At 33.3% G+C, this 55,013-nt stretch overlaps 1 protein-coding gene across 1 annotated transcript; it reads right to left on the reverse strand.

The window, feature by feature from the left end:
• Window positions 1-583: 583 nt before the first annotated feature.
• LOC143043779 (uncharacterized) lies at window positions 584-29,740 on the reverse strand. Its single transcript, XM_076215957.1, has 8 exons — window positions 29,431-29,740; window positions 23,257-23,588; window positions 15,490-15,707; window positions 14,751-14,840; window positions 11,708-11,952; window positions 9,982-10,307; window positions 1,410-1,627; window positions 584-733 (listed from the first exon to the last, which is right to left on the reverse strand). Exons 1-8 carry the CDS (start codon window positions 29,733-29,735, stop codon window positions 584-586), a joined length of 1,884 nt encoding a protein of 627 aa, XP_076072072.1. The 5' UTR covers window positions 29,736-29,740.
• Between the last annotated feature and the right edge of the window lie 25,273 nt (window positions 29,741-55,013).

The following is a 55,013-nucleotide window of genomic DNA, read 5'->3' on the forward strand; positions in this document are numbered from 1 at the left end:
TATGCATTTCCTGTTTTACGCTTTAATGCTAAAATTAAGTATGAAATCTGTTTGTGTATAAAAGTGTCGTTTGTGAGAAAATCACTAACATAAATTCATGTGTATCGATGGGTTAAGCGTTGTTGTTAAAATTTGGAAAACTGGATGTAGAAAAGAGTTAGACAATGATATGATAATAGACTTATTTTCAATATTACTAACATAATAGTAAAGATAACTTTTGATAAAGCTGTGCTCGAATGTAAATACGTTTGTCGGAAACAAAATGTGTTCTTCTTTTTAGTCCTTTTGTCAATTTCGTCATAAAGCAACAAGACAGCAAAAAAAAATGGCAAAGCATCTAAAGGGCATTGCGTATGCCTTAACAATAGATCATCTTATAATTATTTTTAGTTTATAAAGCCGTGTTTACATTTTGTATACAAAAACAATAAAAAAAAATCTGTTCTTAGCACCCAATATTACAAAAAGCAAGTAACACAAACAAGTGGTTATATATGTTTTAAAAACGTTTTTCGTTTTTGTTCCATAATGATATCTTTGGATCCTATGTTACTATGTTTAATCTTTTTTGCTCTGTTATCTAATATTTCCAAAGCCAAAATATAAACATTCTAATCAAAACAACGATAACACCAACAAATATAGCAATATCAACAGGATTCAGCTTCAAAAGAGGGTGAGATTTTGAAGAAGTGTCTTTGACAAAGTCCGTAGGCTCAGGTATCAACACCTGGAATAAATAATCAATGATACAACTAAAAAGTATTTAACGGATACAGCTGAACGTAAATGTAGTGACTGCAAGTGTGTGATTGAGTGTTTTTTACGAATAGCAGCTGAGTTTATAAAATGTAAGTTAAATTCTGTTTTCATAGTTTTCGTTTAACTCGAAATCGAAAAACTGATGATACCAAACAGTAAGTTTATCGAAATACTGATACACCTGTGTTTTTTTTGTTTGTCATATGACATGGTTTATTTGCATTGTCGCAATCCTGGTCCCATTTTTTTTTCATTTTTTTGTTTTTGGCATAGAACAGTGGTTATTTTTATTGTCGCCACCTCTGTCCTTCTTCTTCTCAAGATTTGTGCTATTAGAGCCCGGTTATATTGTCAGCATAGAAATTATCGGTTTATATAAAATCCATTACTTAAATATAAACATGCATTAATTTTGAATATTGCTTTTAATCCTGTCATTTTTTTCCTTCTACATGTATATCTGCCACTGACTTGTTTAAGGTAATTATTAAATCAAAATATTTTTTAATGAATTGTAACTTATCTTTTATCAGTTATGATCTATACTCTACTTATCTAATGCTAAATATTCATTATACCTGATATAATTGTATTAGATGAATTAAATATGCCAGGTTTAACAATAATCAAAATTAAAATCTTACCACTTCTAAAAATTGCAGTACAGGAATATCCAAAGATGGTACTGTTTTGTCTCTGTAGTTCATGCAAGGGACAACATCTGGACAATAATTCTTTATTCTAGCAAATCGTGTTTCTGAAATTCCTAACTTTGTCAAAAATTGTCTTTCTTTTTCGACAACTTTTGGATCATCGGAAGTGTATTTATCCATGTGAGTAAACACTCCATAAACGGTAATATCTGTGAAATACGAAAATATGTTGTTTCGTGTCAGTGAATAGGCTTTAAAAAATGTAAGTTAAAAAATCACGTCCGATGGTATTTCCATACTATTGTGTTATCAATAATAACTACAACAGTGAAATCATATAGAGATTATATTTACTAATTCAGTAAACAAAAATATTCTCCACCAGCTTGTCGATTCTAAACAAAATTAATGACGATTTCGTTCTACTAGGAAGTTTAAATGAAACAGGACCAGAGTGCGTTTCGTCTACTTGTGACTCATCAGTTACGCTACGTTTAATATAATACCAGTTGTAATTAGGATGATTGAAAAAGATTTTTAATGTTTTTTTTTAAAGACATTTGGTTCAAATTAACAAGATTGGCTTATGTAAAGATTGATTTTTTTCAATCCTACCACTTTTTGCGCCTTAATTAAGTTGAGCGATCTGAACCAGGTGTTGTTTGTGGTTAGCATATTTTTGAAGGATGATTTATAATTTAATGATGAGGTACCAATCCCTGTTGTTCCTTTATAAATCTCTCCTATTACCAAACATGTAATTTGATTAAGAAATAAGTGATGCAATAAGTTATCAAAGGCACCAGGATTATAATTTAGTACGCTAGACGCCCGTTTCGCCTATATAAGACTCACCAGTGACGCTCAGATCCAAATACTTATAAAGCCAAACAAGTACAAATTTGAAGAGCATTGAGAACCCCAAATTCCAAAAAGTTGTGCCAAATACAGCTAAGGTAATCTATTCCTGGGATAAGAACATCCTTACTATTTTTGAAAAATTCATAGTTTTGTTTTTGGAAATTTATAAAAATTACCATATAATTAATATTCATGTCAACACCGAAGTGCTGACTACTGGCTGGTGAAACCCTCGGGGACGAAACCTCCACCATCAGTGGCATAGACCCAGTGGTGTAAAACCTTATTGTAGTTTAAACATGGGTAGGATTTACATTCGTGATTATTTTTGACAGAGCAATTATTTCGATTCTGATTAGTACAATTAAGGTAATTTCTATGTCCGATGTGTATAAATTTTGAGCATTTGTGTATGCTCTTCCACGAACCGCCCTTTTTTGTTTCTAAATAAGCTTACGACTGGCACTGGATTTTCAGAGAGAGGAGTTTTTAACAGCCAGCAGGATGGTAGTCGTATTCTAGGTCAAATATGTCAATTTCCAATTGCAACACATTATAGTCGTAATAAATAAATAAGTTACACCATGTGCATCTTTTGAGAGTTTGGAAGTGTTCTAAGTTGATGAATCATATTAAATGCATGCCAATTTGATAAAATTCATTATTCTGCAGTAGTCAATGTACGCATGTGCAACCAAATGTTATGGGAGTTAGTTCTTGGTTTATTCACAAAGCGAAAGAAGCACGTCATATAAAGATGTCCTACCTACAATATGTTAAAGAAAATTGTATTCTGTTTTAAGAACAAAGTTAAATATAATGTTATTTACTACTTAATTTGCATGTCTTAATCATATCAATTTGTTTCAGTTAAGAAATCCCTTGTACAATGATGCCACATCTACTTATTTTAAGGCACATTTTATGCTATTCGTGAAGTTTTTTTTTTTATAAAATGAATCTTTTATTGCACATTTCTCTACTGTTTTACAACTTACTCAACTCACAGCATTAAGTCAGTATCCCTGTAAATTAGTTACTGTTTAACCCGGGAGATTATACAGTCAAATTTATATCTATTAAATATTGTTATTTATAGGCGAGTGACTGATTTCAAAAAGACGCTTAGTTAACGAATTTAATGCACCCACCTAACACACGGCTGTATTATATATCATTCGAAAGCTAATAAAAAGTACTTTCTGTTTTGCCCGTCGTAAAAAAATCGTATGGTGCGTTTTCTGTTAAATCAAGATCGAATGTCACCAAAAAACATTCCTTTTTTTGCGATTACTAAATAAAAAGCAATTTTCTAATTCTTGTACCATAAAATTTTCCAAGGGATAAAAAATTTATATAACACGATACATTATTTAAAAATCAAACAAAAAATAATAAGTTACATGGGCAATATTTCCGAAAAAAAATTGAAATTCATCACAAAACCTAAAAAAAAAAGAAAAATTGTTCCAAAAGCAAATCATATCTTGGGGGATTGATATTTTTATGCTAAAATAATAGATAAATGTACATGTTTTAGGTCAAAGAATATTTGTTTTGTAAGGTACAATTATAAATTATTGTTCATAGAAAAGCCTTCTATTGAAGTGTTTGCAGTTGCCCCAAAATCTGCCATCTGCAAATAGCAATAATTTTGTTATTCTATTTTGAGATAGAACATCGCTAATTGTCAATATCAGGGAGGAGAATGATTTTCCATAATAAAAAATAAAAGTATTTAAAGTTCGAAAAGAATATATACGAGCTAATTGAGGTAAAATATGCTTTTTACGCAGTCAAACTTATTTACTTTTTGTGATCATGTTTAAATTCAAACATGACTTTGCGACTAAATCGTAGGCAACATTGAAATAAGTAACCTTGTTTAAAAACACTTGGTTGTCTAAAGCGGGATGTAAACGAATTAAATATAATGCTGCTGCTTCTTATTTAGTTTAAAATCGTGTTAGACATATAAAATGTGTTTAGAAGTTTAATCTCTTTAATTATTTGAATAAAAGATGCTTTGAGTATTTTCAACATAAGCTTTAAAAAACCAAATGCAGGTCATTGTGTATGTAAAACACTATAAGAAGATGTGAAATAAAAAAAATGAAAAATTTGAATACCCTTCCTGACCTCATAAGATCATTCGTTGTTTTATACAGTGATCGTTTTCATGCTGTGCTGTGTTTTGTGGACTGTTGTTCGTCTCTTGGACTTTTATTTTATTTGGTTCATGGTTTTAATTCAGTTTATTTAATTCATGGTTTGAGATGTTGATTGTCCCTTTGGTACTATTTTCGTTAAAGCCATTAACTTGTAGTAATAAAGGGGAATAACGCAAGGAGACAAATATCCGCCAAAATAACTGCATTTGCTCACAATGATATATTTAGAACCAAACCGTTATCAAGAAACATTTAACTACATTGATCTTCAATTTTTTAAAACTTTTACTACTTGAAGTTGAAGAGTGACGAAGTATATCAAAGGGACATCAAACTCATAATTGAAAACGAACTGACAAAGCCGGGCAAAAAACGAACATGACAAGCAACAGTATACAACACACAACATATAAAACTACAGATTGAGTAACACAAACCCCCCAAAAATATTTGAGGTGAACTCAGGGGCTTCCAAAGGGTAAGCAGATCATATTCCACATGTGACAGCCGTCTTGAGTCTCATGTAATTCCTACCTCGGTGCCAAGCCTTATTCGGTAGGTGACATTCAAGGGAGAGATAACAGTATCTTGGTCACGTCGATTGCAACTTATTGGTCGTCATCTGGCGAAACAGATATTACATAATTGTCCACCAACTCTTAATGACCTCTATAAAATTTTCAAAGGGAGGATTTTAACTTGCATTTGAATTCATGTTCAAACCATCAATTTTCTTCAAATGTCCTATACCAAGTCAGGCATATGGCAGTTGGCACTTGTTCTCAACCAATCCTCATTGTCGATTTCAAGATACACGATAGAGTAAATTATATCTGTTGAGGCTTTTTTTAAAATTTCAATGGAAAATACGAGTCCAACATTATTACACATTTGTCACTATTCATCAGTGAGATGACATCATCTATATAGTGGTAAGTGAAGTTTCAGGATAATGATAGCTTCTTTTCAGTCGTCACCAGAAGCGTTATAAAACTAGGTTCAATCCACCATTTTCTACATTTGAAAATGTCTGTACCAAGTCAGGAATATGACAGTTGTTGTCCATTTGTTTTTTATGTGTTTTGTCATTTGATTTTGCAATGTGATAAGGGACTTTTCGATTGAATTTTCCTCGTATTTTTGTGATTTTACTTTTTACATTAAGTCATTATCGTATGAAAAATGAACTAGTCATTCAAGCTATTCAGGAATAAAATTGAGAAAGGAAATGGGGAATGTGTCAAAGCGAAAAAAACCAGACCATGCCATAGAGCAGAAAACAGTCGAAGGCCACCAATGGGTCTTCAATGTAGCGAGAAACTCCTGCACCTTTTTGTAACTAGACTCGTTGCGTGTCAATGGATTTTTTCCCTTCAAAATTATTCTTATTTGATGAATAAATGCATTTTACCAATAAACAACGTCATTTAAAAAGTCAAGTTTTATAATGTGTTGATTGGTTTTTTAATCCTTTGAATTTTGAATTTTCATTTATTTATCTTATATTTTTTTTTTTGTCTCAATTTTTTTCTGATTCTTAAAAATTTGTTAATAATTCTTATATTGACTTCAAAACAATGTTTAAATAGAAAGAAATGATAAAAAGCTGTGTTTTTTTTTGCAGATGGCGGTATTTTTTATGATTTGCTGTTTGATTAGAAGTAAGCATAATTCGAGGAAGTTTATGATGTCAAAAACTTGTTTGATAGTTATTACAGGGTTTTACTTAGTTTTAAGTGATTAGCAACTGCATCAGTAAGAACAATGTAGGTTTTCACACATTTTGTTAACTTTTACTCGAATTTCAAGAAACCTGTGCTGTCTATCAAAAACACTCTATAAATATTTAAAAATGCATTCGATTAATGACTGTTAAAAATTTAAATTGTTTGCATATGTGAATTTAGTATATTAAAGTCATATTATGCAATCAAGCTGAAATCTAAGAAAATATGCACTTATTCGTCCTTGACTTTTGATCTTGATCTTGAATTGCACCATACGATTTTTTTACAACCAGGCAAACCAGATAGTAGAGATGTGAAGCTTTCAAATGATATATAATTTAGCCGTGTGTTATACCCCAGTCCCACTAGGCCACGATCGCACTACGATCTGTGAAAACAATGCAAATCTTAATGATCGTAGTACGATCGTGTAGATCGCAGTAAGGTCGTATCACGGTCGTGACGAGGTCTTCATGATCGTGATGAGCGTGACAAACTTTGAACATGTTCAAAACAGTCGTGGTGCGGTCGTGGCGAAATCAGGTCGTAGTAGAAGCGTAGTGAGAGCGCACTAAGATCGTATTGAGATCGCAAAGGTCGCTGTACCATCGTAGTGAGAGCGTAGCGAAAATGTGATTCTATTCGGAGAAACTGCGCTACGATCTCACGGCGACGTTATTACGACATCACTACGACCATCACGTTCTCACCGCGACCTAACTACGCTCCCACTACGACTATACCACGCTGTTCACGACTATAGTACGATTCTAGTACGCCCTTGCCGTCCTCATCACGCTCTTCTTACGACATGACTACGTTCATACTACGACCATTATTCTCATTGTCATTTTTCCATAAAATATATTAATTCTCTCCAGGTTTTGTTTGTCTGTATGGAATTGGGACTTCTTGTCCATTTTCTCTAATGGCTCAACCATGCTTCTTGTTTTTATATAGATTAGACCGTTGGTTTTCCCGTTGGAATGGTTTTAAATTTACACTAGTAATTTTTGGGGCCTTTTATATCTTGCTGTTCGGTGTAAGCCAAGGCTCCGTGTTGAAGGCCGTATCTAGGCCTATAATTGTTACTTTTAAAAATTGTTACTTGGATTGAGAGTTGTCTCATTGGCATTCATACCACATCTTCCTATATCTATTGACACATCTGTTTCATATCTGCTATCGTTCACTAAAATATCGTCATTTCAGCTTTATGGACCAGCAATAGGTTGTAATTTATGTCGGATTGGTCGGTCTCTACTTAATCAAGATTCGTTACTATCAGAGCTCCATTTGCCTCTACATCAACCCTAACACCACGCCCACGTGTTCTAGTAGATTTTTGTGGCATGACTGTATTTTTTTCGAGAAATCTACGTATTAATCAGAAATAGAACTGAAGGAATGATACTGTATTGATATGGAACACGATGTTGATGTTATTGCTGAGAGCGTATTAAGATCGCGGTTTGAACGTAGTATAATCGTGGTAAGAACGTGCTATAATCGCAGTAGAAGCGTGGTAAGATGGTGTTGCAATCAGATAACTCGTGGTATGGTCGTAGTGAGAACGTGATGAGCGTAGAAAGATCTTGATAAGCGTAGTAAGGTCGCAGAATAAGCGCAATGAGAACGTGTAATAATCATAGCGGGATCGTTGTAGAAGCGTAATGAGGACGTAGTAGCAGCGTGAAAGCAACGAAAATTTACATTTTCATGCCGCTCATACCGAGACCTCACCACGATCTGAATTTAATTTAGGTCGCGGTGAGCGTGGTGCGATCTTGGTCTAGTGGGACTGGGGCTTAAGGTGGATGCATTAAAAATTTAATTTTATGGTTAAAGTCACTCGCCTATTACATGATTATACAATACATTGATTTTGACAGTTTTATGGAAGTCATCATTATGTTACGTAATTACGGAAGTTGTACTATCTTTTGTCCGATAATGTTTATTACTTAATCATTGACCTTAACATTGATCAAAATATTCCCCGTGAAAATTGAGATGTTCAGATGATTGAAGGATACACCACGTGTAATGATCTTGAGAGCAAAACGACCAGTGTTACAATACACCAACCGAACAGATAGTTGAATCTGTTTAATCAAAATTTTAAATTTTAGTTACAGCGTTTTTATTAATGCCCGCGTCATACTGTCCCGATTTTTACACCAAAGGCAACACGATAATGGAAATTTTCAAAATCGGGACTGATCGTATCCAGATCGGACTATTCGTAGTGCCATCTTTAACCATCGTAGAACCATCGGCCACTTTTTCTAGCCTTCGGAGACAACTTCGGGAAGAGTTCTAAATTTTTTTAACATGTTAAAAAATCCCCGAGGGTGCGTCCGATGTTGAGGGTTCGTATTGAGTTTGTATCACCATCCTCACCATCGTAATGTCACCGGGAATGCATCTTTGCACATCGTATTGCATTCGTGTCTCTATCGTTTCCATCGGGCAGTTTTGACATTACGATGTCTACACGAATGAATCACGAAGATACCCGAAGGTCTTACGATGGCAACACGACTTCGTGAAGACCTCGTAATCCCGTCGTGTTGCCATCGAATAAAAGTACGAAGGCGACAAGATGGAACTACGACTGCAATAAATCTAGCTAAATGTAAGTGAATTTCCGCGATAAAATACATTTAAAGTGCTATGCGCGATATGCACTGGTCAGTCTAATACGACAGTTAAGAAAGACGTTCACAAAACATGGAGCTCATATCATATGATTCTATGAGAACAAGAAAGGCGGCAGCGTTGTTTCTATTACTTCAAATGGAACAAGACGAGCAGCTATTACAGGCTCAGGATTTACTTTTACAAGGTCTGAACGTAAAGAATGTCAGATCATTACAAGGAGGAACAATATACCAGATGTGGTGAAAATCATTTGAAGCATATTGGTTTTAGAGTGTCCACAAGGGTGATATTGCCTTGTATTACAACTGTCACTGTGACCTTGACCTTTCAACTTTAAAGGCAATAGCGCTTAAGATATTCTTAACGAGTAACACCATACCAAGTTTTGAGCATTTTGGTTCTAGAGTGTCCATAACAATTTTATGTACACGCAACTTACATGTAGTAGGCGAGGGGATAATAAACTAAGTTTTATAAGAATTAGACAAAAAACTCGATTTCCCGCCATGCATGGCAGACTTGTACAGAAACGATATGTTGTCGAAATTCTGTTCGTATCTTTTAGACATCGTAAGGCCATCGCGCCATCATCGTAATCCATCGTGTAGCCTTCGTAATCCATCGTGTAGCCTTCGTAATCCATCGTGTAGCCTTCGTGATCCATCGTGTAAGCTTCGGCTGAGATATGAAGCTTAAATACCCGTCTTCGCTTAACCTTCGTATGTCCATCTTTTGCTATCGTATATAATTTCGGCACCATCGTATAGACTTCGTTATCCATCGTACTTGCTTAGGTCACTTTTTGGTATTTTAACGAGATCGGGACCAACTTCGTACGAACTTACAATTTTCGCATTCGGGTGTCCATCGTATATAAAAATCGGGACAGTGTGACGCGGGCATAAAAAAATGCATTTTCAAATGATTATTTGGCCTCAATAATCACTGCCGATGCTAATCAGGAGCAATTACAGTCATACCGTAAATGCCATATTACATTTGATATTAAAACAATTTTTGACCTTATTTATCTTCGTTTGATTACGGTTAATATATTTTATTGTATTTTGCTTTAATCTCCCCTTTTGTTTAATTATCTATTTGTCTGCCAAAAGTTGCAGCAAAAATATTAAAACTAACCTCGATCTCTGCTGGTGGCATCAATTATACTTTCGAACAAAGCCTCTGGTAAAATCAAATCAGGATCAGCCGAACAAACAACTATAAGCCTGTTTACATTCTCCGACTTTTTTTTTGAATATTTTTCTTTCAAAGCATTTTTGCCCTTTTCTTCACCAAATACAGCCATGTCTGAAAGTTTCTCCCCGTCTTCAATTTTGCCACTAAGAACAATGTTAAGCATTTCTTTTGTCACGAGGGAGTCATCATTTTCAAAACCTGCCATGTCCAAAAATGTTGGCATTAGCCAATCATCTTCTGTATTGTAGTAGTGATTCTTCAAAAAACTGAAAGCAAATGTTTAGTGTGTACAGTATATGTAAATACAAGTGATACTTAAACTTCTAAATGAGATTTGCCTTGCCAATCTGCAAACCACACTGCACACAAGTCATAAAAGACATGTAGAAATGAAAATATGTTCTAAACAGTTTATATAAAAAAAATAACTCCTTTCCATTCAAGCAAGATTAAAAAGTGTAAAAACAACTTCAAAACGCCTAATACTTGCTTCCTTCAAGCTAAATTAGGTTGGATTTTTAGCAGTATCTAACGACGGATGATGATTTAGATGGGGTTCGTGTTGCTTATTCTTTAGTTTTATATGATGTGTCCTGTGTACTTTTTTTTCATTTTTAGCCGTGGCGTTGTCAGTTTATTTTCGATTTATCAGTTTGACTGTCCCTCTGGTATCTTTCGTCCCTCTTTTAGATGTGACATTGTAATTCTTCTGTACTTTGTTTCCCACTTGAGAAGGGTAAAGTTTGTCTCTCCTTTAATTAAAACAGGCAGTTGTGCTGTTCATTTTCCTTATTTGCTGTAGATGATGAATTTTATAATTCGAGGAGGAAAAATATTACAAAATATTTTAATCTTATTTATAACTTAATGCTCGTTGGTCAGTTCGGCTATCTAATTTTCATAATTTTCATCTCCTCTGTTTGTCTGAGTTTTTAAATATTTGAAAATTGTCTTTTTCGGTACTAAAAGGCTGGATCGATGCCACTGTTGGTGGACGTTTCTTCCCAGAGGGTATCACCAGCCCAGTAGTCAGCACTTCGGTGTTAACTTGAATATCAATTATATGGTCATTTTTATAAATATTGATGTTGAACCATACGACGGAATAACTGATTAAACGGAAGCAGAATAAAATTTGGTTTTAAAAAATAGAATGAAAATGGGGAATATTTCACAGCGAAAACAAACCCTACCAAAGAGTTAAAAACCTAGCGGAAAAAATAACAACCCAGAGTCGGACTTCAGCCTGCCTTCGGCACAAAAGATTTTATTAGTTCAGTAAAAATGAACGTCATTCTTAACTCATAAACATATAAATGGAAAAAAAAAAAATTCAAGACGAAAGTACAAATTTTTATTTTGACTGCTGTAATGTACATGTAGGTAAACTGAGTTTCCTAGTAAACGCACAAATTAGAGTTTGCATCTGCATCCAACATTTCAACATATCTATAACTCTTATAGCCTCAAACATGGTACGATGGTTTTTTTTTTTTTCTTATCTGTTTTAATCCCTTAAAAATGTTATACATTTAAAGACCTTGATATTACATTAAACAGAAAATTATAATACGTGTTTGCAATTTGTATTGCCGAGAGTAGTATTGCAACAAAGAATTCAGTTTTATTCTTCAAATGTTGGTATTGTGATTTATTTTGTTCTTACCGTTTTAGTCGTTTAGTAATCCGTCTGCCTCCTCTACTAGTGTCTGCGCATTTTGCATGTTCTATCCACCGTTTATTGCTCAAAGCGGCGAAAATAGTATTAAGGAATGACGACTTCCCTCCTCCAGGCGTTCCAATCACCGCAATTGTTAACGGATTTTTATCCTTGCCACTTATACCGACTAATTTCTTACATCTTTCAAGTAACTTATCCATTAGTTCTTCTTGTTCAGATTCATCTTTATCCTACAATAGTTATACGAAAAGATCACATGGTATGTTAAGTGCTTTATTCTTTCGTATACAAAATAAGATGTGGTATGGTTGCAACGAGACAACCATCCATCTTCAACCAAATATCATAGCTGAATGCAACTATGAATCACCGTATGACCTCCACCAATGTACAACGTCGATATACTTATAATAAGTATATGTTATTTAGAATTACTACAAATTCTCACTTCTTTGTACTATGAACATCAATTTTTTTTTCATTTTTCCTTAAATACTGTTCTTGCATCTCTACATGAAGTTTTTTCTAGTACTAATTGTATAGGTTGCACTTTGTAAATACAGCTGTTTCTCATACCACGCCTCTTTTGGGGAGAAATAGAATATTCATAAATAATTAATCATGTTTACACACTGGTTCCCAGTTCTGATCTGTAGGTTGCATCCCATAGAGACATAACTTGGGAATGTTACCAGTAAATATACATGTGAATATTGTTTATATTGAAATAATTCGAGGTAGGGGTAATTAAGAAGTTTAGTGTTAGTTTAATCTCTTAGAACACATACCTATATTTTGAACTATGAAAAAAATAGTAGTGTATATGAACTTTCCATTTTTTTAAAACTTCATAGTTAAAGTGAGACAGTTTTAGACGTAAAGAGAGTTCCTATGGGAAAATGCATTGTCAATATTTACAGAAATACAACCTGTATAGTTTTATTGTTGATATTCAACCCATATGTACCAAGTGTTCCTCGTTTGAATTGTTTTACATTGTCTTATCGGGGCCTATTATAGCTGACTATGCGGTATGGGCTTTGCTCATTGTTGAAGGCCGTACGGTGACCTATAGTTGTTAATGTCTGTGTCATTTTGGTCTTTTGTGGATAGTTGTCTCATTGGCAATCATACCACATCTTCTTTTTTTTATATGTAAGATTTGTTTTATTGATATTAAAGAAATGTATTGGTATTCCTAAACGTAAGATTGTATACTCACAGCAGAAGTATACTTAACAACAAAATTATTTTCATTAAAATGTGTATAATATCACGCAGGTTTTTTCAAACGTGATGATTTCTAGAAATTGTTTAACATTTCACAGTGGTATCATACTTTAACTTTGTTTAAACCTGTTTATTTAATAAATGGCTATTATCTATTTTGAATTTATTGAACCATAAAACTAATTTTTGACTCTTCACATTGAATAATCCGCGAAGCGGATTATGTAAAATGTGAAGAGTCAAAAATTAGTTTTATGGTTCAATAAAATCAAAATAAATTATTGCCATTCATTATAAATAAATGTCTATCAAAAATAAGACTCAAGGAACACTTTATATTATTTATATTAACAATAACAACGTTCACACATGTTGGCGTATGAATCCACAACGTCAGAGTGGGTGTGTCGCCATCAAAATTGACAACATTGAAAATAAAACTAATAATTTTAACAATCAGAAGACAGTAAATACACCAAATTTATTTATTTACTTTTGACCTTAATTATTTGTCCCTTATAATTTTTATTAACTATGTATTTGCATTCAGTTTTCATCGATCAAATTTATTCGTTCATTTTGTGATTATTTGTGTTGTTCGGTTGACTTAATCCTTCCAATTGATATATTGTAGTGTCTCTTTCTATGTTGTAATGTTATACTATTGTTTCAGAAAAGGGAGGTTTTGTACCATTAAAACGTTTAATCCCGCTGCAAATGTTTGCACCTGTCATAGGTCATGAATATGATGCACAATATGTGTCGTCTGTTTATGTAGTTCGTACGTGTTTCTCGTTTTTATATAGATTGGACCGTTGGTTTTCCCCGTTTGAATGGTGTTACATAAGTAATTGTGGACCCTTTATAGATTGATGTTTGGTGTGAGCCAATGCTCCGTGTTGAAAGCTGTATCTTGACCTATAATGGTTTACTTTGATGGAGCTGTTTCATTGTCACTTATACCACATTTTCCTATATCTATGTATACTCCAATTGCTTTTTTATTTATACGTTAAGTTCGGAGATACTCCGTTTTTGCTTCTGATCTCATTTTACTCACATGTTGTTCTCACATAAGTATGTCATAGATATATGTAGTGTTGTGTCAATATAACTTTATCTGAATCAAATATAAAATTATGCATGCTACGGTTAATGTCCCCTTTTTAAAGGTTCTCAACAAGGTTTCGGGTCATGATAAAAAGGTGAAGTCGAATATATTAATTTAAAGTTTAAGTTTAGGAACAATCAATGGCAATAAATTGATAGATAATGGTAGATGTGTTTATACTCATACATACATTAAGATCTACAATTAAGTGTTATTGAACGACCTCCTTCAACAACATTTAATTTGTTGTAAAATGTGTATTTGAGTACCTCTTGTTTGCCTTTCGTCGTCATTCTTCAGGTCATATCCTTGTTTGTTTTAATCTATTGATGTGTTTGTATTGGTATCTTAAGACTCTGTTTTTTGTTAGTGTTACGTATTGCATCCGTTAAAATATAGAGTTCTTTAAGTAAACCATGTAGAAAACTTGAGATTAAATGCGCCGTATTTAATAATATATGATTGTGTGAATCTTTAGTTTTCACATCAAAAGTTGAAAACCAACACGTTCTGAAATACATTTCATCCATCGGTACTTGATTAAATCACTCAGATTGATACACGATTGACATTAAAAGAACACTATTGCGATAAGAAATGGAACTTGAAAGTTGGACGTTGACAGATACCATAAATATAGACCATTTTCTGAGTGCACCAAAAACGTCAAATTGTTCATTTATTTACATTGATACGTAGCGGATCATTTCCCTGACAGTACACGGGTCTTGTTCCTACCGTTTTTCTTGAAAAGTCTTCATGCGATGGAGTAAGAACCTGAATCAAAATAAAATAAAGCAAGCAAGTCAATACAATTGATTAATGATAAATAATAATGCATCCATCAATATTGTCTGTTTAATTAAAACTTTTAATTGCCTGTCTAAGGTCAGGGTATTCATATTTTTTTGTTTGATGTTTCTAAATTTATTTGTCCATCTAAAATTTAATATTGTATCACACTTTAATCTTTTAACTATAATTGTAAGTAAACAATACTCCTACTCAAAAGACATTCACAGGCAGTGATTTGTACAATTTAGATTAATACAAATTAATAAAAGATAAAACATTTCGTATGTTTCTGACCCCCATTTTTTTCCGAATGATATCATGTAACAATTCAAAATCACCTCTGTGTACTAAAGGCTCAGTGACTGCATTTCTGATACTTTTACCTTTTAGTTCACTTTGATTTGCCCAGATAAATTTGTCAACTTAACAGAATTCTTTGCGACATTCAGATGTAGTTTGATGCAAAATCGAGTTCAATCTACCACTTTCTGCATGAGGAAATTCCTGTACAAAGTCAGGAATATGATAGTTGTTTTGGTGTGTTATAGGTTTTGATTTTGCCTATTGATTAAGGACTTTCCATTTCTTTATTTTCCTTGGAGATCGGAATATTTGCTAATTCACTTTTTACCTGTGTTAAAAATTGGAGAACTGGTACATCGAATTGTGGAATAGTTGTAGTTAGGTATTTTGTGTCTGGATCAGAATCCTCACAATAGTTTGTTATACATGCAAAACGATGCTTCGGAAGTCCAAGAACCTGTCTAAATTTGGTTAATTTATCTGCCACTGCCTCCTTGGATAGGTTATATTTATCTCTCCCTGTCAACACTCCATACATAGGGATGTCTATAAAATGTAGGAAGATACTAAAAGAATATAAATAAAGTCAAAAAAAGACTAGTGACACCATGTATGTGAGAGAAAAAACAACAGTCTACAGACGATATTACGGAAAAGTAAAAAACCTTACATCACTTCTTTGTACCATTGAAACGTTATGGTGTCTGAGAAAAAAAGAATTTTGAATCTTGAGTCTCAAACGAGGAGGCAAACTCATGTATTCCTTAATTATTAGCAGGTTCTTCTCCTGTGCTAGTAGTATGACTATTACTGTTTGTTTGGCTTTATTTCTGATATATAAATTTAGATTTCAGCTTTAAAAGTGAAATGACACAAATTGTGTCCTAACAAGGAACAGTTCTTAGATCACAAATGAAGGATTTATTATTTCCCTGACGTACGGGAATTATGAGAATTTAACATTAACACTTTATCATAGCATATCAATACCGGAAATCTGTGTTTCATCTATCAAAAATATTTTTTTATGAAAATTAAAAGATCAAAAGTTGTACAATTTAGGTTTTTTAAAATTGAATAGGTATAATCCTGCCTGCAGTTGTAGTTCATAGTGCGTGCCATTTGCCCTGTGACTACTATTCTCAGATTTGGCGATATTCAATATATTCTATTTCTCTAATTCTTCGTCGATTTATCCCTTTCTGCACCCATTGTATAAAAAAGTTTAAAAAACGTGTGGTTCGTTTGATCTCAGTTCTTCCTTCATTGGTTAAAATCCGATTGTGACGTCGACTTTTCTTGTTTTCCTCTGAATTTCCTATTGTGACGGCATGAAAAAAGGCGACCATGCCTGATGACGTCATATAGAAAGAACACATCTTTTTGCAGATCAGTCGCAAAGAAGGAATAAGTTTGCCTTCGTATTGTTTGAAAACCATTAGAGAAACAGATTCCACCACAAAATCTCGTGTAATACGATATTTATCCACTCTCGACAGTTAAATTTTAACTATCTCGAGTGGATAAATATCGTATTACACTCGATGCAGTGGTAGAATCTATATATACAGTGGAGATCACTTCTAACCTCTCATTAGAACTGTCAGAATATCTGTCATAGAACTGTTCTAACCTGTCCTAGAACAGTTCTACCTAGAACAGTTCTACCCTAGAACTGTTCTAAGTAGAACTGTCAGAATCAGTTCTAGGTAGAACTGACTAAATCAGTTCTAGGTAGAACTGACTAAATCAGTTCTAGGTAGAACTGTCAGGATCAGTTCTAGGGTAGAACTGTCTAAATCAGTTCTAACCGTAGAACTGTCAGCAGAACTGACTAAATCAGTCAGGACTGTAGAACAGTTTTAAATGACGTCACTGCATTAAGGGCACTTTAGAATTTAGAAGAAATAAATCACTTCCAATTACTTTGCTATTAAGTAATAGCAGATTTTCTATATTTTTTACTGATCAAACGTTACATGTACAAATATCGAAGTGAATAGAAGGTTATCCAACTCATCGGAGAAATATTTTTATAAGATTGCATAGGAAACATCATTGTTTACGTTTCTTCGTTCCCCGTTTTTAACAGTCTCTTCATAAATATAACTCTGCATTTAATTCATGGAATTTTAATCGTAATTTACCTTGTTTGCCTTGGATTTACATTCATTTAAGATTCTGTTTTGACAAATGTTTAAACGGAAATTGTACAGTGGATGAATTATGGGATATTAATGAAAAAGTGTTGTATTATAACGTAAAAAAACTATATACATTTGCACCATCTCGTCAATTTGGCCAGACTTATCCATAACGATTATAAATGATATCTGGGAGTTTGGAACTCAGGAAAGTATACTCATCTGAACACGAATGAAACATTTGCCCCTGGACGTTCGGCTACAAACAAAATCATGCATTTTTCTTTGCCTTCTTCAAATTATATTGACAGTAAATTTTTTCAAGAAGAGAACTTCCCATACGTGTACTTTTTATTTTAAAATAAAGTATATGAATCAGTCATGTGAGTGTTGGATGATGCCGTAAAATAGTTTTGTTTAAAAAAAAACCATTACAAACCTGAGACTACTATAGATAACCTGAGACTACTATAGATAACCTGAGACTACTATCTATAGTAGTCTCAGCACAAACCAACAGACTTAAAAAGTCACTTTAGTGACGGTTCATTATTATGGATACAGAGAGGAAATAAAGGCTCGCTAAATCTTTAGATATAATGGTATAAATACACCTTATCGTTATTTGTCTGCCATTACTGGATATCACACAGGTTCCCGTAAAAATTTGACGTCATAAAACAAAATATCTGACGCCACAATGGAAAAGTGTTGTATGCTTCAAAAGTTCAAGAGGCCGAGTCAGCCAGGATTAGCAATAAGGTGTATTGTGTTCCAAAGTTGGTGTCATTTTTATCATACGATCCGTCCTGACATAGAAATATTATTGGTTTACAATGACTGAGGCCATATATATTTACATGATAAGTGTAAATAAGTTCAGTTTTGGTTGATGTGGTCAAAAAATTTTGTTAAAACGAATCAGTCTGATACATGTACATGTATATCGAAACTACTGAAATGTGTTTACAATTCAATATTGGTTGATGCTGTCACATATGGTCAGTTTTGGTTGATGCTGTCAAATATGGTCAGTTTTCATGGTCTTGGTTGATGTGGACAAATAATTTTGTTATATACATGAGTCAGTCTGAAATATCAAAACTACTGAAATTAGTTTACGATTCAAAATTTTGTTTAAAAAGAGGACATGCTGGCACTATAAACTGATGCGAGCATAATTTTGTTTTCCAATATTGCTTTCATTTATATTAAACAATCCATCCTGCTATAAAAATATAAGCTCGTGCAATATAAAATTCTACTCGGAACAATATTTCCCAATATTCATGCAATAACCCTACAATATAGATCATTTGTATTATCATGATTATACACTCCATCCTTACATAAAAATGTTACAGATTTACTATGCGACTATAAGAGTTACATAAAAAAGAGCAAATATGGTCATTTTTGGTTGATGTGGTCAAATATGGTCAGTTTTGGTTGATGCAGTCAAATATGGTCAGTTTTGTTTGATGCAGACAAATAATTTTGTTACATGAGTCAGTCTTAGGTATGAAAACTACTGATATTTGTTTCTGATGCGATATTTTGAATAAAAATAGGAAATGCTGGCACCCTCAATTGATGCGAAAAAAAATTTGGGGTCATTGATATCCAATATTGCAGTTATTTATATACTACAGACCCTCTCGACCTAAAATTATAACTGAATTGCTGTGCATCTATATAGATTTACATAATAAAAAGCAAATATGGTAAGTTTTGGTTGATGCAGTCACAAGATTTTATCACACGACTCCGTCTGAAGTATACAAAGTACTGATATTTGTTTATGATTCAATATTTTCAATAAAACTAGGACATGCTCATTGGAGGATCAAGGGAAGGAGGTCCAGGGGTTGGAACCCCACTTTTTTCTTTTAACATCAATGCATTTGAATGGGAGCATATAGTTGGACCCCCTCCCCCAGCCTTTTCAAAATGGCTGAATCTGCCCCTGCATGCTGGCACTATAAATTGATGCGAACAATTTTTTTTTCCAAAATTGCTGTAACTTGTATATTACAGTCCCTCTAGACTTAAAATTAAAACTGAAGTTCTGTGCAGCTATATAGATTTGCAGAAAGTAAAAGCAAATAATGACAGTTTAAATTGATACGGTCAAAAGATTTTTGTTAAACAGGTCGTCCGAGTTAGGAAAACTACTTGTAAACTGATATTATATTGGTTAATGAGGTCCGATAAATTTGTTATGTGACTCCTGGAATAACAAATGTAAAACAATTCAAATAATAATGCCACCCTAATACTAACAGCCTAATTTATGTACAAAAATGAAAGAAAAACAAATAATTTATGTAACACATCAACAAAAGAAAATCACTGAATCACATGCTCCTGACTTCGAACAGGCACATACATGCAGAACATAGGCGGATCCAGGGGGTGGCTGAGGGGGCCGCCCCCCCTTTCGTGGGAAAAATTTGGTTGATTATATAGGGAATCACTGATGCATGACTGGAGTGGAACCCCCTTAGGTCAGTTAGCGCCACCCCCCCCCCCCCCTTAGGAAAAGTTCTGGATCCGCCACTACAGAATATGGCGGAGTTAACAGGTTAAACATGTTCTCTTGTTGTCCAAATAATTACCCAAGCCTTTATATTAAGAGTTCTTAAAACTTATAAATCAACTCTAGCCGTAGAATTTATAAATCAATTTTAGCCGTAAAATCTATAAATCAATTTTAGCCGTAAAATTTATAAATCAATTTTAGCCGTAGAATTTATAAATCAATTTATAAATCAATTCTGGCCGTAGAATTTATAAAAATCAATTCTAGCCGTAGAATTTATAAAAATCAATTCTAGCCGTAGAATTAGAAATCAATTCTAACCGTAGAACTGTTCTAGAAGTAGAACTGACCAAATATTTGGGCAGTTTTAGTTAAAACTGTCTAAAACTGTTCTAGGGTAGAACTGTCAGGATCAGTTCTAGGTAGAACTGTCCAAATCAGTTCTAGGTAGAACTGACCAAATCAGTTCTAGCTAGAACAGTTCTAACCTAGAACTGACTAAAAGGTGTCAGGCTGACAGTTCTACGTACTGTTCTAGAACAGTTCTCCTGACAGATTTAATGAGAGGTTAAAAGTGATCTCCATTGTATCAGTAGCAAAACCTACACTTGTGATCTTCCATGTCTTGATTTGGATAACAGTTGTCTTATTTCGTTGGACACTTAAATTCGTGGATAAAGTCATCCACGAAAACCACGAAAATTGGTTCCCCACGAATAAAAGTGCTTTCAAACAGTATAAGTACTTATAAAGAAGTATAACAGTATAAGAACTTATAAACAAGTATAACAAATACAAAAAGTGAGACATGACAGTTTCCATACAAAATTAAATTATAGTTACTAAATATGTCTAAAAATAATTTTGATGGTAATTCATCTGAGTCATCAGCTATATCGGCTGATACGGCCGTCGTATTGTTGCAACTTACTACGTTTTGACAAAAGCACATCTGAGTGCAACGGAGACCCTACTCCTTGCAAACTCATGCTTCCTGGAATTATTATCCTCCTTATACGAACAGATAAAATATTTTTGGATGTCTGATTTCATTTGTCCCTTACAGAAAAACTTGCTCCAGCTTGTCATTTTGCACAATTTTTTAACAAACGGCACACGGTGGGCCATTTTTGGGGTTGGCTAAATTTGCCGACCGAAAATTTTGCTTTGTCACATAGCACATAATATGTTTATTGAAATAGTGATTCACATGGCGGAAGCCTAATTAGACTTAACGGATTTTGTCTAATGCTTAGTTCGTTTCTGTGTGTGTTACATTTTACTGTTGTGTCGTTGTTCTTCTCTTATATTTAATGCGTTTCCCTCAGTTTTAGTTTCTAACCCGGATTTGTTTTTTCTATCGATTTATGAGTTTCGAACAGCGGTATACTACTGTTGCCTTTATTTATCTATATCTATTGTCAACTGATGTCTAAGCAAATTTTGGATTGTTGTGCAATTTCTTAAATTTTTATTTCGAATCGAAGAAGTATTAAAGACCCTAGCAGCAACTGTCAATATCATCCTGTGTAAAGGCTACAGATAAATCAAGCGGCTGGGTTTTGTCCTTAGAAGGTTGAATACTGACATTTTACCTATGCCAAAAAAAGGTTAAAGTGAAATCACACCCACTCAAGGTATGAACGCACTGCAGAATATCGATGACAACTAGATCCATAGGCAAAATAATGACGTAAACTGGTATTAATCGTCTAGTAACTTTAAAGCTACCAATGACAATTCTAATTCTGCATTGACATTATTTTAGGCCTAAACAGCATCTGCATTAGAATATCGCTAGCAAATACGATGCTAGATTAAACGTTGTCCATGTTGAGCAGAGATTACAATGAAAACCCTGTAGTGCTTCTCAAGTTTAGCTTTTATCAGTGGTTTTTGGTCTTTATGAAGCATTATAAACTGCGCATGCATTATTGAGCAAATGCTCTTGCTTAAGTTGATAAATCAATTCAGCGTCGCATGTTTGTCTTTTTTATTTTAACAATGATGTTGTCAGTTTATTTTCTATTTATGAGTTTGACAGTCCCTATGGTATTTTCCGTCCCTCTTCTAACAGCAGCATCTTTTATTTTTGCTTATCTTTCAACAGATGCAATGGTATGTAATGTTATCACCTTTTTATGAGATAGTTTATTGCAAAGGACACACTTTGATGAAGTGAGAGGATGAACATTATATTCAGAAAGCAAAGGATTTGATAAACAAGGATCTATATATTTTTCTTTTAAGCCAAAGAATGTGCTACTGATTTCAAATTATGCTCACTTGCACAGCTTTTATTTCACGACCTATAAACCTAAATCGGTTGGTACAGTTCCTTTACCATTACAGAATTCATTTAAAAAAAAAACAAATCATCACGCCTCTTTTGCTGCAGCATTTATCAAACTTTTTTCGTCCAGATTCTGTTGATATAATTAATATTTCATCAACACCAGAATCGCAGATAATGCATTTGTAAACACCAACTACAACTCGCCCTTTCTCGGAATCAGGTTGAGCCAATTTTTACGAGACAGTAAATTTGTTCATTTTCTTGAATACAAAACAAATCAATAACACATGAAAACCAAACGAACCCTACAAGGACATTCACTTTCTTGGTTATATTCAACATAAACGGATAAACAACATAAAAAAATCGACAACGAACAAGAAATCAGCTTGATAATGTCTCCAAATGACCTTATTTTAATCGCGTATACCTAGAAACCACAACAGTGTCGCTTAATGTGTGACAAATATCAGGATTCAAAATCTTAATAAAAAGCAGATATTTATCCAAATATTTATCTTCTGACGAATTTATCTTTCGGTGCAATTTTTCACCATTTTAAGATGAATTGTACTTTATATAAAGGACTACTTAAAAAATGACCTATAGTGTATGAGGTTCAAGGATAACTTTATTTACCAATTTCGTCCTCAAATATTTTTTAGAAGGCGTTAGTTATGAAATCTGTCTACCGAATCAGCAGTGGGGTATTCGTTGTAATTTGGATAACGTCATTTACGACTGTTTTCAACGTCATTTGTACCACACTTGATATTCACGACAAAGATTGTTCTAAAGCTGAATAATTGAAATACAATTTAAACCATTAAAATTCCATGAGATATTTACTAATTCAAACTCGGTAAGTAAGCGACTTATTTCAAAATTCGCCGCTCCACTATAAAAGTAATGATATCAAACTGTCTATCGAATTTGTGCAGAGCAGATGCATCTGCATGTGCATGGTTACTACTGCCGATGCAGTCATTGGCACCATTCATAAATAGCTTACAATTTGTTGATGTGGTTCACTCGGTTTTAATTTGGTACCCTGATTTGTTTTTGTTTAATCGAATTATAACTATTGAACAGCGGTAAACTATCTAAACTTACCTCTGACTTTTTTGGCAGCTTCAGAAATGGCAGATAAAAGGTATCTAGGAAGTGGTGAGTCAGGATCTAGTGTAGACACAACAATGATTCGATCCACCGGTAAATGACTGACCTCTTTATTATAATATGTCACAGCTTCTGATGAAATAGACTTGATTCCTTTCTCGATATCAGCCAGTTTCTGATTTTCAGTGATTCGACCAGAAAATATTATCTCCAACAGGTCCAAAACAGTTTTAGTATTTTCATCAGGAAAACCAGTCATGTCCAAATACGTCGGCATCAGGACACCTTCGTCATTCGTAGCTCGGTAATAGTCTTTCTTTGAAAAGCTATTAAAATACAATTTTATGTGTATTTCTTGCTAGTTCCCTCTCGTTGCAGCCTATATATAGCTAATAGTTGATGTTAGTGTACTGTTATTTACTTAATCTAAAGTCAACGTTCCAGAATATTTTTGTTGAAGAGTTAATTAAAATCTTCACTCATTCGAATGTAATCCGTAATAACGAAAAGTGGAGAAACTTTACTCTTCTTATTAGTGTTAGTGTGTTCGAAGAGAGAAATCACTCTTTAAATAAAGGGTAAATTTGGGGATTTTGATAACATTACTAATGAACATATTCTATCTTTAAAGGACTTTATGTCCCAATGACATGAATGACTTGTGTGTCGAAATATAATCATCCCTGGACTGCTCAAGTTCCAGCAGTTAGCCTTGTCAAATATGGGATGTTAGATTGGTTATGTAGGATGTACAAATACGTAGTCACGCACGTAGGGATCAAAAACACTTGTAGCCACTCTGTTGAACGCAATACAAAATACAGAAGACGGCTAGAGATGTCCTAATATAATGTCTTATCTATGCACTCGCATGAATGAACATGTGGCTGTGTTAGCTTATAGATTTACCAAACAGTTTCAAACAACACAATAACTCGTGGGAAACTTGGTGTTCAACAATTAAAAAAAAAAGGATGTGATTGTAATAGTCACTACCAAATACTGCCAATAACACAAAGTTCTTTTAACGATATGGCTAAGATAAATCAAATACTTTTAAGGTCCTCGGATATGCAGATAACGATTAATTGTATTGTACTATTTTTAGCACTTGATCTTTTTCTTTTAAACCTCGACCAATTGAAGAAAAAAAAGAAGTGCCATGGAGAACAACGATCGGTTAAGAATAAGAGTATAGCGCTTAAATATCTCACCTTCTTCAGTGAGCATGATTGATTGTATGTTGGATGTTTTTATTATACACGTTCAAAATCAAAAATCAAACTTAATAACATCAGTTATTCGTGCAAAAGAGAGAAGAAAGATACCAAAGTGACATTCAAACTCAAAAGTGCATGATCGCCCTGAAGATCATAAAAAACATTTTATTAAAATAAAGTATGTCAATAAAGGTTTTGATTTTGTAAATATTGCCGGTATTTTTAACGACCATTCTGTTAAAGACCAAATTATCAACATCTTAAGAAGCACAGTCATCCTATTAAATATTTAACAGTTCAACCTTTAGAAGTAGTAAATAAGCAGCCTGGTGAATCTCATTCCAAGTTTGTACGATCACGAAAAATAAATGAATTAAATTGGATTAAAAAATTACAGACAGTCTACCCTCTCGGTCTTAATGATAATATCATGGGAATTGGCAATATATCAAGAACCGATTCTGTTAACATTTTGGATATAGTTTCTAAAACTGTTCGTAAAAATCGTTCTCATGGACGCAGAAAAAATCGCAATCAAAGAAAATTTCGGACCAACCATACAAATATTTCGGACCTAATTTCCATTTCAAAAAACAACGGCAGACATTATCTGTTAACCAAGCTTTGTTCTTTACCTATAAATAAATTAAATAAAATTTTAGAGGATTGCAACACAATTTCATATTACAGTCCTAAGTATGAAATTGTCCAAATTATAATGGCATATTGTTATTCTAAACTGTTTCCAAAAATTGATCGCCCTGAAGATCATAAAAAACATTTTATTAAAATAAAGTATGTCAATAAAGGTTTTGATTTTGTAAATATTGCCGGTATTTTTAACGACCATTCTGTTAAAGACCAAATTCCTGGATATTTTGATAATACTGAACTCCCTCTCATTTGTTATATTTACAAGAAATCTACCCGAAAATATGTGTTTAATTATAGCCAATTGTGTAAAGATGTAAATATCACTGACAATACACCTATGTCGTGTAATTGCAGTAATTCAGAATACACCTATGGACCAATTTCCCATGTTATAACAGGAGACCTTAACATCGTTCGCGACCGAGAGTTAAAATCATTCCTCAGTAAAGGACCTAAATATCGTCCCCCGTCAACTATTAACTGGAATGAGTGTCGTAATATCATCAACGACTCACTCCGCGCCTACTGTTTGAAATGGGTAAAACGGGAAAAAGCTGACAAAAAATCTTTGGACTCTTTTTTTAATTCAGTAATGAAGATAGTTGATATTCGAATACAACATTTTAAAGAACATTTTACCCTCAACAAAAACTATAAAAACCCTATTTCGCGTATCAAAAATAAACTAACAGAACTAGCCAAGGAATTTGTTTTTGTCCCGGCTGATAAAGCTGCTAATAATATCATTATTGTTTGACGTAAATTTTATATAGAGGTTCTGCAAAAGGAAATCACGAATTCACCAACATTCCAACTGACTTCATTTTCAGAAAACGACATCTGTAACAAACATAAACTTTTAGCTACTTCTTTACAAGCAGAACCAAACACAATGAAAGTCCCAACTATGTACTGGCTTCCGAAGCTGCACAAAAAACCTTACAAATATAGATTTATTTCATCTTCCAGCCATTGTTCAACTACTAAATTGTCTGTTTTACTTACTAGTACACTTGGTACAATAAAAAACCTGATAATAAATTGTTCAAATAAGGCCTTTGAAAATAGTGGAATTAATTACTTTTGGAGTGTCAAAAACTCGTTGGAAGTACTTGATAAATTGCATGCATATATTGGTGATTTTGAATCTGTTCAAAGTTTTGATTTTTCTACCCTATATACCACTTTGCCTCATATTCTTATTAAGAAAAAATTCACATCCCTAATTAACTGGGCATTTAAAAAGTCGGAATGCGAGTACATATGTTCAAACTCTTTTAGATCATTTTTTAGTAGCAATAAACAAAAGAACTATGTCAATTGGACATGCTTTGATACTATTTATGCACTTGAATTTTTACTTGATAACATTTTTGTTCGCTTTGGAGATTCCATATATCGTCAAGTTATTGGAATTCCAATGGGGACTAACTGTGCACCACTTATTGCGGACCTGTTTTTGTATTGTTATGAGTTACAATTTATGACTAAAATTAGCAAAGACCCATCAAAACAACATTTGATACAAAAATTTAACAATACTTTTAGATATTTGGATGATATATTGGCTCTAAATAATGACGACTTCAGTATGTATACTAAAGAAATTTATCCTGTAGAACTTACTTTAAATAAAGCTAATGATAACAATGACCACTGCCCTTTCCTCGATCTTGATATCTATATCATAAACGGGAAGCTTAATACAAAAATTTATGATAAAAGAGATGATTTTTCATTTCCTATTGTTAATTATCCATTTTTAGATGGTGACGTTCCCTTGTCACCATCTTATGGTGTTTATATATCTCAACTTGTACGATTCGCTCGTGTATGTAACAATGTATTAGATTTTAGCGAGAGAAATTTATGTATTACTGAAAAATTATTACACCAGGGTTTTCGATATCACAAACTGGTCAAAACATTTACTAAATTTTATCACCGGTATAAGGAAATAATTCGTAAATATAACTCAACATGCAGACATCTTATACGTTCAGGTATTTCACATCCAAAATTTTATGGAAATATTCTTTATAAAGCACAAAAATGTCAGTATTCTCCTCAGAAACTAACAAAACCTTTAAATAGACTTATTAAAAGGGGATATAGTTACGATACTGTTGTCAGGTCATTAAAGATTGCATATTTTGGCTTTAACATTGATTCACTGATAGGGTCTTTGCATCGGAACTAAACACATTTATTTCTAAAAAAACAGTTGTTGGCATGACACGGGTTATGTTCTTCTCATATATTTTATGATAGTATGATACTAAACCCCTAACGGGAGGGATTGTACCTGATATTCATATGATGAAGACATAATCTTTCAATCAGTTTAATTGAGGTCTGGAGCTGGCATGTCAGTTAACTGCTAGTAGTCTGTTGTTATTTATGTATTATTGTCATTTTATTTATTTTTTTTTTGTTACATCTTTTGACATCAGACTCGGACTTCTCTTGAACTGAATTTTAATGTGCGTATTGTTATTCTTTTACTTTTCTACATTGGCTAGAGGTATAGGGGGAGGGTTGAGATCTCATAAACATGTTTAACCCCGCCGCAATTTTGCGCCTGTCCCAAGTCAGGAGCCTCTGGCCTTTGTTAGTCTTGTATGATTTTAAATTTTAGTTTCTTGTGTATAATTCGGAGTTTAGTATGACGTCCATTATCACTGTACTATTATGCATATTTTAGGGGCCAGCTGAAGGACACCTACGGGTGCGGGAATTCTCGCTACATTGAAGACCCATTGGTTGCCTTCGGCTGTTGTTTGCTCTATGGTCGGGTGGTTGTCGCTTTGACATATTCACCATTTCCTTTCTCAATTTTATATAAACTGACAACACCGGAACAAAAAAAGAAAAGAACAAAAGGCAAACAAAAGTATAAAAAACACAACATAAAAACTTATAGAGACTTATATAGAATCACTAACCCAAACCAAACAACTAAGATTGATCTCATCTGTCCAGGAAGGATAATCAGATCATACTCCATCTGCTTAGGAAATTACAAACCCGGTGATAAATATTATTCGGTATGTCACATTAGGGGAAATGGATAGGAGAATTATGGTTACGACTATTGAAACATATCCGTCGTCATCTGTGAAACAGATATTCACAAGGAAGAATAATAATACCTAAATGAGTGTTGGAATATTGTTATATGTGACATAGAAAGAAGCTTATATATTTGTCTTTTAATCTGAGTGGCTCATTTTACTAAATAATTGTAAGACTCATCATTGACGCTCAGATAAAAATAGTTATAAAGCCACACAAGTACAAATTTAAATGGCATTGACGACCCAAAAGTTGGGCCAAAACGGCTAAGGTGATCTTTTTCTTCGATCAGAAAATCCTTAGGTTTTCGAAAAATCCAAAGTTTTGCAACAGGAAATTTATAAAGATAACCATTTAATTGATAGTCATGTCAACACCGACCGAAGTGCTGACTACTCGTGATACCGTTTAGGGACGAAACGTCAACCAGCAGTGAAATCGAGCCAGTGGTGTAAATAGTAATCAAAGGTACCAGGATTATGATTTATAATACGCCAGTCGTCTACATAAAACTTATCAGTGACGCTCAGATCAAAATAGTTATAGAGCCAAACAAGTACGAAGTTGAAGAGCATTGAAGACTCAAAGTTCAAAAAAGTTGTGCAAAAACGGTTCAAAAAGTGAATTGGAAATAAAATTAAACCTTTTTTTTCATCGAATATATTATATCCATGAAAATATTTCCAAGCCACCTATATCTCCTATCATAAGTGGTATTGAGTATATCATATGGTATACTATCGTATCAAAACGCTACGAGACAACATATAAAGTAGCATACAATGATAAGAAAAACAATAAAAAAGACCGCGTCGTGTCAATTTACATATTTGACTATGAGTATTGCAAACTAAGGTTTAAAACCCTTCCATCTTAAAATTTACAATCAACATGTTTTATATTCAATATTGCCGAAGTAGAAGTATTGATCATTAACGACTGGTTACGTGCGTTCGGATGGTTCACCAACAGCAGTATCAAGCAAGTTATACTGAACATTTGATGAAAAGCAACGTTTTGGAATAGCAAGTTTACCTTTTGCATTGAATGAAAGTATTATGAAGAAGTGTACACGGAGTTCAAGTTATTCATACATCATTTGAATAGCACTTTAATATCAAATGAATGCAAACTGGATGTCATTTTTAGGATACATAAATAATGAAATGCCTGTGCATTGCCCATTGTTTCTTCATACACATCTTTTAATTTCACTTACCTTCTAAACCGCTCAGTGCAATGTAGTTGAGGACCTTCTATCTTAAAAAATCCTGATGTAGCTATATCCCGCCAACAATCTGTATTAAAACTGGTAAAAATCGTGTTAAGAAACGACGACTTTCCGCAACCAATTTGTCCAATAACAGCAATGTTCAGAGGTGATCTTCCTTGTCTATCATTTCCAACAAGGCTCTGGCATTCAGAAAGAAGTCTTAATTTCACTGAATACATTGGATCCTCCTGATGATTATCATATTTATGATATACTTCGCTTTTATCATTCTCATTTAAAGTATTTTCCATTTATATTGGTCTTCTCCTTCTATGGAAAAAGAAACATTTTAAATCTAAAATTTGGAAGTTCCAGTTCCGATACATTTAATTGAAGACTTTGTCTTTGCATATTTCATAAATCATCTTTATTGCGTGTGTTTATTCTGAAGTTGTAACAGCTTATTGAATTTTTAATGAACATGTTACCAAAAATAAAAATATTGCAATTGAACTTCAAGAATACGTATCCAAACTATGAATAGAAAAAAAAACATAACAAATTTCAAGACCTTAAGTATACCTCTAGATGACTTGGCGTCCTGGTTTTGTTCATTCTGTAGATTGTTAACTTACTGACGTATAAACCACATCTTACATAGATATATGAAGATATGGTGTGAGTGCCAATGAGACATTTCTCCATCCAAATAACAATTTATAAAAGTAAACCATTACAGGTCAATGTACGGCCTTCAACACGGAGCCTTGGCTCACACCGAATAAAAAGCTATAAATAGCCCCAAAATTACTAGTGTAAAACCATTCAAACGGGAAAACCAACGGTATAATCTATATAAAAAACGAGAAACGAGATACACGTATAAATTACATAAACAAACGACAACTACTGTACATCAGATTCCTGACTTAAATTAGGTGCAAACATTTGCAGGGGGATTAAACGTTTTATAATGGTACCAAACCTTCTCCTCTTTTCTGAAACAAATATAAAATCACAACATAGAAAACCACACGATAAAATATCAATTGGAAGGCTTGACTCAATCAAAAAGCGTAAATTAACACACTATGAACGAATAAATTTGATCTGCGATACCTGGATGCAAATACACAGTTAATAAAATATTAGGGACAGACATAATAGGCCAAAACGCAAACAAACAAGTCCAAACAAACCATGGCAAAACACCAACGCGAAATATGTAACCCTTCGAAAATAATTACTTATGAAAAAAACGGTTTTTATAATATCTACAGGTAAATGAAAAATAACTTTGTCGTGTTAGGTATACTTCTTATGTGTATAAAATTCTTCCAATAATTAGGAATACCAAGAAAGTTATGTCATATAAATGTATAACTTAACACTAGATACAAATTGGGGTGAATATCTACAATAAAACTATACAATTAGAGCTAGCTAAAACTTCCCTGTGCAGATTTAAGGACAATAATGTTGTTGTTCATACAAATTTCGTACGAAGAAGTGAAAATAAGCAGATATTCCAAATAATCAAAGCTGGTTTATAGACAAGATCCATATTAATACAAAATAACAAACAAACATTATAAAAAGTATCAACAGGTAGACATCGTCTTAAAGGTTTTATTAATTTTGTGGTAGGGATTAAAAAAAAACAAATAACGATTTCACGATGTTCGAGAAACGATTTGTTATCATGGTACGATAAACAAGAATAAGATGGTTCTAATTGCTTTTAGTGGGCGTTCTAGTTGGTATTGTATTTATATAGAACACCACCTTATCATTAACTAAAAGTAGGTATTATCAATATTTTACGACGCCGACTAATGACACAGACAGATCACCGACACAGTAACCCATGACAAAATCATCTACGAATACTATTACATTAACGATATTAGACCATCTGAAACAAAATACTTTGTACAAATAGTTCTCGCTTCCGTGTGCTGCAGCCTGATTGTATTCCCTGTGTCACACATTCTGTAACGGTTTTGTTCGAGGCTAGTCTTAAAGTGCAATGAATTTGCCTGCATCCGTTTGTTTCTACAATTATGTGATAACAAATCTTTAGTTCTGTGATTCTTTCATTTTAAAAGACGACACCGCCTTCACATAGAAAATATCTCGTTATGGAATTCCTTGACTGCATTTCCATCTAACACTATTGATTACTTGCATATATATAAGTCTAGAAATTAGAAAACTCGTTGATCGTAAGAACGATTTCAAATGTTATTAATAAGTTGTCCATTCTTGGCGTTTTACCAACTCTGCTCGATACGATATACAACAAACATAGTGTATATGAACTATCAAAGGTCAATGTAATCACAGTCTCATTCAAGGAAATTCCTAAGTTTGGAATTTTTGATAATGAGGTACTAAATATGGATATAATTTTGTTCCCTGCAAGCGAATAGTAGTAGTATAAAATTGTCACCTACCTGTAGTTTGACAAATCTGCAATATTAAATCACTTCGACAACAAATATGTAAAGCTGTATTCCGTTTTTTTGTTTTTTGTGAGGATTTGATTTTTTTCTTTTATATGAACAAATTATAAAATTCTTACAACATGCACAATATAAAGAATATAAAATATAAACAATTTAAAATTTTAGAATGATATAATGCATTCTTTTCAGATAAGATCGACTACGGTTGATCAACAAGTATTAAAGTTATTGATAAAAAAGAGTTTAAAGGTCTGTCGTGTCACTAATAATGAGGATCTTAACGAGCTCTTTTTTTCTTTTTTTGTATATTGAAATAACATTTAGACGCTCACAAGAGTCATACATGCTCTTCTTGTTTCGTAGCAGAATCTTAAGAAAATGCTAACTTCAGAAGTTTTCGTCTATTCGTCATCTCACCTTATCTGTAAAATTCAAATCGTTGAAAAAGGTCTTTTGAGAGCACTAACTATCTTAAACGTAATCGTACAGTTTCAACCAAACTAAGACATCGTGTTTACGGGCTTAAGGTGACATTTGTTTGAAGAGCAGCAGTACAAATTTCCGTTTGTTTTTAACTCAAGTGAATGAGTCAGAAAGTTAATGATTTAGCATATAATATTCATGTCAACACCGAAGTGCTGACTACTGGGCTGGTGATACCCTCGGGGACGAAACGTCCACCAGCAGTGGCATCGACCCAGTGGTGTAAATAGTTATCAAAAGTACCAGGATTATAATTGTATACGCCAGACGCGCGTTTCGTCTACATAAGACTCATCAGTGACTGGAATAAAATAAACTTATGTTATGATCTCAAGCCACACTGACAGATGTATCAGAACAACAAGCATATATTTAAAATACTAATAAATGACACAAGTTAAATATAATAATTATAACATGAACAGAAAACATTCTTAAAGGGAAGGGCAGAGCGAGTAAAAACATTTTTTAATTCCACCGTAATTTGTATGCGCCTGTCAGGAGCTTGATATGAGCTGTATGAAACAGGCTTGGCTGGTAAGTGATGTGACTGTTTTACAAAAATTTTGCCATTTTCATAACTTGGATAAATTCTTTTCACCGTTGTTTCCATTCCTATCGGATTATTTAGACCTTTGATAATTAGAAAGATGTACATCAGATGTTGCACAGAAAAAGAAATGGGGAAGTGGATAACGTTTCGTACGAATATGAAGAATACACAACAGCTTCTGCATAAAAGACATAAGTTTCTGATAAGAGAGTAGGTGACGTATAATGACGATACCAATGACTACGTCTACTCGGGTGGAGATATCTATCACATTCACTAAACTACACGCAGGACTAGATAGAATACTAATACCACAAATTTTGTCCTTGCAACTACATGGTATCGCTGCTTTCGAAGTTCACAAGGAGATGCGAAACATATCAAATGGACATCGAAATTCATATGTCGAAAATAAACGGACAGTGCAACGGATAAAAACGAAAAAGACAAACAAACAACAGTATACCAAACACAACATAGAAAAGACATAAGACTACATGAGCAACACGGATCCCAACCCAAAGCGGAAAAGGGGGTCTCATTTTTACAATTATCGAATCCACTAGCAATCCTTTTTCTACAGAGAAGGACTGCAAAATGATGATTGTTTATACTGTTGTTTGTTTTTCGATGATGCGAACTCTCAGAAATGTTAAATTACCAGAATGATTAAAATGTGGTTAACAATGTCATTGTATGTTTTTTTAAGTCTTAATTGTGGCTGCATATATGATTATTACGCCGTTTCACCAGCATATACCAGTCCGCAAAGGGTGCTTATAACCATAATGTGCCCTTCTTGAGCTATTTTAACTAAAGTTGGATTTAAATGGCGTGTGATTCAGAGCAAAAGAATAGGTGATAAAATTCGACTTAATTTCACATGGAAAATATTATTTACAGTTAAGATGATTCAACTTTTTTAACGCTATAAACATTAAATTTGTTACTTTTTCTTGAATATAAATACTGATCGTGCATTATCATTCATAACGAGCAGTTCATCATTATTGAGATTGTAGTCGCTAACCAATTGATGAAGTCCCAGGTGAAGAAGCTTAAACCAGACACTACATATAAATGGAAATATGAAGGTAACAAGATTCAGTTTAACTTTAACACTGAAAATCTCGAGGATCTTATTCAGACTTGTGAGCCATAGATAATGGGAAAGTAGATTATGCACGAGATGTGTTATCCTCTACCGTAGACAAGATGAAGCATCGCAACAAACTTATTAAGACAGCTGACACCTCTGAAGAAGGTTGGGATACTGCTAGGCAATATGACGCCAATCATATTGCAAGTGATTCCGAGGATGAAGCTAAAATAATTCGAGCTGATAATAGAGCTGTCCGTAAGAAGACAGTGAACGCTAAGCAGGATAGAGAAACTGGTTCAAAATCTAAGGTCAGCAATCAATCTCTATTAGACAGGCTCCAATGTTCGCCCTTTCGTGAGCCTCAGCAACCTTGGTTCAACGGAATTCCCCTTCAGCAAGGTTTCAACGCTGGAAAGATACAGAGGGGACATTGCTACTCTTGTGGGTCCTACACACACTATCGGTCCAGCTGTCCGTATGTCAACGGCAGTAAACCAGCAACCCAAACCAGGCCCCAGTGAATTTTTGCAAGATTAGTATTTAAATTATCTTAAATTTTACCTACAGATAATTGTATTGATAATATAATTTCACCAATGGTTATTTTGAATATGAACTAGTACAATCTGATATTATTGTTAAGGGTAGACTTAACAGACGAATTCAATTTTGGATAGATATTGGTGCGCCTAAATTTATTATAGATATTGTAAGAGATCAATATCGATTTGTTGGTCAAATAATTTATAAGCTTTATAATGCAGATTTTGTTTGATCGACTATTACATGTATGTAGTCAAATGATTGTACAGATTGTACATGTTATAATAGGTATAATTATTTATAGCGTTTTTTACCCAGGTTAAATTAACTTCAAAAACGATAAGTATTTGTAAGGAAGGTAGCTTCTTTGGTAGAACAGTTTATATCTACGTCTCCAGTTATTGGCAATATTGTTTATTTAATGACGACATATTTGTCTTTTGAGATAAACAGTGTTCACTCATGGAACAGTTAAATACATTTATCAATAGAAAGTATTGATCATTAAATTCTACCTCGCCCTGCTCGTCCGAATTTAAAGTATTTAATATCTAAATTCAATAGGCTATAAACAAATCAAACACAGATATAGGATTAATTGCTCGCAGTAACATATCATTTTCTCTTGCGATACAATATTTTATTTTACTTTCTTGTACATATTTCTTCGATTCAAACCACTGACATATAAATCCATGACATATAACATTGTTTCTCATTCGAATCTTTTCTTTTTCCTGGGTTAATACCTCCAACGCCTGTACGTATGTAATAAACATAGCAGCAACTGTCAATATACTAATGTGACCAACTTCAATTCGACGCAACTGCGAGCAGCTTTGATAATATTACATTTAAATGCCAAACTTTATATAGTACCATTAAATCCCACCCGTAGAAACCGCCAAAACTTTCTTCTTCGTGCATTATACACCCGACATCAAACTCTATAAATAGTACATACTGTTGCAGAACTAGTTATACTAGTTCCCATCTATAAATAATTACCCCTAATAGCAAACGGGAAACACCAATTTCAAACGAAATAAAATATATTTAAATTCTCCCTCGCCATTCTCGTCCGAGTTTAAAGTATTTAATATCTAAATTCAATAGGCTATCAACAAAACAAACACAGATATAGGATTAGTTGCTCGCAGTAACATCGAAACAAAGGAAATGAAACAGTTCAGAATAGGATGCCGATATAAAAAGATATTACCAACTGATGATCTAAAATTTTTCTTCATATAACAATCTTCAAACAGACATCACGAGCTTTATAGTACGATAAAGGTGTATTATCTTCTCTTAGCTAGTAAACACTTCGCGACTTCAAAGAGAACACAAAACAAAAATGAAGCAGATTCTAAACAAGTTTATTTCAGATAAATCTTTAAGCACTTAACATGACTTATCTCATATCCAAATCGACAATCGGAACACCAAAAACGTAATTTTCCAAAAAAAAATTTATATTTCATATATACATACTTCATATCTATATACAACTTCTAATCACACTGTGTGATTCTTTATGTTACACTGTGCAACATAGCTCATGAAAGTCAAAACATATACATATCTCATATCTACATACATCAACTTCTAATCACACTGTGTGATTCTTTATGTTACCCTGTGCAACATAGCTCACGAAAGTCTATACATATACATATCTCATATCTACATACATCAACTTCTAATCACATTGTGTGATTCTTTATGTTACACTGTGCAACATAGCTCATGAAAGTCAAAACATATACATATATCATATCTACATACATCAACTTCTAATCACATTGTGTGATTCTTTATGTTACACTGTGCAACATAGCTCATGAAAGTCAAAACATATACATATCTCATATCTACATACATCAATTTCTAATCACATTGTGTGATTCTTTATGTTACACTGTGCAACATAGCTCACGAAAGTCAAAACATATACATATATCATATCTACATACATCAACTCCTAATCACATTGTGTGAGTCTTTATGTTACACTGTGCAACATAGCTCATGAAAGTCAAAACATATACATACATGTATCTCATATCTACATACATCAATTTCTAATCACACTGATTCTTTATGGTACACTGTACAACATAGCTCGTTAAAGTCTATACATATACATATCTCATATCTATATAACATATGAAAAAACAAAGACCACAATTTTTCCCAAAACGAAACCAGGATATATACATGAACTGTTAGGTACAACTTGACTAAATTAATGTGAATCATATACAAACAATAACTTATGTATGGTTGGCATGAATGTAAACACAATAACTGAATAAATGAATAACTCAGGAACTACCCCGCCGGCTAGGAACAACCAAATAAACCTAATAAAGGGGTCAACTGGAAACCTGAATCCGATCCAATGCGACAAGACGTCTCGCCAGACATACTCGGACGTGTATTGTTTTAAAAACAAATATACAAGTATCATTGTACATTCATAATATTAATGAAACTTGAATGTTGCCCTGTCTGCACCGGCCTATAAAGTGATAGTATCAGAGGAAAATTTCCGCTATAAAATAATCACGTATCTTAACCTTATACAAACTATACACTAGTACTGTACATACAATTATTTCTCCGTAAACTAACGACACGTGAAAAAATAAACTTCTAACCACACTGCGATACTTTATGTTACACTGTGCAACACAACCCATGAAAGTCTATACATATATACATCATGTACATATCTCATATCTACATACATCAACATCTAATCACACTGCTACACTGTACATCTATGGTACAACATAGCTCATGAAATTCCATACAAAGTCCATCATAATACTGTATATTATGTCACAGAACAGCTATATTGTTCACGAATAAACTGTACACACTGTGTGCCATACCCTTATAAGTGTATCTTATTTAAATATATACCTTGTAAATTACTATTAGTAGGCAGACCAAATTAAATCTAACAAATTACTGTTAAATGGTTGCATATCAAAAATGCTGTATTCGTCCGATCCTTGCATAACACTGAATTTGATTTCTCTAATCACGGAAATATTTTATATAGCATTAATATTCGTACTGTAAACAATTCACAGCTGATTATCACTTAAGTACCACTAATGTAGCTGTTGCTTTTCACATATGCAGTATAAAATTAATTAAATAACCCTATCAATCAAATAATTATACATGTAGGAACTATCCAAACTAATGCAGTTATTTAATGCTGACCAATCATATGCAAATGCATCAACACTGAATGTACCAGGTGTAAAAAAAAAACTTTAAAACAAAACTACAACACCATATTTCTTCTGTCGGTAAATAAATCACAAATGAATGAACACCGTAACAGATCAAATTATTTGAAAATAATATCTGAAACACCCGGATCTTCGAAATCAAAATTTTACTGAATTTGTCATCTTTTATATATTTACCTCTAGGAATCCATTCAGTTTGATCATATCTAATACAATTTAAGCATATCGTTAAAAACTCTAAAGCTGTGTCTGAAGCTTCTACTTCATACAAACTTTTCTTATTTTCTTTAGTTTATACATTCTAATTATCGGTGAAAATCTAAACTAATTATCCACTCAATAGGTTATGTACGGATTGTAAAATATAATTGCTTATCGCTTTTAATTCTCTCCTAGTTTAACTCTTGGTTCACTCCGATTTATCTCTCTTAAAATGTGTTACATTTATTACCTAGTACATCTGCATATTCGGTGGCATCGAAAAAAAACAAATCCTCTCAGGCATTCTATGAAAATATAAAAGATGCCTTAAAATAGATTTGTCATATTCAAAATACCAAAACCTAAGTTTTGTCTTTCAAAATACAAAAGAATCCCAATAAGCTCTACAAGATATTCATACATAAAAGCCTCATCATAATTGACAAATACTGCAAAATGTTGTTAACATTGAAATTATTTTTCAACCCACTTTACTTAAATTTCCACAATTAATAGTAATATTTCATTAAAAAAAACCAGATATAATGTTTTATAAACTCGCTAATGTCCCTTATTTTAAATTACAATTAACACCTAGTCATTCTATAATTTGAACTGGTGTCCATATGCTCTAGTCTTACTATAATTTAAAATAAAACCATATTTTTTTACTAACTCACTTTTAACCTGCAAGTCCATAATTTCACAAATTTCAGAACTTTCTGCCGCTCCCTATCAGTCGTCTAAATAAACCACAATCTAAATACTCTCCAATATTGTACTAAAACTCTGATCGTTTTCTAGTAAAATCCATTCATTATACTTCCATACAACATTGTTTCTATTTCGCATCTTTACTCAATATACCAATGTGACCAACTTCAATTTGGCGCAACTGCGAGCACCTTCGATAATATTACATTTAAATGCCAAACTTTATATAGTACCATTAAATCCCACCCGTAGAAACCGCCAAAACTTTCCTCGTGCATTATACACCCGACATCAAACTCTATAAATAGTACATGCTGTTGCAGAACTAGTTATACTAGTTCCCATCTATAAATAATTACCACTAATAGCAAACGGGAAAACACCAATTTCAAACGAAATAAAATATATAACTATTTTTTGGAGGTTTATTTACATGCACAAAGCCAATATTAAACCTTTTAAGTATGATGTAACATCAATATGTTGTTAGCATTTTAGTGCAGTGAGCACAAAATCGGTATTGCAAAAGTTAGTATTACGCACATGTATAAAAGCACATGTTTTAAGCACAATGTTTATATTGACATGGTATGGATTTCGTGTACTGAAATTGAGAGACCAGATTACCTAAGTCAGATTGATGATTCAGATGATTGTGCTATTTCTGAATTTGTATTTCAGATAGTTGAATCCCTATGGGGACCTCATGAGGTTGATTTTTTTTGCCTTTGATCCAAATTTTGGAATGTGAATTTATCAGGTGTTTACTCTTTCACGGTTGATTAACGAGACAGGTTGTTCGTTACACCTGTGTTTTAGATTTCATGCGCTTTAATACATGTAATATATATGCAGCAAATTAAAAATACAAACTTTATCTTACTGGCCCTCTGCCAGTTATTGGGCAATGCTTTGTCCTTTATATAATGATGATGGTTTCATTTCTGATGTGACAAATTTTATAGATCTTTCTACTTACAAAAATGGTTATATAACTTGTAAGAGTAAGAAGGCCATAATTGGCGAGGTTGATTTGATTTTTCGCATGTTAGCATTAAGGACGGATTTGACATTCAGTTAGTTCACTTTGATGTGAGCATGTATTATATATCACTTTGATGTGAGTATGTATTATAGATCACTTTGATGTGAGCATGTATTATAGATCACTTTGATGTGAGCATATACTATATAGATCTCTTTGATGTGAACATGTATTATAGATCACTTTGATGTGAGCATGTATTATAGATCACTTTGATGTGAGCATATACTATATAGATCTCTTTGATGTGAACATGTCTTATAAATTCTCTCTTGATCTCTTGTTATAGATTACTAGCTTTATGTCTGCCCTATGGTCGGGTTGTTGTTTCTTTGGCACATTCCCCATTTCCATTCTCAATTTTATTACTAGAATTGGAATCTTAGTGTGATTTGATATTAATTTGTTTTGGATATGCATAGTACTTGGCTGATATTTATAATGTTTGATAGTTTTCATTATTAATCATTGTTAATGTTTCCTTTCAATTACAAATATATTTTTGCAGGCATTTGCTGGAGAATTACAGAATCTACCTGTCTCATTAGTTTGTAAAGTGAATTTACTTCCAGAATTACTTTCGGAATCACGAGTAGTTTCTACGATAAAGGGATATTATCAAAGTTTGTTTACGATGGAAAAAATGGGCTACTTTGAACGGAATTGAAAACGATGACATTTTACCAGCTAAAGCGTTTTACGTTGCTATATATTTAGCTTCTTTGACACAATCGAACAATACTGTTAGTCCAGTCGTTCAGGCTTTTTATTCTTTAAAGTAGATACATTCACTTATTGAATCATCATGGTCACCAACTGATTCATCTTAAGTAATTAATGTGTTAAAAGGTGCGAAACGTAGCTTGGTTACTCCTACGAATATAAAGGAACCTATTTCGGTAGAATTTCTGCATAAAATATATGATGCCATGTTTTATTTTGGTAACTTGTATAATCAAAGTATAATTTGTGCGTGTTTCACTGCATTTGCTGGTTTTTTAAAGAGTTTCTGAGTTGCTTAATATTAGAAGAAGTGATATAATTATTCTAGAGTGTTATATGTCAATTCTCATTCAACATAGTAAATCAAATGTATATAGAGATGGCAATTCAGTATTAATTGCCCGTACAAATTCAAATAAGTGTCCAGTAAAAAACATGGAATTGTATTTGCCGTGGGCTGATATTTTTCAAGCTTTCAAGCCTTTGTTCATAACATTAAGCGATATCGTTTGCACAGTTTGATGTCTGGGGTGCTAATGTGTGTGCTAATTTGGGTTTACCAGACCGCTTTTTTAAGAGACACGGTAGATGGCGTTCTGAAAAGGCCAAATATGGCTACGTTAAGGACTCCCTAGATGATTTGCAAGTGTCCAAAAATTTAGGGTTATAGATTTATTGTTTAAATTTTGAATTCTTTTATTGCATGATATAAAACTTTCTTCTAAATTTTCCCGTTCTTTGTGTTTCGGCCATCGGCTCTATCGTGTGGTATTGCACTTTACTATTTCTTGTTATTATTATGATGAGATAATATGAGGTTCTGATAAATGGGTATTAACGGAAGAAGAAATATAATTTCATTCGTTTGATTTTAAGAATTAAAATGAAATTATTTTCTTTTGAATTGTCTGCCCATGGGTGGCGTTTTAAGGTTATGTGTTTTATCCAATTTGGTTGTTAAATCATTCGGCACGACAGGGTCCACTCGATCGGTCACGTGAATTTTTTAATACTACTGTTATCTAAGATTTTGTACCATGCATGAAGAGATTGGTTTGCTTTACATACGTGTGTGTGTTCATTGAACTTTTTTACATATTTATATGTGGACATTATAAAATGTTTAGTATTTTGTATATGAAATATATTATTAAATGGTAATTAAACCAGCCATCGGCTCTGTCATGTGGTATTCCACTTTACTATTTCTTGTTATTATTATGATGAGAATAATATGAGGTTCTGATATATGGGTATTAAGAGAAGAAGAAATGTAATAATCGTTTGGCATGAATTGTGCATCAGTAATAAAAATATTTTTGTTTCTTTTTTCAATAAAAAAAGAATTTCTCAGAAAGAATTCAAATACTGAAACTTCTTCTCTGGTTGCTGCACAAAGACCCTTGGTAGTTTGTGTTACGGAAACTGACGACAATGACACAGGTAATGACACTAATGACAATTCTACAGGCAAGGTTGTAGAACATGAGACAGGCATGGAAGGTGCATTTGTCTGAAGAGTAGTTAAATCTGGAACTGGTTCAGGCATTTCAAAACTGTCTGTTTAGTGATTCGTTTAGTTCAAGTTCAACTACAGAAGAGAACTTCAATAATTTATCATCTTCATGTTTAAGAGATTTTTCAAGCTTGCTATCTGTCTTTGGCAAATTGCGATTGACTCGTATGGTTATGCTATCTTCTGTTTTCTCGTAAGACAGGTTGGCATCACTGCTACCTTGCAAATTGCATTCTGTTAAGGACTCTTGACTTTCCATGTTACCACCCTCCATATGTGTCATGCGCATTACCGTCAAATATTTTTTGTCTTAGAGACAGCTTAGATTGGTTTGCAGTGTCATCAATAACTTTGTATAGGTCGGTTATATATTCGATTTTGCCTGAAAGATCCTTTACCCTTTTGCTTACTCCCATGTTGTCATTTTCATAGGTGTTGTTTATGTCTTGCTCGATCTCATTTTGCAAAAAAACAAGATGCTTATTAGTGGTATTTCTAGTGTCCTTTAATTTTTCAATACAATTAACTTTGATGGTTTCTAAATCTCCCATATGTGATTTTTTATTGTTTGCGACTTTAGTTAAGACGTTTTTGCGTTGTTCGATCCCTGATATGAGGTTCATACCCGTAGCCAGTGGGGTTCGGACGAACCCCCTTTGAAAACAAATAAGCACTGTTGAAGTCAACGTTCTGTTCCAATTGTGACTGTTAAAGTCGAGTTCGTAAGTCCAAATGACCCTCCCCCCCCCCTCCTTGAAAATTCCTGGCTACGGGCTTGAGGTTTACTGTAGTTGCTGTCAGTTTACCTTCATCTACAACGTCATCAATCTTTTCAACGCTGCAGCAATCTCTATGGTATTGTCGTTTACAAAGAATGCAACACGGATTGTCATGTTTTATACAAAAGTATTCTAAATATTTATCGCGATGTTCATCACATATGAGCCATTTGTTTTTTTCATTATCTGCAAGTTCTTTCTGCTTGTCAGACGATTGGTTTCCTGATAAGGGGCGTAATGTGGACACCTTGTGATTTCTGCTAACTTTGAATGATCTGTGTAAGGATTTACAGTAATCACAAAGTGCTTCCTCTCATTCGGTGCACCAAAGTTCTGCAGATGCAGTTTGACCCTGTTCACAACATGGTTGACACTCCATTATCTAAAACAGAGTAAAAACGATAAGAATCAGAACTAATCTTGTGGAAGTCTAGTACTAGTCTTACAGTGTTCAGAATTTTAGTTACCACAATTTCCCGACATCGTCCTTTGTTATGTTCAGTTTATAATGACGTTTATTTTGTATTGACTTGGCAAAGTGGTCAAAACTATTCTGAAAATATCAACAGTAGGTCGTTTCTATTAATACTTTTTACGTGTGATATACATTAACCAGTAAATCGTTCTAGGGTGGGGAATCATTATTCAATTGTTAACTGTTCGACTATATAATTCTAAGTATTTATTAGCTTCTTCATTATAATCATACATGCTGTTCTTGTTCATTATAATCATTCATGCTTTCTTCTTGTCATTTATCCATCGATTTACGAGTTTTGAACAGCGGTATTCTACTGTTGCCTTTATTTATATAATGCTATGGGTTTGTTTTTTTCAATCACACATTGTTTAATAAAAAAAGATGTGATATGATTGCCTATGAGACATCTCTTCACAAGAGACCAAATCATACAGAGATTACCAACAATAGGTTAAAATACAGCCTCCAACAATAAACATAGCCGATACTGCATAGTCAGCTATAAAAGGCCCCGAAATGACAAATGCAAACAATTAAAACGAGATCAATAAAGGCCTTATTAATGTACAAAAAGATAAACGAAAAACAAATATGTAACACAGCAACATACGACTACCACTGACCTACAGGCTCCTGACTTGGGATATGCACATACATACAGAATGTGGCGGGGTTAAACATGCTGAATAATATGGAAATAAACTTGGAATTGAATTGAATTGATTATAGTTGTCTAAGAGTGTTAATAGGAGAAATAAATTTATCACTTAGAAGAGACCATACCGGCAAGATAAGGACATCTGACATTATTTTAGTAGATATCTTCAATGAAAAAAATATATATTAAATAAACTCATCATATATACCAGGACTAAATTTAGTATATATGCCAGACGCGCGTTTCGTCTACAAAAGACGCATCAGTGACGCTCGAATCCAAAAAAGATAAAAAGGCGAAATAAAGTACGAAGTTGAAGAGCATTGAGGACCAAAATTCCTAAAAGTTTTGCCAAATACAGCTAAGGTAATAGTAACCTTAATATTTGATTAATTACTAGATGTATTTGGTTAGTTGTGTATGGCTTTTGATCAATTATCAAGAAATGTTGTCAATGAAAGTGTCTACCTTTACATCAAGCATCTATAGCAATAAGAAGTACATACAAATATACTCAACGAATTCGTTTTATTTTGTGTTATCTCCATGATTGAAAGTATAACCTTTCTGTTTACAATAAAAGAGAGAGGGACGAAAGATACCAGAGGGAAACTCAAACTCATAGATAGAAAATAAACTGACAACGCCATGGCTAAAAATAAAAAGACAAACAGACATATAATAGTACAGAAGACACAACATAGAAAACTAAAGACCGAGCAACACGAATCTCACCAAAAACTTGGGGGTGATCTCAGGTGCTCCGGAAGGGTACACCGATGGGAAAAAATGCCCATCAAAACCACAAAATATTATCTCTTTTTGAAATACAAAAAGCATTTAACTTTTACTTGTTTGCTTACGACCTGATAAACATGATAAAATTATCAATATAAATGTCCATAATTTCAAAACAAACTTAACGTTATTTTTTTCCCTATGTTAGATCATGTTAGTAGTTACTTGTTTAACATTTTCCGGTTACGTAAAGTTTACAAAAGTGGAATGAGAAGAGTAAGGTGGAAACGTCTCAGCTTCTTTGCGGGCCATAATGGGATTGATTGAATGTTGATAGTCCTTAATATAAGACTTAACTATAACGATCACATAAACGATAAAAAAAATGAGGTCTAGGTTTGATAAATTGGACATACATGTAAAACTTACAGTAATTTCATACACCAAATATGCTTTAGATATAAGGTCATGGTCTGATGAATCCTGCAAGACAAACATGTACACCTAACAATCATCACTTGCTTTAAACATAGTTATTTTTTTTTAAGATTCTTCAATCATTCATTTATTGAAGATTATTAGCCGGGCGTCGACTTTATGTTTGATTTATAATTTACAAGGTATACTGTGTATCATCTTCATCGAAAAGTGGGTACTAACGAAGCAGAGAGAAAGGAAAAATAAATAAACAAGTCCAGAATTCATATTATTTAGACCATTTCTAGCGTTTTGATGAGAATATCAATTCTGGGACTATTTACTGATATATAAAGCTTTAATTTGTTATACCAACAAGTAGCAAACAAATACAAGATGTTGTGTTGTACTGCAAAACATAGGTCCAATGCTGAAAAGTAAGCTATTAATGACCCAAAAATTACTTGTGTAAAACAATCCAAACAAAAAAACAACAACAAAAAAACGGCCCAATTAAATATATAAAAGGACAAGAAATATCAGCACCGGCTGTTATCGACGGCTTACTTTACACCAGTAAGTTTGTCTCATGGGTAATTGTGTTTTTTCGCTGTTGTTTTGTTGCTTCTTGTGGACAAATACATGAAATCTCTGTGCCATCATCAAACATGTTAATGGCTATATATCGGGTAATTCAAACCCTTTTTCTTCGCATAGAATCAACTCTTCGTTAATCTGAGCATGGAAGTAATACTTTATATCACGAACTATAAATGAGGATACACAAAATGAAAAACTAAGCGAAATTGAGAATCCGGCATTGCACGAAAAATGTGTTGTATTTCAGTAAATAACACGTGTCCTTGGTTGATTGGAAACGCGTAGTAGTCCATCATGCATTGTGACTCATTTAGTGGATTGGTCAAAAACCTAGGTAGAAATAAATTGCGTCACATGTAAATAAACAATTACATGTGCGAGAACATAGGTATGCTAATTTATGCATTTCCATATAAGGTAGTGGTCCCGACCTGTTTCAAGATTTGTAATATTATTTCTTGAAAAGAACGGCATATACATATAATAAAACTAGCAAGTTAAGATAATTTTATTATAAATCAAATATAAATATAATTTGGCGAACGGCATTATATATCATGGTACATGTTTCATACAACATATTTTGCTAAGTAGTCCTATTTAATCATTAGCATAATGAAAAATACATATTTTTCTACATGTATACAAGTGTTTTAGCTGCTCTTTGGCTGGGTTTTTGTTTCTTTGACACATGTCTCATTTCCAATCTCAATTTTAATGTTATGTCAATAGTTTACCCGTTCAATATGAAAAAAATCCCTGTGTTTATAAAGAAACCCCTTTTAAATGTTACTAACTATCTATTTGATTTTATAGATTACATTACATCTCTTGATTATCAGAATTAACGTCACATATTCGATGTTAATTATGTTGTAGGCAATTGCCCTTAATAGCCGACTAAACGTCTTATGGGTTTTTTTTATTGTTGAAGACGGTACGGGTGTCTATAATGTCATAGAATCAATATGGTTATCATATTTAAAGTTTGATTGAATAGTTATACCAAATAATTTGTATTTATAGTCAACTTTTCTAAAGTGTAATTTGTAAGTGAATTATAAAGGTTTCCGTTTTTGTGTTACACTGAGAATGTTGCATTCATCATGGTGAAAATGGATGAGTCAGTTCCACTCCCAAATCAAACTGTCATCTGCAAACCATTCGAACATACTATGCTCAATATATTCTGCCAAATCATTAATAAATAATAGAATAAAATTAGATCAAGCACTGTGTCTTGTGGTACTCTAAATATGACAGGAATTTTATTTGATGTTTCACCTTCAAAGAATTCTGTTTGTTAAAAAGTTTAAGACCCAAGGACTGAATTGTAGTTTATAATTTATTCGTTAACCTGTTGCATTAGTATTAGAAAAAAAGACCAAAACACAAAAATTTAACTTAAACGCTGAACTATAAAAATGAGGTCAAGTCAGTTGGACATGTACACCTTACAATCATTCAATGCACAATATACTTATATAGTATACTTATTTGTAGTATCTTAGATATTGAATTGACCACGTAAACGTAACCTTGTGCACGGAGTCGTGAAATGAGGTCGAATACAATGTACATGATTAGCACAAATATTATCAGTAGGCTGCAGCTAGTTGAATGAAGGCTCGGATATCCTACACTTTCATACTTTCATAAAGAATTGCAGAACATTCCATCTGATAAATTTTCATTGCTAAACGAACTGTCTCTGTATTTTGTACATCCAACTTCATGTATTAATTTTAGTTCATATTATGGTTTCAGTTAGGTAATCTGTTGTCTATTCACTTGTAATCCAAATACTTGTGTGTAATTTCGAAATTGCCTTTTTATGGCATCATTTTCATGAAAACTCTTTGGACGAGAAAAAAAGATTGCATGTGCGTCACTGTTTTTTATATCATGTGGTGTTGTCTTAAAGTAAGTAGTTTGGCTAGCCATTAAACCAGATTCAACTCAACATATTTTTTTTCTTAAAATGTCGTATGCCAAGTCAAGAATATTGCAGTTGTTATCAAACAGTTTAGTTTCTATGTATGTATGCGTTTGTTCTTGATGCACTTCAGTGTTCCTGTTGTTCCTTTGTTTTCCTCTTATATTTAATGTGCTTGTCTCGATTTTAGTTTGTTACTCCGATCCGTTTTCTCTCAATCGATTATTGACTTTTGAACACCGGTATACTGCTTTTGCCATTTATTTAGTCGGCCAAATTAATTCAGTGGAGATTCATGATTCGTTAAATGATGACAGATACCAAGTGGTTGTAGAAACTCACACTGGACAGGTGAATTAAATTGAAGAACTGGCTTAATCCAGCCCCCATACATCAAAGATAGAAAGAAGCGTACAATGAATGCAGCGCTTAAGCGTGTTGATCTGGTATATTGGAGACAACTCTTACACATGTATTGAAAGTCATTAGTGCGTTTTAACATAGTAGTAAAACAAACAGTAATCAATAAAATTGAGAATGGAAATGGGGAATGTGCCGAAGAGACAACAACCCGACCATAGAAAAAAACAACAGCAGAAGGTCACCAACAGGTCTTCAATGTAGCGAAAAATTCCCTCACCCGGAGGCGTCCTTCAGCTGGCCCCTAAACAAATATATACTAGTTCAGTGATAATGAACGCCATATTAATTTCCAAATTGTACACAAGAAACTAAAATTAAAATAATACAAGCCTAACAAAGGCTAGAGGCTCCTGACTTGGGACAGGCGCAAAAATGCGGCGGGGTTAAACATGTTTGTGAGATCTCAACCCTCCCCCTATACCTCTAGCCAATGTAGAAGCATATATATTGTTTACATTTGGCTGTGATAATGATGCAGACAGATCCAGTAAGCTGTTACATGTTTGACACCACCAAACAACAAACTAAAGAATATATTTTTTAATGATGTAAATGAAAAGTTAGTAAATTACCATTCATAAATGAAATGCTTACAAAAACACAAATGAACGGAGTCTGGGGTTTCTGGAGCAATTATACTGACTAAAGGACCTTGTGGCATCTCTTAGAAAAAAATCTTGGAAGTTTTGGGAAATTCGATTTGAACATTTGAGTTAAATAATGAAGTTACTAGTATGTCTGAGGTTTTTCTTGTTCACGTATTGTTGTCAATATAATGAAAATTGATGCGACTTGCATACAAGTGAAAAGTTAAGCTAGCTATAAACAAGGTTCAATCAACAATTTTCTACATAAGAAAATGCCTGTACCAAGTCAGGTATATGACAGTTGTTAACCATTCGTTTGATGTGTTTGAGCTTTTGATTTTGCCATTTGATTAGGGACTTTTCGTTTTAAAAATACATCCACTGGGAATTATCATATGCACATACCAATAGGGCATAATTATATAAAGCCATTTCCCCAGTGAAGTATTATATAGACATACCTCTAGGACATTATAATATAAAGACATTCACCCAGGGCATCATTATTTAAGACATTCCCCTAGGGTATTATCATATAAAGCCATTCTTAGAAAATTAAATATTTCACAGCAATGAACCAAATATCAAATAACTTTTTTATTTGTAAGAACAGTAAATAATAAAGGTAGCAGTAATGTTTAATGAAAATCCAAGTTGATTTGAAAAAGTTATGGACTGTTTTAAAGGTGACCATCTGTCTGTAATCCAAACTGAAAATTGTAGCATTAACCTATTACTTAAAACATCAAAAATTTTCAGCAATGTACCAAATACCAAATAAATTTGTAAGAACAGTATATAATAGAGACAACATTATAAGAAGACATCCCCTGGGTATCATTTTAAAAAGACATAAAATCGAGCATCCTTACATGAAAACACCACCTTGGGCATCATTATAAGAAGACATTCTCCTAGGGTGTCATTATATCGGGACATTTCCCTGGGCATCATTACATTAATACATCTCACAAGGGCATTATTATATAAAGCCATTCCCCTGGGAATTATTATATAGACATTCTCCATAGGCATCATTATATAAGACATTCCCCTAGGACATCATTTATAAAAACGACATCTCATAGGGCGTTATTATATAAAGAAATTTTGCCTGGGTATTATTATGTAAGACATTCCCCTAGCCACCATTATAAAAACGACATTCCCTGAGAATTATTATAAAAAGACATTTCTGTGGGTTATTATTATAAAAAGACATCCCCTAGGTCATCATTGTTAAAGACATTTTTTAGGGTATCATTACAATCATGAAAACATTCAACTGGGCATCATAATATATAAAGAAAATTCCCCTGGGCAATACTATAAAGACTTGCCCCTTGTCATTATTAGAAAAAGACACCACATGGGCATCATTATAAGAAGACATTCCATAGGGCATCATTTTAAAAGACATTTATTTTTAGAGTAGCATATTAAGCATTTCACTGGGCATCATCATATAAAGTTATCCCCTGGGCATTATAATAGAGACATCCCCTTGGACATCATTTAATAAAAACATTTTCCTTGGAATCATTATATAGATACCCCCCTAAGGGCACTATCATACAAAGCTATTCCCCTTGGCATCATTATATAAGACATCCCCAGGAAGACATATCCCCTAGGATAGGATATCATTAGTGTTCATTAGTAGGGATAGTAAAGTGAAGGGTTGTATTAGATTCGGTAAAAAATCAATGATATTTATATAGTTTGAATATTAGAAAATAGAATATTTGAATCAACAAAAATAAAATTTTTAAAAATCATATACCCTTCTGCGGCTGTTGAATCGATTAACTCGTGTTCACCATTTGCAAGTTATTATTTTGCATCCTGTGTACTTTTCAAATAAAGTTGCTACTTGTCTTGGATCTACAAGGATTTTTTAGTCGATATATTTTGTTATAGTAGAAAGGGCGTTGGTACTTAATAAGAAATAAAGAGAATAGTGAGATGTATAGTGGCTGAAAGACATTGAGTCAGACACAGAGTTCACGTCAAAATGTTCACGTTAGACGGAAATTATATCAGGTTCAACGTTCGTGCAAGAACCTCCCTTTACCCTTATATCAACAGCATTTTGATATAAACCAAATATGTGCTATACTGTAAAATAATATTGACGTTTGAAGACAAGAAGATTATACACATGTTTGAATTTTTTTTTTTTTTTAATTTCATTATTCTCAGTACAGTATTTTCCAGTCATACAGTACCATTTATATATATGCTGTTTATAGTGTTGCTCTAGTCCAAATAATCATCACGTCTGGCAAGGCTATCTTAATTGTTGTCTGGGTCGAACATGTCGAAGGAAGGACTCCCAGAAAAAAAAATAGCCTTGCCAGACGTCATAATTATTTGAACTAGTGTTGCTCCAAAGTTGAAAGTGAAAGTGAAAGTGAAAGAAGATTTACTATTTTTGGATAAATATGCGATGTTCCTTGAGGGAAAACTACGGACTGATTCCTCATGGGAACTTGTCAGCATGACAATCTGTCTCGTGCGTTCCGAAGTACATATGACTTTTGATACAAATCTTTTGCAAACATTCATCCTACAACAGTTTACATACTTTCAACCACGCTCTAAATGCCCGCGATTTTGCGGGTGTGTTCTAGTAGACCTTATAATAAAACAAAGATAAATAAAATGAAATCATATAAAAATGACATTATCAAGAAATTAGAAAGCTTACATAATAATAACCCGAAACAAACAATATTGGGATCTTGTGAACTCTTGTGAAAAGAAACCGTAAAATCTACTCCCTCAGTTGAACCAGATAAATTCTATGAAAAAAAACTCTTTAAATCCAAAATATGAATGTTTGCAACAATGAGAAAAAATGCATACCTTATAGTCGGCTATAATACCCTGGCATGAAAAATATAAAACAATTCAATTGAAAAAAAACTATAGGTTTCTAACAAAAAAATCTACGAAAACAAAACAACAGATATAAACCAACGACAACCACTGAACTACAGGCTCCTGACTTTGGACAAAGATAAAGACTGTTGCGGAGTTAAACATGATTGAAGGCGCCAAACACACCCCGAAACTGGAACAGTGATGTACCGGTACAACATAAGATCACACTACAAAAAGCAGACATTTTACATCCCTCACAACAACAAAAGACATTAAGTACAGATCTGGGAGTATTCGTAGTCACCGACAGCCAGTTTTAAAGCAAAAACAAATAATTAACAAAAGTGTACACGCTAAAATGTCTCGCCTGCTTTATTGGCCATTGACTTTATGTTGATTGTCTTATTATAAAAAGCTTAACTACAAAAATACCTTTAAATAACATGCCTTGCTGAGCGCAGCCTGATACGACCGCAGAGATCGAACATAAATGAACAGTTTGAGCCAGTTTGGACACAATATTTTAGCTTAATACTGTCTGAATTTGGATTGTGATTAAATTTTTGATATAATATAGGTTGGTCAAAGGTCTTAAACATGTTAAAATTTTGAAATGGGACATTCATTTTTACCTAGAATGGTCTTATATCCAAAATCTAACAGCATAGTTGGATTAAGCATATAAAATAACACCAAAAATTTAATTTTAGTTGAAATCAAACAAAGTCTTTTTGGACACTTCAAATCTTAATATGGCTAGGATGAATTTTGAAAAAAGGCAGGAAAGGAGTTTTGAGTGGGTAATCACAGTGGCGGATCCAGGGGGAGGGTTCCGGAGGTTGGAACCCCCATTTTTTTACGATCAATGCATTTGAATGGGGACAATTAGTTGGAACCCCCCTTGTTGGAACCCCCCCTTTTTTGACGATCAATGCATTTGAATGGGGACATATAGTTGGAACCCCCCCCCCTTTGTCCAGGGTTGGAACCCCCCTTTTTTAAATTGGTGGATCCGATCCTGAATCAGATCTTCTCAGATCAGTAAAAGTGTAGTCTGTGATGACTGGGAAACAGACACAGAGGTGTATTCAGTTCTAAATAATTTGTGGGGTCCTCATACGGTAGATAGATTTGCGTCAGATTATGATACAAAATGTCAGGTCTTCAACTCTTAAGCACTGGTGCTCTATAATACTTCAGGTATTATTGCTTTCGATCAAGATTGGAAAAGCGAAGTTAATTGGATTGTACCACCAACGTCATTTGTTTCCAAATGTATTCAGAAAATGAAACAAGAAATATCCATCGGTACATTAATTGTTCCTTCCTGGATGTCAGCTCCTTTATGGCCAATTTCAAACGTTGGTATTGAAGGATCGCAAAAATTTGCGAGTTGTGTAGGAGACAGCAAATTGTTGTCGTCAAGCGTAGTTATAAGAGGAAGAGGGAGGAACGGATTATTCGGAAAGACAGATACAAATTTCACTATGTTGGCACTTTTAAAAAAATCGATTTTAGATATTTATTGTTTTCTTTGTTTTTTTAGGGATCGGGTTAAAATGTACCATTCAGAAAGAGATTTCACAGTGTGGAGCTATTTCAGAAAATTTCACGCAACTTGATGGAAAAATAGAAGAATTTTTGATACATTCACATAGCAGCAACACCAACAGTAAATATTTTATTTATTCTTTTAAACTTTGGGAACAGTTTATATATAAAGAAGGAGGGACATCTAATCGCGCTTCTCCAATTCACGTTGCGTTATACTTAACTCATTTACTGGATAAAGCTTAAGGCTCGTCTAAAATTGTAGTCTGCCGTTTACGGGATCAAGTCGGCGCATAATATTCAAGGAATTCAAGATCTGACAACAAATTATTTCGTTGTGAACTTAATGGTAGCTGCAAAACGACAACCATACAGACCGAAAGTGAAAAAAAAATCACATTACCGTAGATGTTTTGATCAATTTATGTTCTATGTATAAAGATTGTAATGATTTACTTGTTAAACGATATTTAACTACGATAATTTTATGTTTTGCTGGTTTTCTTCGTTATGACGAAGTAAGCGTTATTCGTTGTAAGGATATAGTTTTCAAAGATGATCAGTTTTCAATCAAAATATTTAAGAGTAAAACTGATAAATATAGATTAGGTAATGAAATTATCATTTGTAAAGAAGAGTCAGTTATCTGTCCATATTTATTATTGAAAAAGTGACTAATTCTGAATCAGATAATTTTTTATGTAGACCAATTTTCAGATCAAAACAAATTGTTTCATTAATATACAAAAATAAAATGTTAAGCTATACCAGAGCTAGAGAATGTATAGTTTCTAGGTTAAAAAGTAATTGTCCAGATTTAAACATTGATTTGTATTCTTTGAGAGCAGGTGGGGCTACTTCAGCCGCCAATTCAGATGGAAACAACACGGTCGGTGGAAAAGCGACACTGTTTAAGATAGACACGTGGCTGATTCACTTGATCATCGGCTTCAAGTTACGAAAGAACTTTGCTTGTGAATGCCTAGGATTTGAATTGTATTTTTTATTATGAATAATGATTTGATTAGTATCTTGCATTGTATTCATATTGCATTTGTCACGCCCGTTATTTGTTTTTCTAGTCTGTCTGCACGGCAAAATGCATATTGAGTCGAGTCTAATTTAGTTGGCCAAAATTATTATGTAGTTATATAGACATATATAAACTCATCATAGATACCAGGATTAAATTTTGCATTTACGCCAGACGCGCGTTTCGTCTACAAAAATCTCACCAGTGACGCTTGAATCCAAAAAAGTTGAAGAGCATTTTTCAGCGTTTCACAGTATAGCGGAAAAATACTGTCTTAAAGTTTCTATCATATTTTGTATGGACCAATGATGTATGATTTGCTAGGTCAGATGACCTAACGTTTTGTTATGCTAATTTGTTTTTTGCGTGTTCGTGAAAAAAATTGTGTAGGTGGTCATTCTAGCCGTAGACATCGTACAGTTGAAACTTCCTTTTTTTTGTATAAAGAAATCTCTTTTTTATATTATCATAATCATAACGAATTTAGGCATCAATACCCAGAAACGGCTCTTGCATTGCTCTGTGACGCAGGTTTCCTAACTATTTGGTTATCTTGGGCGGCGAGTTTCCGTTCATGACGGACATTCATAATATGATATTTATCATTTGGAATGTTCTTGGAATTTAATAGATATTTATCATTATTGTACATGTTGCCGGAAGTATATAAGACTGACATAAAGCTACAGGAAGACAAATGTTATTTAAGAGCTACAAATAGAGATGCGGACATCACTGACACTAGCTTCAAAACTGCAGAATTACCTAAAATCATGAGATCAATATTTCTAAAGGTATTATTTGGGTAAACGGAACCGTTTCCATTTTAAAGGCCAGATAGGCTGCTACAGGGTATATGTTGCGACAATTGTAAAACTGT

Source organism: Mytilus galloprovincialis, chromosome 8, assembly GCF_965363235.1.
Source record: "Mytilus galloprovincialis chromosome 8, xbMytGall1.hap1.1, whole genome shotgun sequence".
NCBI lineage: Eukaryota > Metazoa > Mollusca > Bivalvia > Mytilida > Mytilidae > Mytilus > Mytilus galloprovincialis.

Excerpts from the sequence above, each read along its gene's own strand:
- LOC143043779 (XM_076215957.1), bottom strand. The coding sequence starts at position 29,735 with ATGGAAAATACTTTAAATGAGAATGATAAAAGCGAAGTATATCATAAA. Across the intron at positions 15,708-23,256 it reads AGCTGCCAAAAAAGTCAGAG|ACATCCCTATGTATGGAGTG; the intron begins GTAAGTTTAGAT and ends TACATTTTATAG. Across the intron at positions 10,308-11,707 it reads ATTACTAAACGACTAAAACG|TTTTTTGAAGAATCACTACT; the intron begins GTAAGAACAAAA and ends ATTTGCTTTCAG.